Source organism: Aristolochia californica, unplaced genomic scaffold (assembly GCF_029961685.1).
Source record: "Aristolochia californica isolate CCGP_79_NKW_82.1479 unplaced genomic scaffold, dmAriCali1.0.hap1 SCAF_5, whole genome shotgun sequence".
Lineage (NCBI taxonomy): Eukaryota > Viridiplantae > Streptophyta > Magnoliopsida > Piperales > Aristolochiaceae > Aristolochia > Aristolochia californica.
Window position 1 is genome coordinate 10,310,156 of NW_027182214.1, and position 72,089 is coordinate 10,382,244.

Genomic DNA, 72,089 nt, shown 5'->3' on the forward strand with positions numbered 1-72,089 from the left:
GAAAGAGACACCTTGCTCACTGAGGTGCGCACTCATCTCCAGAAGGCCCAGAATACTATGAAGTTTTATTATGACAAGAAGCACTAGGAAGTCTTCTTTTCTCCAGGAGATTATGTATGACTGCGTCTCCAACACTACAGGCAACTGTCACTGACAGCCTCCAAATGCCACAAGCTCTCTCTGAAGTATTATGGTCCCTTTCAGGTAATGAACCGCATTGGTACAGTTGCCTACCGCTTGCAGCTTCCGCCAGAGGCCAGGATTCACAAGGTGTTTCACGTCTCCCAACTGAAGACCTTCCAAGGTGACTCTCCCTTGCTGCACACACCTCTACCCCCACTACATGAGGGATGTGTCCTTTCTACTCCAGCACAGGTGTTACAAGCTCGCCGCATTCAGGGTGATTGGGAGATCCTAGTGCAATGGGCTAATATTGATCCCAGTGACACAACATGGGAGCCATTACCTGCGTTCCGAACCCTCTACCCCTACTTCAAGCTTGAGGACAAGCTCTTTCTCCAGGAGGGGTGATGTTATGGACTCCATAGCATCACGAGTTATCCATAGGCATAGAAAATAAATTATGTCAATTTACTTTTAATGTAATTCCATTTGGTTTGGTTTGGTTTAGATGTAATATGGCATGAACAAATTGACCCATGGGTTTTATTTGTATTTCCGTCCTCAACCCTATTTATGGGGACGTCAAGATGAAGGAAAGCAAGTATTGAGAAATTAGAATTAAACAGGTCAGATTGTCCCTCAGAGGTCTAAGTCGGATTCTCCCTCTGAGGCCTAGGTCGAGCTTCCTTCAAAGCTCAATCATTCCATTCCTATTTCCATCATTCCACGTTCAAGAAACAAGAAATCTCTTCCAACGTCAAGATTCAATATGGAGGGAAGAGAGGAAAGAAGGGTGACTCGATCCATGGCACGGGAAGAACCTAACATTCAACCCCTTCCAAAACTTAGACTGGACTCGCCTGAGTCATGCCAGCGAGCTAACCAGCAACCCGAGGATCTTGGTTTTGTTCCGACTGAGCCAACGCGGACCGAGTCAACCTAGTCTGGGTCAACTCAGTGAGTCAACTCAGACATGGCCCACTTATTTTTTTCCTCGGTATATGTGTCCAAGTTTATATATATTTTGGTGCGACTCAGTATTTTTTTATGGCTAGATTATTATTTTGAAGAATCAACAGGTTATTCCTTGGTCAGCTTATTATTTGGTACAAAAATTTGGGTTAGATTATTTCATGGGGCAATTTTAAGAGGATTATTTTGGTTCGTGTTATATGGGCCCAAGCCCATTTAAGCTGCTACTATGGTGTCTCTTTGGATGCGACATTACTATTGAAGAAGAGGTGGCCTCAGTATCTTTCCTCATACCATAATTTATTTGACTCTAAAAAATATTGCGGTTGGGGCACCATGAGAGTCGATGCCCGGATTGGGACACCATCATTTATTTTAACTCTCAAAAATATTGCGGTCGGGATACATGAGAGTCGGTGCCCGAATTGGGACACCATGATGGATGAGGTTATTACAACATATCACAACATATCATTTTACTTCCCCCCCCCCCCCTCGCCCTCCCCTATTAATGTCATTTATTACTCCTACCATTTGAGAGACATTGTCCAGTGGAGGGACATGGTGATGGAGGAGTTTTTTTTTTACCCTTCGGAACTACATATAGACCCACTACCTACATTAATAGGAGTAACACTACCTACAGAAGATAGGAGTGTGCCGAATATCCAACATGAATTATTTGCCTGGATTATGGAGCAATGTCATACAACTTAACATGATGCTACTCTCACTTATCTTATGCCAGTTGGGCCTCATGAACGAGAGCACCAGCATGAGGGGGAGTGTTGGAAGATATGGAGAATTGCCATTTTATACAAAAAATTTTATACATAATTTGCAACAAGCTGGGAGTTTATGATGTTCTCTCACCCCCAAATTGAGGGGGAGTGTTGGAAGATAGGGCCCAAGCCCACAAACCAAGGAAGGCCCACATATCCAGGTGTGTTGGAAGATGGGCTCAAGCCCATAAGACCAAGGAAGACCCACACATCCAAGAGATGTGGAAGATGAGCTCAAGGTCCATAAATCAAGGAGAAGGCCCACAAACCATACAATGATGGCAAGATGGTGAATTAAGGCCATCTTATAGAGATGACATTGATGTAAGTAGGTTAAAGTTACAGGATTAAAACCCTAAACCCTAAACCCTAAGTTCAGGGGTATTATTGTAATATAGTAATTTCATTAATATATAAATAGAGCTTCAAGGGAAGGGTTAGGACATCAAGTCCATAATTTTTTTCTCCATGAGCTAAATCCATGGAGTCTTGAAAATCAACAGTTGGTCAGGTGACTAAGGAGGTCTTTTGTTATAAGAAACCGGCGAACCGATGTGGACCAGCTCATGTAATTTGATACCACTCGCAAGGGTATAGTCAGACTTCTGAGTATATCATTTTTGTTACTCATGTTGTCTTCAATCATAATAGGCAATTTAAAACAAAATCCAATTAATAAAAAAAAATCTAGTGTTCTTTAACTAACTCAATTAATGGAGAGATTTAGCATTGATGCTAAATGATCATTATTCTGGTTTTTTTTCTGAATAACCACTCATAAGATGACTCAATATCAATCTTCTATATCAAGGGACTCTTGTTCCACACACGCAAAAAAAATCAAGAAGCTCCTCATGAACTAGTCTCAGTAAAAAAAAACATTCTAAACCGACAAAATTGTTTTGATAGCTTCTTCTTAACCGAGAGGCATTCATATCCATAAGATGAAAAAGAAAAGCATTCACATAATAATTTTCAAATCATCATCTAAATTTGCACCAGTGACATGAAATAATAAAAATAATGAAGGAACTTATCTCACACTTTTTTATCTTCCTTCATAAGGAGCCTTCTATGAGTGGTTTTGATCATACCTTTTTAGACCATTCCTTTTTATGTAGGGATCCTAAATTTAATGCTCTGATACAAAATTGAATTAAGGATCCCTTTTCTGAAATCAAGAGCAAGAAGAAAGAGGGAGAACAATGAAAGAGGAGAGAGAGTGCTCTCGGGTAAGGAAGAGAAGAGAGAAAACGGAAAAAGAAAAAAGAGAGGTTAAGCAAGAGAAGTGTTCTTCATGTGAAAGAGAAAAACTTAAACTCCATTTCTTAATTATAATTTGTGTACAACGTCCTCTATTTGTAGTAGAGGATGTGGTAGAGTCCATGTATAATTACACTTCATTCTCCTAATTACATTCAATCTCAAACTCTAATAGATAAGCCTATCATGATATGATAACTGAAAGTAAACTAGAAGTCTAACATAACTCAAATACTAACTCCTTCTTATGAGGACGTGACCTTTAGGATAAGAGGCCAGCTTGTGTGTTATCTTATCAAGAGGATAAATTCAAAATTGTGGCTATCTTGTGGGTGCCACTAGACTTTCTAACCAGCTCGTGACTCTTCTTAGGAGTCCTTGATCTTCCAACCAGCATGTATTAGTCCCACATAATGTTCCATCTTGTGAGATAAGACAGCCAGCTTGTGGTAGTCCTACTTGATCTTAAACTCTTCCAACTTATGCCAGCTCATATGATGACTCATCAAGTGTTATGGACCAAATAGTGAGCTGAGTCAGACTGAGACACCATGGCTGAGTCAGTTAAGCAGTTATTTTTGTTTATTTTCTATTTTATGCTATTTGGGTTTAAATATGCCTCTGGGGCATTTTTGTAATTTTTTCTTAAACTCTTGTTGGTGTGAACTATTTGTATGCATTGTATGGTAATGAATGAAAGAAGTCAAAAGTTAATCTAAAATAGGATTTGAGGTCTCCTCTTTGAGCTCAGGGTCGGCGTTCCCCCGGAACCCTAGGTTGCGATCTCCCTTAGAGCCATAGGTTACGGACTCCCTCAGAGTCGGGTTATCCCTCTCCGTTCTTCTCTATGATTTTCTCCCCTTTCATTCCCTTCTTCTTCGTTATCACCCTCGTCCTCCCCGGTGAATCTTCGTGTTGATATGGGACCATAACATCAAGTCATCCCTCATCCTCATGGTGGGTCCCACCAGCTTGTGGAAGCTTGGTGGAACCTACCTTGTAACATAGATCATAATCAATCTCAAAGGGAGACCTCTTGCACATCAATACCATAGGCTTGGTAATGATGGCGGAAGGCAAGGTTAGCACCTTGTCGAATTGGATTTCTTCTATGTAGACATTGCTCTTACATGTTGCAAGAACTCAAGGTCTGGATCTGACTTTAGACCAATAGAAACAAACTCATTATTATTTTGAAGTGTTGAATTTAGGACCCCATGCTTGAAACCTCAAGCAAGATGAAAAAGGAAGAAGAGAAGGGAGAGAGAGCTCGCGTAGAGAGGAGAGAAGAGAAGAGAGACTTTAGGCTAGAGAGAGATTCTTCTGCGAGCTGAGAAGAGGAAAGCTTAATTGATCCATCAACCAAGACCCAATTTATACTATTTCTATTACATATTTATGGAAACTCCTCAATCAATTAGGATCCCTATTATCCCTTATTACATCAATCTTGATTAACTAAATTACATCAATCATTGGAAGATAAATCAATTACATTAATCAAGGAAGATTGTTAAATCTTCCAACTCATGTCAAGAGGATTCCAGCTCATGTGATGACTCATCATGCCACCTCATGTGGTGATTCATCATGCCAGCTCGTGTGGTCATGGTAGGTTTGGCCCCACCTTTTAAAACTCCCCCTCAAACTGGGGGTGAGAAAACATCGTAAATGCCCAGCTTGCTGCAGATGGTGGACAAGATCTTATGAGTAACTGGTTTGGTGAGAATATTTGTAACTTGCCCTTGTGAGGAGATATGTTTGAGAGATAATATGCCGGCTTGGAATTTCTCTCATATAAAATGGTAGTCTACCTCAATGTGCTTTGTTCTCTCATGGAAGACCGGATTTGAGTTGATATGTATCGCCACCTTTTATCGCAATGTAGATCCATAGGAGCTTCTTTATAGAATCCCAGTTCAATGAGAAGGGATCTGATCAATAGAAGCTCACTAATTGTGTGTGTGTCATGGCCCTATATTTTGCTTTTGCACTGGACCTTGCCACTACATTCTGCTTCTTGCTTCTCCATGTAACTAACTTCCCTCTATCCATTGTACAATATCCCGAAGTAGATTTTTGTCATTTGGGGATCCGGCCCAGTCTACATCTAAGAACCTTTTTATGTTGAAGTGACCATGGTTCTTATAGAGAAGAACTCTTCCTGGAGCTCCTTTCAAATATCGCAATATTCTTTCTAGTGTTTGCCAATGAGTAAATTGTGGTTTGTGCATGTATTGACTCACCACACTTACTGCAAATGATATATTTGGCCTTGTTACACAGAGATAAATGAGTTTCCCCACAAATCTTTGATATTTTTCAATTCACATCTTCTCTAGTGCCTACAGATAATTTTGTATTTGAATCCATAGGAGTTTCTGTTGGCTTACACCCTATCATTCCTATCTCCTTCAGTAGATCAAAGACATATTTCCTTTGAGATAGTATAATCCCATGTTTGGATTGTAGTTCTTCAATACCCAGAAAGTATTTAAGTAGTCCAAGATCTTTTATCTTGAATTCTTCATATATCTTTTCCTTGGTTTCTTGAATGCCCTCGAGATCACTGCCAGTTAAGACAATATCATCAACATATACGGACAAAATCACTTTCCCTTTTGGTGTGCCTTTAAGAAACACGAAGTGATCTACGGAACATCTATGAAATCTGACACGTATCAGTGTTTGGCTAAATTTATCAAACCATGCATGAAGAGACTATTTCCTACCAAAAAGGGATTTTTTCAATCGACATACAGTCTCCCCCTCAACCACAAATCTAGGTGGTTGTTGCATATAAATTTCGTGCTTTATATCCTCATTGAGGAAAGCATTCTTCAGATCAAGCTAATAAAGTGGCCAAGAAAAATTAGCAGCAAGAGATAATAAAATACGGATCAAATTCATTTTGGCCACCGAAGAGAATGTTTCCTCCTAATCGATCCCATAACACTGTGGATAGCCTTTGGCAACAAGGCGGGCCATAAGGCGAGCAACAAACCCATCCGGATTGTGTTTAACTGTATAGCCCTACTTACAGCCGACAAGTTTTTTCCTGATGGAAGAGGAACTAGAGCCCGTGTTTGATTCTCATAAAGTGCCTGCATTTCTTCATCCATTGTCGCCTTCCACCCTGGATGTTTTAGAGCCTCCTGATAGGAATGTGGGACAAAGATAGAGGAGATAGATGCAAGAAATTGATAACATGAAGAGGATAAATGATGGTGAGACACAAAATTGGATATGGGTGAGAAGTAGATGACCTAGTGCAAGTTTTGGGTTCTTTTTTTAAGGCGATGGGTCAAGTATCATATTGCAGTCCAAAAGGAACAGGCGAAGATGGACTTATCTTGATGGGATCCGCAAATACAGCCGGTGTGGTGTCAGCTAGTGCTTCAAGGGGTTGAACAGTTTCTATAGTACGGGCCACAACCGGTTGAGGAGAGGTTGGTACAGAAGAGAGACCTGGAGGGGCATTGTCAAAGTAGTATGAATAGTCTTCAAAAAAAATTATATCCTTGGACACAAGTAACATTTGGAGAGTGGGATTGTAGAAAATATAACCCTTTTGCATGCGAGAGTATCCTAAGAAGATACACTTAATAGATTTTGGATCAAGTTTTCTATGTTGTGGGGAGGTAATATGAACAAAACATATACAACTTAAGACTTTCAAGGGAAGCGAAAAAAAATCACCATGTGGAAACAATAAGGAATATGGGGGTTTATGACCAAGAATGGAAGAGGGTAGCCTATTTATAAGAAAGCATGCAGTAAGGATGACATGCGTCTAATAAAAGTATGATATTTTCATGGTATACAATAAGTTGCGAGCTACCTCAAGAAGGTGATGGTTCTTCCATTCTGCTACATCATTCTATTAGGGGGTGTATGCACAAGATGTTTGATGGATAATACCATTCTCTTGACAAAAATAGTTAAGATCTCTGGAAGCATATTCTTTGGCATTATCAGACCTAAGTACTTTGATTTTCTGACCAAATGGAGTGACAACTATAGCACGAATAAAAATGGATGGTATTTCAGATCGCTCTTTAAAGAAAAATAGCCATGTAGTATGAGTATAAACTTAAACAAAGGTAATAAAGTACTTGACTTAGGAAATGTTTGAGACGCTCAAGGGTCCCCATACATATGTGTGAATCAACAAAAAAGGAGCAACACTTTTAAGTTCTGGACGAGGTGAGTATGTCGTCCTCTGGTGTTTTCTCAGTTGACACACTTCACAATTTAAACTTGGCCTATCCTTAAATGAAGGAAAAAGAAGATGAAGAGATTTTGCGAATGGATGCCCCAACCGATTGTGCCATAGACTTGTCTCAGTGTCCTTGGCTGAGATGACAATTATTTGAGGCACATTCAGAACGTAGAGCTCCCCTTGTTCACGGCCTCCACCAATCACCTGCTTCGTTGTGAGATCCTGAAACACACAGGAAATGGGTGAGAAGGTAATTGAGCAATTGAGATTTTGTGTTAGCTGACTAACAGATAAAAATTCAAGGGAAAGGTAGGAACAAAAAGAATATCTGTGAGTGGAAGTGATGGTGTAATAGAGGTGGATCACTTCCTGATAACTTTAGTTTAAAAGCCGTCAGCGATGATAACAAATTTATTTGAGAGACAAGGAGAAACTGAGTGGAGTATATTTTTTTTACTTGTAAGATGCTCGGAGGCCCCTGAGTCAATTATCCAGGATGAAGAGGAGGAAATGGCCGAGAGAAAACCTATAGTGGTGGTGGCAGAAGTAATTGAGGAGGAACTCGGAGGAGAGACCGTCAGTGTTTTCATTTTCTGGAATAAGTCATACTCATCATTAGTAAGGGTTTTCTTTTCTATTGGTGAGGTAGACCAGTCCTCCATTGTACCACTTATTGAAGCTTGATTAGTTTTAACCCATTCTAGCATGCCATGGATTTTCCAACACTAATCAATAGTGTGGCCATATTTCCCTCAACCCTGCCTTCTATTATGAAGAAATCATTCCTTCCACTTCTTCCTCGTCCTCCTCTATAATTTCTTCCACTACCTCGATCGCGGTCAGTTGATGTTTCCCTCTGCCCAGAGTACATAGCGGATGACACTTTAGTAGGAGAAGGGGAAAAAGAGTCTGGAATGTGGAGTAATGTGGCACATACATCATCAAAGGTGGGAATAGCAGAGGCGCTGAGGAGTTGACTTTTAGCAGCCTCGAGATATGGCTTAATATTTGCTAGGAAAATGGCAGTGGCTAAGGTTTCCTTCTGCTTGTCTTGGATAGAGACATTAGTGGAGGTAGGCTGAGCTAACTTCCATTCTTGAAGAAAGCCTCTAAAATGATCCAAATATTCATGGATATTTTCTCCTTGTTTAGTGTTGAACATTTTTTGGAGAATATCATATGGCTTGTGTAAGTTATCGGAGCTAGAGTACAACTTAGCACATGTCTCCCAAATCTGATTGGCGGTGTTGAGATGAACAACATTGTTCGAAACAAGTTCTTCCATGCTGTTGATGACCAACTAATTACCAAAGTGTCATTTTTTAACTACTTAGCATAAGCAACATCTTCTTCATCAATGGGTGGCCCAATTTTGGTGAGGTGATCAAGTAGGTCCCTTGTTATAAGGAACCGTCGAACCGATGTAGTGCTCAAGAAATTTGATATCCCTCGCTAGGGTATGGTAGTAATCTTGAGAATATCATTCTAGCTACCCATGTATTCTTCAGCCATAAGAGGCAATTCAAGGGTAATAATGTACTCAAATTTGAAGTAGCCTAAGTAAGTGGCAGGAGGAGAACACGAGCTTATCAAGCCTTTAGGCAAAGAAGAAACCTTCTTAGGCTAGTAAACTTGCTGGCCAAAAATTTTTATAATCAATTCTTTAGTCTTCCTCATAGAGAATAGCAAAAATCAATCAATAAGCTTGAGATCAAGTAAGGCGAGGTGGCTATTTTGAATTAGTTCTTTCCAAGATCATTCCAAAAATATATTTGACTCCAGCTTCGTATAAACCTGTCTAGATTTAGTTCCTCATGAATTAGGCAAGATATGATTGATTGAAAATCAAACAAATCAGGAAGATATTAATTGAATGTGATATCTCAAAAAACAACAATATTTCTTCAAATAGATTGGCGCCTATTAGATTTTCCAAAGGACCACTTCTGTTGAATTTAGGACCCCATGAATAATACCTCACGCAAGGAGAGAAAGAAAGAAAAAATGAAAAAGAGAAGGGATCTCAGGTAGAGAGAGTAGAAAAGGAGAATAAAAGAGAGTAGAGAGAGCACTTCACACAAGAGAGAAGAAAAAAAATAAACTTGCTTGATGAATTCCGAGTTACAATCACCTCTATTTATAGTTGAGGAGGTGATAGAGTCCATGTACAAGTAATTTTAGGACTCCTAATTACATTCCAACTAGAACTCTCCAAGATAAGTCTATCATGATAAGATTACATTATCTATTTAAGAGACTACTTTAACTCCACTTATAACTCTTCTTTAATCACGTGAAATGTTGAATTTATGCAAAAGAGAAATACTTCATTGACATCATTAACTTAATATAGTCAGAGTACATGAACCACTTTTTATAATAGAGGAAGGTAGTGGACGTCAAACCTACTTTGAGAGCAAGGGAATGAGAAAAAAGGAAGTCTTGAATTAAGTTAAATAGGGTTTGGAGTTCTCCTTGACGAGCTCTAGGGTTTGGAGGTCTCCTTGATGAGCTCTAGGTCCAGGTTTCCTCTTGAATCTGAATTTCCTTCTTCCCTATTTTGATTTTTGTTTATATTGATCCATACCGAAGAGGAGATGGGAATTGTTGTCCCTTTTCCGAGTTCAATCAGGGGCTCTAGAGTTCCCCCCATTCACAGCAGTTAGAGAGGGCTTCTCCCTCTCTTTTCGAGCCTAAATAGAGGCTTCTCCATCACCACACCACGAGCAGCCATACATCAGAGTTTTTTTCAGCATCAAAACCAGTAAGAAGCCAGGTTAGGAACCCCTAACCTCAGGTCCAAGGACTGTCCAAGTTAGGGGCTTGCAACCTTAACACGAGCAGCAGCAAAGAAGGGTCTAAGCCCTCTTTTCCATGACCAAGAAGGGGACTCCTTCCCCTCCTATCCGAGTAGCAGTAGCAAGGGCCCTCTGCCCTTACCGAGCAGTAGCCTAGCCCTACAAAGGAGGTTGCTTTCCTCCTACTCGAGACCAAACCAAGAAAGGAGCCTCTGTATTTGCCCTTACCTAGAGCAGCTGCTCTATTACCATGATGTATTCACAAATCCCACACCAAGTTACTCGATCTATGACTAGGGACCATAACAATGGGTCCCACATTGTAACACTCCTCCTCAAGTTGGGGGTGATAAAACATCGTAGATACCCAGCTTGTTGAAAATGTTGGAGAAAATGTTTTGAGTAACTGCTTTGGTAAGAATGTCTGCAACTTGGTTCTGTGAAGATACCTGCTGGAGAGATAAGATACCGGCAGTAAATTTTTCTCATATGAAGTGGAAATCTATTTCTATATGCTTTGTTCTCTCATGGAAGACTGGATTTGAAGTGATGCGAATTTCAACTTGATTATCACAATATAGATTCATAGGAGCTTCTTTGTAAAAACCCAGTTCAGTTAGGATAGATCTGATCCATAGGAGTTCACTAACTGTGTGTGCCATGGCTCTTTACTCTGCTTCTGCACTAGACCTTACAACTATATTTTGTTTCTTGCTCCTCCATGTAACCAAGTTTTCTCCAACCATCATACAATATCTCAAAGTAGATTTTCTGTCAACTGGGGATCTGGTCCAGTCTGCATATGAGAATCCTTCGATGTTGAAGTGTCCATGATTTTTATAGAGGAGCCCTCTTCCTAGTGCTCCTTTTATATATTGTAATATTCGTTCTAGTGCTTGCCAATATCTGAGTTGTGGTTTGTGCATATATTGACTTACCACACTTACTGCATATGAAATATTTGGCCTCGTTATGCAGGGATAAAAAAGTCTTCCCACCAATCTTTGATATTTTCCAACATCTACTTCTTCTCCAATACCTATACATAATTTAGTATTTGAGTCCATTGGAGTTTCTGCTGGTCTACATCCCAGCATGTCAGTCTCCTCCAGTAGGTCAAGGACATACTTCCTTCGAAATAATATAATTCCATGTCTGGATTGTAGTACTTCAATACCAAAAAATATTTCAGCAGTGCAAGATCCTTTGTCTTGAAATCAGTACATATCATTTCTTTTGTCTTTTGGATGCCCTCGGGATCACTTCCAGTTATAATAATATCATCAACATATACGGCTATAATTACCTTGCCCTTAGGTGTGTCTTTAAGAAAGATAGAGTGATCTCTAGAGCATCTATGAAATCTAACCCATATGAGTGCTTAGCTAAAAATTTTAAACCATGCACGAGGTGACTGTTTGAGACCATAAATAGATTTTTGTAGTTGACATATGTACTCCCCATCAGCCACATACCCAGGTGGTTGCTGCATATAAATGTCCTCCTTTAAATCCCCATTCAGAAAACATTGTTTACATCAAGTTGATAGACCTCTCAGGAAGAGTTAGCTGCCAAAGATAATAAAAAACGTATCGAATTTAATTTAGCCAATGGAGAGAAGGTTTCTTCATAATCAATGTCATAACATTGTGTATAGCTTTTAGCAACAAAGCGAGCTTTAAACCAAGCCACGGATCCATCTGGATTGTGTCTCACCATAAATACCCATTTGCAACCGATGGGTTTCTTATCTGAAGGAATGGGGACTAGAGCCCATGTATAATTTTCATAAAGAGCATGCATTTCATCATCCATAGCCACCTTCCACCCTGGATGTTTGAGAGCCTCCTGATAGGACTGTGGTACATGTACGGAGGAAATAGCCGATAGAAATTGACAACAAATAGGGGATAGACGATGATGAGACACAAAGTTTGTTATGGGATGAGAAGCAGAAGGCATGGTGCATGATTTGGGCTCTTTCCTAACAGCAATAGGATGAGTATCATATTATGGGCCAAAAATAATTAGAGAAGATGGACTTACCTCAGTAGGATTCGACAACTCAGCAGGTGTGGTGTCAACTAGTGTTTCTGGGGGTTGAGTAGTTTTTGCAGCACGGGGCACAACCGGTCGAGGAGAACCTCGTACGAAAGATAAACTTGGAGGAGCATTATCAGAATAATATGGAGAGACTTCAAAAAAAAATGTGACAACCCGAGACACAAGTAAACGCTGAAGAGAGGGATTATAGCAAACATAACCCTTTTGTGTGCGAGAGTATCCTAAGAAGATACACTTCACAGATTTGGGATCAAGTTTACTGTGTTTTGGGGAGGAAATATAGACAAAACATTGACAGCCAAAGACTCTCAAAGACAGTGAAAAAGGATCATCATCAGGTAATAATAGAGAGTAGGGAGATTTTGTACTAAGAACGGAAGAGGGTAACCGGTTTATAAGAAAACATGTGGTAAGAACTGCATGCAGCCAATAAAAATATGAACTTTCATGGCATATAGTAAACTATGAAGTACCTCAAGAATATGACGGTTCTTTCATTCGGCTACATCATTTTGTTGAGGGGTGTAGGCACATAATATCTTATGAATAATGCCATTTTCTTAACAAATTGAATCAAGATCATTGGATGTGTATTCTTTGGCATTATTCGACAGAAGGACTTTAATTTTTTGCCCAAAGTGAGTGAGTACCATTGCATGAAAATATTTAAATATCAATGGTATTTCAGAATGATCTTTAAACAAAAATAACCAAGTGGTACGAGTGAAGTCATCAATGAATGTAATAAAATATTTCACGTGAGAAATGTTGGAGACACTCAAGGGTCCCCATACATCAGTATGAATTAACGAAAAAGGATAGACACTTTTAATTTCTAGACAAGGTGAGTATGTACATCTCTAATGTTTACTCATTTGACATGCTTCACAATGAAGGTCCAACCGCGCTTTAAGAAAAAATGATGAAGAGATTGGGTGGATGGATGTCCTAACCGGTTGTGCCATAACCTGGTTTCAATGTCACAGGTGGATACAATATTTATTTGTGGGACATCCAGCTAGTAGAGCCCCCCTTGTTCACGGACTCCACCAATCACCTGCTTCGTTGTAAGATCTTGAAACACACATGAAGGGGGTGAAAAAGTGATAGATGATAGATGTCATATTCTGACATGAGAACTAGGTTAATTATAATAGAATAACCTTTATAATTGTGTTATAGGTGGTTACTTATCGGTTTTCAAATGAAATGAGCATTTATTGAATTTGGCATTAATCACTGTCGATATTGCATATTTCTCTCTCCTGAATTATATTTCATTATTTTTTAGTCTTATTTCTTCCTGAAATGCTTTTTATAGATTCAATTATGGAATTTCAGGAGAATTTGGGTGGAGAAGAAGATATTTACCAAAATGCCCTTAGTGAAATGGAGGTAATTTCTAGGGCAAATTGTTTTAAAATAAGAAAAATCATATTTAAAGGAGGGAAGCGTCGAACGAAGGGAGGAGGCAGCGTGAAGAGAAGGAAAAATGGAGACCAAAAACAGAGGGTTTTTTGACCGGAAACAAGGGAGGACCCGAGAGGAATTCCCCACCGTCGTTCGCCGGGCCAATACCCTCCGCCGCGCCACCGTCGTCCACCGCCGTCCACTGCTGTCCAGCAACCGAGAACAAACCCGAGGAGAGCTCGAGAGAGTCTCCGTCGAGGTGAGTTCGACAGTCGTCGCTCGCCAGGCCGAGAAGTGATCCGAGAGGGCTTCTCCAGTGCCAACTCCGCTTTCCGACCATCCTCCAGCGTCGTTTACATATTCCGACCAGTCCCGGAGCCATTCCGACTCCAACCGAGACTCGAGAGAGCCGGTTAGAGAACGTCAGCTCTGTTTCGCTCTTCACCAGACGTTACCTCCGTCCGTCGGCTTCTAACCGTCGTCGCCGGCGCCATCTCTACCTCCGGCCACTCACTATTGCTACCCGACGCCACCAATTTCCGGAAATTGCAGCACCCGTGAGAACGAGTTGTTGCCCGAGCGAGAGGAGGAAGAAGGGGAGTAATTCGTCATTATTGAATTTAATTTTTCATATAGTTTGAACTTAGGTTTTGAATGTTAATTGAATCTGATTTGATAATTAAGGTTTATTTAAGATTTGTTTTCTTGATATTTGATTAAATTAGCTAATTAGGGTAAGATTATAATTGAGGTTGGATTTTGGTATTTTAATCCGATTTCTGTCTTTAACTCTAGGCGCCCGAGAGGGGCTAGACGCAAGGATTGAGAATCCGGATTCGTGGTTACATGGCGCTCGAGAGAGACACGAATCACGGTAAAATCTAAAGTTGATAATTTTAGCATCATCAAAATAGGAAATTGATTCTCTGCATTCTATTGTAATCCGATCTTTGTCATTAACTCTAGGCGTCCGAGAGGGGCTAGACGCAAGGATTGAGAATCCGGATTCATGGTTATGTGGCGCTCGAGAGAGGCACGAATCACGATAAAATCCAGAGTTGACGTTTCCTGTTGTGCAAGTAGTTAATTAAATTATTGCTTGACAATTTAGGAAGTAGTTAATTAAATTATTGCTTGATAATTGAGGATATAATTAGTGTTTAGTTTAGATTAATTCATCATATTTGATTAGGCTAGTTGACTGAAGAATACACAAAATTCAATCCTCCCTGTGGATATGACCCTCGCTTACTGCTAGATTACATGAACGATTTGTACGCTTGCGAGGTATTAAAGCCGATGTAACTAAAATTCTACATCAAGTTTTTGGTGCCGTTGCCGGGGAGGCACGTATTAAACGTATTTCTTTTTTCTCCATAGTCTTAGGTTAGATTTATTTATTTTTTTATTTTTATTTTTATTTTATTTTTTTTAATAATTTCAGTTTGGTATTTTTTTATTTTTTTTGGAATTATTTTTATTTCTTCTAGTTAGTTCATATTTTTAGTAGCGAGTTTGTTAGCTTAATTTGATAGTTCATTTTGTTTCTTTTTGTGTTTTTATGCACGGGCGCCGCTCCCTAGGTGGACCATTAGCTCCCTTTGTTGAAGAGGTAGAACATATTTGTAGGAAAACACCCGAAGTCAAGTTAGGAGCTACCATGGTCAATCAGGGCGAACCATTACAGTTACCTGCAGTAGGTGACCGTAGAGCCCTGAGGGATTATTCTATCCCATCCCACTTCACATCACCTTCTTGCATTATATTGCCACCCACTACTGCCGCCAATTATGAGTTGAAACCGGGTGTGATCCAACTCCACCCTACATTCTATGGGTTGGAGAAGGAGGACCCATATTACCACATCAAGGAATTCTTAGATATTTGTGCAACTTTTAAATTCCAGAATTTCTCAAATAACTCTATCCAGTTAAGACTTTTTCCATTTTCACTTAAGGATAAGGCCAAGTCTTGGCTTAATTCCTTAAGAGGTGGGCAACATTACTTCATGGGACACATTAGTCACGAAATTTTTGTCCAAGTACTTTCCCATTCAGAGAACTACAGCCCTCAGGAGAGAAATCTTCAACTTTATGCAGCAGGAGGGTGAACACTTTTATGAGGCTTGGGAGAAATGGAAGGATTTGATCCGTAGGTGTCCGCATCATGGGTTTGAGAAATGGCATTTAGTGTAATACTTTTATCAAGGTCTTACACCTCAGGTTAGATCCATGGTAGATGCAACGAGTGGTGGGAGTTTGATGGGTAAGAGTGCTAGTGAGGCGTGGGACTTCTTTGAAACGTTGAGTGATCAATCTCAGCAATGGGGTTCATCATTTAATGTTGATAGGAGATCCCACAAATCCAAAAGAGGGGGTCTTTACGAGGTTAGTGAAACACCCATGCTCATGGCCAAGATTGAAGGGTTGACTAGAAAAATTGATGCCCTTATGGTGTCCAAGAGTTCACCTTCTCCTAACCCATCTACTGTATGTGCCATATGTTCTGGTTCATCTCATCCCACACAAATGTGTCCATCTAGTTCATCCTACCCAGAGCTCAGTGAGGACTTGAATGCAGTCCAGAATTTTCATAGACCGAACCGGAACAATCCTTTTTCAGAAACATATAATCCGGGTTGGGCTAGGCACCCAAATTTCTCATGGTCTAAGGGCCCACAGGTTGGGGGTCCTCCAGGGTTTACTCAACCCCAAGCTCCGCGCCCACACTTCACTCAACAACCATTGATTCCACAAAAACCTTCACTTGAGGATACACTTCAATTATTCATGCAGAATACACAGTCCTCCATTGCTAAACTTGAAATGCAAGTGTGTCAGTTGGCCAGCCACATAAGTGAACAAGCACAAAATAGACTCCCGAGTCAAACCATTCCTAACCCCAAAAGCACACATGAGAGTGAGTTGAGTTCCAAACCCCACCATGAGCAAGCCAAAGCCATAACCACCCTTAGGAGTGGTCGTGAGTTGAACAATGGGGTAGGGACCACTAAGTCTAAGGAGTCAAATGATGACAATGGGGACACATCATTGAGTGAAGAACCTCCAAGTTCTCCACCAACAGCCAAGCAGATCCCTACCCAAGTCCCATTAGCTCCTTATCCGTAGAGGTTATCGGGCCCACGTAAGAAAGGAGATAGCATGCATGAAATGTTGGAACTGTTTAGTAAGGTTCACATTAACATTCCACTTCTTGATGCTATTAGGCAAGTGCCTGCCTATGCACGATTTTTGAAAGACCTTTGTACACAGAAGAGAAAACAACATGTTAACAAAAAGGTCTTTCTTACTGAGAATGTAAGCTCAATTCTGAAGCATAACACTCCTCCTAAAGTTAAAGATCCTGGATGTCCCACAATTTCATGTGTCATTGGTGAACATACCATCCAGAGAGCTCTTCTTGACTTAGGGGCAAGTGTGAATTTGCTTCCTTTCTTTGTGTACCAGCAATTAGGTTTGGGGGAATTGAAGCCTACTCCCATCACACTTCAACTAGCTGACCGTTCTGTCAAGATACCACGAGGAATAGTTGAAGATGTTTTGATAAAAGTGGACAAATTTCTGTTCCCGGTTGACTTCATTGTTCTTGATACAGAACCAGTAGTCGATGTGACCAACCAAATTTCTGTCATCCTAGGACATCCCTTCTTAGCCACATCTAATGCTATCATTCATTGTAAAAGTGGTGAGTTGGAGTTGTCTTTTGGAAATTTTAAGATCTCATTGAATGTATTTAATGCCGGGCACCACCCACTTGAGTCTGATGATCTGAGTCCTGCATTTAATATAGAAACTGTTATGCTTGATAACGAATCCACTCTTGAATCTTTTGAGTCTTGCATAACATCTTTAGACATGGACTATTTTGATGAGGAAACATATTTTCGAGAGGTTAATTCTTTACTCAATTCTGTACCTCTGTTGGAGGAAGCTTATGAGGTTATCACAACTGAACATCCACAGGATCTTCCTTTTGACTTGGACAAACCTCTTGAAACTTCCAAGCTAGACCTTAAGCCACTTCCTCCCACATTGAAGTATGCGTTCTTGGGACCCATGAACTCATTACCAGTCATTATTTCCTCTTATTTGAGTACTGAGCAGGAGGAACAATTGACTGAAGTTTTACAAGCACACAAAGAGGCATTGGGGTGGACTCTTGATGCCTTAAAAGGGATTAGCCCCTCCGTATGCATGCATCGTATTCATTTGGAGGAGGGGACTAAAGCCTCACGTGAGATGCAACGTAGGTTAAATCCCCATATGCTGGAGGTTGTGAGAGAAGAAGTCATCAGGTTGCTTGTGACAGGAATCATTTACCCTATTTCCGATAGCACCTGGGTGAGTCCAATTCAAGTTGTCCCTAAGAAAGGGGGGATAACGATAATGAAAAATGAGAGTGGTGAATTGATTCCCACAAGAACTACCACCAAGTGGCGTGTCTGCATTGACTATAGAAAATTTAATTCCGCCACTAGGAAGGATCACTTCCCACTACCTTTCATTGATCAGGTACTAGAACGATTGGCCGGCCACAATTTTTATTGCTTCTTAGATGGATACTCCGGCTACAATCAAATTCCCATTGCTCCAGAAGACCAGGAAAAGACCACATTCACGTGTCCATTTGGCACCTATGCTTACAGACGCATGCCTTTTGGTTTATGCAATGCGCTAGCCACTTTCCAACGGTGCATGATGAGTATCTTTTCTGACATGATTGGTGAATTTTTAGAGGTCTTTATGGATGACTTTTCTGTGTTTGGCTCTAGTTTTGATACATGTCTGCACAATCTTTCACTCGTATTGTCCCGTTGCATTAAGTCCAATTTAGTCTTGAATTGGGACAAATGCCACTTCATGGTGAAAGAAGAAATTGTTTTAGGACATGTAGTGTCTGAGCGGGGTGTAGAAGTGGACAAAGCCAAGGTTGACCTAATTGCCAATCTGCCACCACCTACTTCTGTGAAGGGAGTGCGTTCTTTCCTTGGCCATGCTGGGTTCTATAGGCGTTTCATTAAAGACTTTAGCAAAATTTCTCGTCCTTTGACGAATTTACTTGCTCAAGATGTTGCTTTCGCCTTTGATGATGCCTGTATTCATGCTTTTGAAACACTGAAGAAATGTTTGTCCACTGCACCCATTGTCCAACCCCCTATTTTGTCTTTGCCTTTTGAGTTGACGTGTGATGCCTCTGACTATGCATTGGGGGCTGTTTTGGGGCAAAAGACGGATAAAATGCCCTGTGTCATTCAATATGCTAGCCGAATTCTTCATGATGCTCAATTGAATTACACTACCACTGAGAAGGAGTTGCTAGCTGTTGTGTTTGTCTTGAACAAATTCAGATCATATTTGTTAGGGTCAAAGGTTATAGTGTTCACTGATCATTCTGCTTTGAAGTACTTATTATCCATCAAGGACACTAAACCTTGCTTGATTAGATGGATCTTGCAATTGCAAGAATTTGACCTTGAGATTCGAGATATGAAGGGTTGTGAGAATGTTGTTGCTGATCATCTATCTAGGATCTGTGTAGTACCTCAGGAAGGATTCCTTCCTTTAAATGATTCCTTCCCTGATGAACAACTTCTCCAAGTATCCCAGTTGCCTTGGTTTGCTGACATAGTCAACTATCTTGTAACTCATAAGATTCCTGATTATTGGAGTAAACAAGATAGGTTGAAATTCTTTTCCCAAGTCAAACATTTTTTTTGGGATGACCCTTATTTGTTCAAGGTGTGTTCTGACCAAGTCATTAGGCGTCGTGTACATGAGCAAGACTTTGCCAACATTCTTGAATTTTGTCATTCCCACGCATGTGGTGGACATTTTGGTGCTAGAAAGACAGCAGCTAAAGTCTTGCAATGTGGTTTCTATTGGCCTTCATTATTTAGAGATGCCCATGAGTTTTTTCAGGTGTGTGATAAATGCCAACGAACTGATTGTTTGTCTAGGAAGAACATGATGCCTCTTAACCCCATTCTTATTGTTGAATTGTTTGATGTGTGGGGTATTGACTTCATGGGTCCTTTTCCTGTCTCGTTCGGCTATCAATACATCCTTGTTGCTGTTGAATATGTCTCTAAATGGATTGAAGCTATATCATGTAAGACAAACGATCACAAAGTGGTGGTAAAGTTTTTAAAAGAAAATATCTTTAATCGATTTGGTACCCCGAGAGCGATCATCAGTGATGGGGGATCTCATTTTTGTAACAGAGCATTTGAGACCTTATTGAAGAAATATTCCATCACTCATCGGGTGTCCACTCCATACCACCCGCAAACTTGTGGTCAAGTGGAAATCTCTAATAGGGAGATCAAACGGATTTTGGAGAAGTCAGTTCGCTTTGATAGGAAAGATTGGTCCACTCGATTGGACGATGCTTTATGGGCCTATCAAACCGCTTATAAGACTCCTATTGGGGTGTCTCCATTTCGCCTAGTGTTTGGCAAAGCATGTCATCTACCTGTTGAGCTTGAACATAGAACTTATTGGGCCATTAAGGCTTTAAATTTTGATTTAACTCAAGCGGGTGAGGAGAGAAAGTTGCAATTGAATGAGTTGGAGGAGATATGTCATGATGCTTATGAGAATGCCAAACTGTATAAGGAGCGAACAAAGCTTTTACATGATAAATCTATTTTTCGCAAGTCTTTTACTATAGGGCAGAATGTTTTACTTTATAACTCACGATTGCATTTGTTTCCAGGGAAGCTAAGATCCAGGTGGTCCGGTCCATTTGAAGTTACACAGGTGTTTCCTCATGGGGCTATTGAGATCTGCAATCACGGAGATGGGTCGAGCTTCAAAGTTAACGGTCAGAGGCTCAAACCGTATCTTGAGAATATCCCCACACCGGAGGAAGTGATGGTGATTTTCTTGGAGGAACCTGTCATTTCATCTTGAATGCGTCAGAGTCTTGCTTACGACTATAAACTTAGCACATTGTGGGCAATCCCCACGTTTCTATCCCTTTGTACATTACAGTTTTATTTTTTTTTTTTTTTTTTTGTTTATTCATACTCTCTTGCCGGCTGAGAGCATAAATGGTTCCGGTAGTCGATGACCAGACTTTTGGTCCCTAGTTTGAGAGGTCTGTACTCAAACAACCATTCTAGGTTTGACCAGTTCGATCTTGAAGTATTGAATGAAAACCTTATGGTGAGTAACTTAAGGACTTGTGTTCAGCGCGTGATTCATGCTGCCTTCAGTGGCCAGTCACACGGAGATTTCTTCAAAGTGTGATGTGGGATAGCGGTTTCATCTACGGATGATTACCTACGGGTACAGCTGATACGAGTAAACCTTCTTCGAGGGAGACTATGTATCATTCCTGGGGGTCTTTATTTTATTTTTTTTGTAGTCGTTATAGTATTTTAACTTTTCCCCATTGAGGACATTGTCAGGTTTAGGTTTGGGGGGGGGGGGGGGGGGGGGGGGGGGGGGGTGGGGGGACGACTCTTTTATGTCTTAGCAATAATTTTTGTTCGATTTTTGTTTGTGGTTTTCAAATTACTCCTCTTAGTATGTGGTTAACATTAGTAGAGTTAAAATAAGTTGCTCAAATGTTTTTCAAAAATTTTCGTAAATTTGTGTAGAATATGCCTATTAGAAATCTGATATCATTTGTTGTGATTCATGAGAATTCAGTGGGATAACTTACTATTGCATTAGACTTGGAACTTAGTTGCAAAAGAGAACATGTAAATCAAGTGTTGATCTATGTTAGTCTGAATAGTCTTGTATGCCTGTTTGAACTCAATCTTTTTTTATACCTCAGTGAAATTCCTTGTTGTAATGTATGAATGCAAATGGAAATGCTCTTGCTTGCAAAAGACAGATAACTTCAGAAACAGCCTGGGTAAACCCAGGGACATGCACCGGAACAGTTGGTTGCTTAAAAATAAGTGCATGTGCAGTGAAGACGAATACAAAATGGTGGTAATACCAAAAGTATTCAGTGAAACAAAAAAAATTACGCTGGTAATAGCAAAAGTGCGCTGGTAATAGCTTAAAATGGTTTTAAATCTGGAAGCAATGAGTTTCCTTAACTTTGATGATGAATTGTAATTTGAAAGAAGTTGCAAGTCAAGACTGAAATTGGTATATTTCTTCTGTGAGATTGTTAGACAACAGGCTTACTCTACTATTTTCTCTTAATTGTGATGTGACCAGGATTTTATTGTTATTTGCTGCCTCTTTGTTCTGTTCAAGTAATAGCTTATAGGTCACATTGGTTCAAGTGGAGTAACAATGAGTGTATTTGGATTGATAATAGGCTATATTTTACACAGGTTTTCAAATTTCGTAAGATCTCATATGATTTTCAGATATTTTATGATACTAAGTGTTAGTCATATGCTAATGAGGAGTAAATGTTCTTTAGTTTTTCTTTTTATATTATTGATTTAGATGAATTTTGTGGGTAAATTCCATGCAAACCCTCACGAGACATAACTCGTCCACTACTGCAGAGTAGGGGTTTAACGGCTTGTTGCATGCGCTAAATGCAATCGTGCTCCCTACGAAAGTGGCATTTTGTTTTCCTAGGCTTAATTTTGGTTCGATTGTTGTTTTGCTAGGGACTAGCAAAGATTTAGGTTTGGGGGTGTGATAGATGCCATATTCTGACATGAGAACTAGGTTAATTATAATAGAATAACCTTTATAATTGTGTTATAGGTGGTTACTTATCGGTTTTCAAATGAAATGAGCATTTATTGAATTTGGCATTAATCACTGTCGATATTGCATATTTCTCTCTCCTGAATTATATTTCATTATTTTTTAGTCTTATTTCTTCCTGAATTACTTTTTATAGATTCAATTATGGAATTTCAGGAGAATTTGGGTGGAGAAGAAGATATTTACCAAAATGCCCTTAGTGAAATGGAGGTAATTTCTAGGGCAAATTGTTTTAAAATAAGAAAAATCATATTTAAAGGAGGGAAGCGTCGAACGAAGGGAGGAGGCAGCGTGAAGAGAAGGAAAAACGGAGACCAAAAACAGAGGTTTTTTGACCGGAAACAGGGGAGGACTCGAGAGGAGTTCCCCACCGTCGTTCGCCGAGCCAGTACCCTTCGCCGAGCCACCGTCGTCCACCGCCGTCCACTGCCGTCCAGCAACCGAGAACAAACCCGAGGAGAGCTCGAGAGAGTCTCCGTCGAGGTGAGTTCGATAGTCGTTGCTCGCCAGGTCGAGAAGTGATCTGAGAAGGCTTCTCCGGTGCCAACTCCGCTTTCCGACCATCCTCCGGCGTCATTTACATATTCCGACCAGTCCCGGAGCCATTCCGACTCCAACCGAGACTCAAGAGAGCCGGTTAGAGAACGTCAGTTCTGTTTCGCTCTTCGCCAGACGTTACCTCCCTCCGTCGGCTTCTAACCGTCGTCGCCGGCGCCGTCTCTACCTCCGGCCACTCACTATTGCTACCCAACGCCACCAATTTCCGGAAATTGCAGCACCCGTGAGAACGAGTTGCTGCCCGAGCGAGAGGAGGAAGAAGGGGAGTAATTCATCATTATTGAATTTAATTTTTCATATAGTTTGAACTTAGGTTTTGAATGTTAATTGAATCTGATTTGATAATTAAGGTTTATTTAAGTTTTGTTTTCTTGATATTTGATTAAATTAGCTAATTAGGGTAAGATTATAATTGAGGTTGGATTTTGGTATTTTAATCTGATTTCTGTCTTTAACTCTAGGTGCCCGAGAGGGGCTAGACGCAAGGATTGAGAATCCGGATTCGTGGTTACGTGGCGCTCGAGAGAGGCACGAATCACGGTAAAATTCAAAGTTGATAATTTTAGCATCATCACAATAGGAAATTGATTCTCTGCATTTTATTGTAATCCGATCTTTGTCATTAACTCTAGGCGCCCGAGAGGGGCTAGACGCAAGGATTGAGAATCCGGATTCGTGGTTACGTGGCGCTCGAGAGAGGCATGAATCACGGTAAAATCCAGAGTTGACGTTTCCTGTTATGCAAGTAGTTAATTAAATTATTGCTTGACAATTTAGGAAGTAGTTAATTAAATTATTGCTTGATAATTTAGGATATAATTAGTGTTTAGTTTAGATTAATTCATCATATTTGATTAGGCTAGTTGACTGAAGAATACACAAAATTCAATCCTCCCTGTGGATATGACCCTCGCTTACTACTAGATTACATGAACGATTCGTACGCTTGCGAAGTATTAAAGCCGATGTAACTAAAATTCTACATCAATAGAGCAATTAAAATATTTGGTGAGTTGACTAACCGATAAAAGATTCAAAGGGAAAGTAGGAACGAAAAGGATATCAATGAGCGAAAGTGATGGTGTAACAGAAGTGGATCCTTTTCCTTGAACTATTTGTTTGTGAACCATCAACAATGGTAACAAATTTATGTGAAAGACGTGGAGAAACTGAGTATAGAAGATGTTTGTTACCTGTAAGATGCTTGGAGGCTCCTGAGTCAATTATCCAGGATGAAGAGGAGGCAGAAAATATACCTAAAGCGGTGGTGGTAGCGGTTGGTGAAGAAGTACTTGGGGAGGACCCCATCATAATCTTTATTTTTTGGAATAGTTCATAGTCTTCATCAATAAAAGTATGCTTTGGAGTTATTGTGGTAGACTTCTCTACCTTTGTATCACTCACTAAGGCTTGGTTAGCCTTATTCTCATTAGTTTTATAACATCTTTCGCGAGAGTGGCCCAATCTGTCACATATAAAGCATTCTTTCAGGTGAAAGCATGTGTCTCTAGTGTGGCCATATCCCTTACAATGGGTGCATTCTTTCCCATATCTTCGGTCAAAACTAGTCCTTCCTCCTCTTCCTCTTCCTCCTCTATAGAATCTACCTAGGCCTCGGCCTTGGTCAGATGGTGTTCCCCTATGTCTAGAGTACATAGCAGATGGTATTTCATTAGTAGAGGGAGAAGCATCTGGAGTACAAAGAAGTGTAGCACATACATCATCAAAAGTGGGAACCGCCGAAGAGCTAAGAAGGTGAGTCTTAGCAACTTCAAGATGCGGTTTAATGCTAGCAAGGCATATGACAGTTATCAAGGCCTCTTTCTATTTATCTTGAATAGAGATATCTATAGAGGTTGTCTGGGAAAGTTTCCATTCTTGAAGAAAGCCTCGAAAGCGAGCCAAATATTCATGTATATTGTCTCCTTGTTTGGTGGTAAGCATCCATTGTAAAATATCATATGGCCTTTGTAAATTGTCGGAGCTTGAATACAACTTGGCGCATGTTTCCCAAATTTGTTTAGCCATCTCTAAATAAATGACATTATTGGAGACATGTTTTTCCATACTATTGATAAGCCAACTAATAACCAATGTATCCTCTTTTAACCATTTGGTATAGAATATATCATCTTCATCAATATGTGGTTTACTGTTGGTGAGATGACCAACTAGGTCCTTTGTGATAAGAAACTGACGAACCTATGTGGACCAATTCATAAAATTTGATACCCCCGTAAGTGTACAATGGTGATTCTGAGTATGTCACTCTTGTGATTCATATTATCTTCAGCCATAGTAGGCAAATCAAGTAATCAAAATATGACCAAGTGGAAAGCTTTAACCAACTCGATTAATGGAGATGCTTAGCATAAAAGCTGAGTAATTAATTTTAATGGATAATGAATCATAAAGGCTCAACATCATCCTTCTTTATCCAAGAATATTGTTCCCATAGATTTATAAATAAAAAAATTCAATATGCACTGGTCTCGGTCAAAGTATTGTGCAAACCGACAAAAACTGCCTTGATAATCTCTTCTAATCAAAGATAATCCAAGATGCATATATTCTCATAATTTCATAAGATGGAAACATGCATAAGGACATCTCTAAACCATCTCTTAATACCAAAAACCAGTAGCATAAAATTAATAATATCATAAATAAATACTTATCTCTTGAGCTTCAATTGCTTCATAAGGAGCCTTCTATGAGTAGTTTTTAATCATATCTTCATAGAGCATAATGGGGATCCTAAATTGGTAGCTCTGATACCATGTTGAATTTAGGACCCCATGAATAATACCTCGAACAAGATGAGAGAGAAAGAAAAAAAGGAAAAAGAGAAGGGCTCTCGGGTAGAGAGAGAAGAGAAGGAGAATAAAAGAGAGTAGAGAGAGAACACTTCACACGAGAGAGAAGAAAAAAAATAAGAAACTTGTTTGATGATTTCCGAGTTACAATCACCTTTATTTATAGTTGAGGAGGTGATAGAGTCCATGTACAAGTAATTTTAGAACTCCTAATTACATTCCGACTAGAACTCTCCAAGATAAGCCTATCATGATAAGATTACATTATCTATTTAAGAGACTACTTTAACTCAAATTCTAACTCTTCTTGAATCATGTGAAACAAGATAGAAACCACCTCATGATCTTATCTTTGTGGGTCCCACATGATCTTCCAACTCGTGTTGATAGAGATACCAGCTCGTGGTATCTTTGTGGGTTCCACTTGATCTTCAAATCTTCTATTTAATTCCAGCACACGTTCCTTATCTCTTAGTTAGAGCCACTTTGTATGAGGACTCTTGTTGACACCTCTCGAGCTCATTGTGGGTCCCACCAGCTTGTGAAGCCATGGTGGGTCCCACATTGTAACAACGTCCTTAATTATTTTGTGTTTGCTTCCTTTTATGTAAAACACAATATTCTATTCTTGATTTTTCAAGAACTATCAGCCAACTCGTGGCTCTCAAAAAATTACAAAATCGAGTAGAGCTCTTCAAACAACTCGATTAATGGAGAAGCTTAGCAAAGAAGCTAAGTAATTGGATTTCTGAAATCCAATGGATAAAAAATCACTCATAATAGGCTCAAGAACATTTTTATTCATCAGAAAAATTTTTGTCCCACTAAATTATAACTTTTTATGCAAAAAATCTCAACAAAAATCGATTTTCAGCCAAGAACTAGCAAACGGACAAAACTGCCTTGGTAAACTTCTTCTAATCCGAGATGCATAAATCTCAATAATTTCATAAGATGAAGACAACAGTAAAATCATCTCTAAACCATCTTCTAAAGTTAAAAAAACCAAGAGTATGAAGTCATAATAACAAGAATGAAAAACTTATCTCACATACTTCAATCTTGCTTCACAAAGAGCCTTCTATGAGTAACTTTGATTATAACTTCTTAGAGCATTCTTTTGACTTGGAGATCCTAAATTTGATGCTCTAATACCATGTTGAATTCAGGAGCCAATACTTGAAACCTCGAGCAAGATGAGAGAGGGAGAAGAGAAAAAGAGCAAAGAGAGAGAGAGAGAGAGAGAGAGATAGAGAGAGCTCGACTAGAGAGGAGAGAAGAGAAAAGAGAGAAAATAGACTTTAGGTTAGAGATTCTTCCACAAGTTGAGAAGAGGAGAGTTTGATTGAATCCTTAAACCAATTCCCCTATTTATACTATTTCAATTACATATTTAGGAAAACTCCTCAATCAATTAAGATCCCTAATATTCCTAATTACATGAATCATGATTAACTAAATTACATCAAGCAAGGGAAGATAAATCAATTACATTAATCAAGGAAGATTGCCAAATGTTCCAACTCATGTGATGAGGATTCCAGCTCATGTGATGACTCATCATGCCACCTAATGTGGTGGCTCATCATGATAGCTTGTGTCGTCATGGTGGGTTTGGTCTCACTTTGTAACTTGAAGTAACTTCAAACCCTTATGGGGATCTCGGCGACTGATATCTACCTTCTCATTGACCAATGCCCACATTCTCTCAGCTTTATTTGCATCTCTTCAAAAGCAATCGAGCAGACCTGCAAGTGAGGTTGCAATGGCCATTGCAGTTGCACTCTGCTTGTCATGACCTAGGCACTCGAAGGTGACATGACCACTGAGGGATCCAATCTCATCCCACACCTCAACATCTTCGGTTACATTAATTCCAACATTTTGAAGAATTGTCGTCAACTTCAAGTGGTTTTCGACTAGGTCGGCAGTAATACCTCTACCATGTCATGGGGTACCGGGCGTGCTCTTCAACTCTTAGTCTCTAGCAACTCTAGAGCTCTCACATTACCATATTACTAAGTGAAAAAATAGCAAATTGGTTTTTTTAAGAAGAAATTGTCCCCTGAAAAAAAGAGGAGGCCAGAGGAATGGGTCTTAAACTAGGTTCAATTTTGGATCAAAGCCAAACTTTAATAGTTCATATCAATTATAGAACTAAATCGACCATGATCGTTATGTAAGTTCATTCTCAATAAAGTTTTTTTTGGTTTTGAGTGGAGATCAAACGAGGTAGCTTGACTCGGAGTCTCCTCCCTTGTGTTGGATTGCTAATCATCATCAGTTGTGTATCCTCTACATCATTAACTCCAAAATATTTTGTTCACCCCCCTAAAAACAACCTCTCTTGAGGTCATACTATGTCAAAACTAGTTTTGTTAAGTTATTTTTACAGTTCTACCGTTACAATCTCCCCTATTTTTGTCCAAAAAAAGAAGAAGAAAAATGTCACATTCTAGATTCGGTTGGAAGTATGATTGTTGCATAATAGTCTCCTTCTAGTTTAGTTGTTTTCCTCTAGTATTTTTTAATTTTAAATTTATTTTCATCACTTCAAAGCAATGCCTAAACCCACTACCTGAAAAGCATAGGAGTGTGCTCAATATCCAATGTAAGTCAAGTCTTTCTAGTCTTTACCCTAAATTTTTTTTTTTGTGCCTTAAAATTTGGCTTTTTTGCCTTTGATATTAAGTGGAGTGTGTTTTAGACTATGACCATTTTGAGTGGTGTAGCTTTGTCATATTGCTAGGAGTAATTTTCTTTTCTCATATTGTATTTTGTCTAATTTGGGTCTCTATGTTCTTTTTATCCATATCTTGAGGGAGAGAAGTAGAAGAAGAAGTACAAAAAAGAAGTATTTTATTCCATATTTTTTGGTAACTTTTATGCGAGTAAAATATTTAAGAAAAGGGGAGAAGATAAGACGAAGAATTGGCACCTATGAATTTTGTTTAGCAAATGAAGATTGAAAATTAAGATTGAAGACAAATAATCTTTTCATTGAGCTAAAATCATAAACTCTTGTTTGAGGCGGAGTGTTGAAGAACATATATGAAAGAGTCTTATATGACTCTCACAACAAGAAGTATCATGAAGTCAAAATTAATATTGTGGAGTCTAAGAAGAGTCTCATGAGAAAGGAATCTCATAGAAGAGACTCAGTAAATGTATTTTTAATTATATTAGTTTTCTATTCATGTTCAGTTGTTTAATTGTTCTAGGACTTATCTAGTGTTTGATTTTGGGTGTAACTGGGATTTGGGTAGTTTAATTGTAATTTGATTATACTTGTTTTTTCTTTGTTGGAAGATTGGCCCCAAGCCCACATGACCAAGGAAGGCCCACATATCCAAGTGTGTTAGAAGATGGACCCAAGCCCATAAGACCAAGGAAGACCCATGCATCCAAGAGATATAGAAGACGTGCTCAAGGCCCACAGATCAAGGAGAAGGCCCATAGGCCCACATACAATGATGGCAGGATGGTAAATAAAGAGTCATCTCATAGAGATGACATTGAAGTAATTAATTTAAAGTTTCAGGATTAAAACCTTAAACCCTAAGTTCAGGGGTATTATTGTAATTCAGTAGTTTTATTAATTTATAAATAGAGCTTCAGAGGGAGGGTTAGGACATCAAGTCTGTAACCTCTTCTTCCTCTGGTTTTCTCCCAATGGGGTCTCTCTCCCTTTTTCTCCATGAGCTAAATTCACGGAGTCCTGAAAATCAACATGGTATCAGAGCTTTGATTTTCTGGATTTCGACTATGGTTTTTTAAGTTTCATTCTACTCCGTTGGTTTAGAAAATATTTTTTTCTCTCTTTTATTTCTTTTGTCTCGTGCCTTGCTTTTTTTTTTGCATTCGTGTTTTGATTAAACCGTATCATTCACCATCTTGTTCTCTCTGGCATCTACCTTAAAATTCAGTTTTTAGAGTTCATCTCTATTGCTGGTTTGTGCTATGTCATGAGCAATAGTAGCGTTACTCTTCTTGCCAAAGAAGATGACCTTGCTATCCGGCTGTCTCTATTTGTTATCTTTCTCAGCGTTGCAAACACATGCTTGGGATGCATCTAACCCATTGAATCGCTCTTATGAATATTGTAAGAATTCTCTACCCATCAACGAAAGAGTGAGTACCTCGTATCTGGGCTTACAGTAGATGACAAAATCTCCCACATCGTAGCTAAATTCTCCGTAGAGACCTTGGCGCCAAAGGACTTGGTGAATTTCTCCGTTTATTTTTGGAAGGTCCCGATTGCTGTCAAGCCAAAGCTCATTATATGCTATTGTCTGAAGTCTTTGGTGCTCTATTGTCCCGCTGCCATTGTCGGAGAAGACAACTGGGCCTTGCATACCGAGCTGGGCGGAATTATCTCTTCGCCATCTTGTTGTTGTTTCTAGAAGACAACTCAGTTCTCCATAGTGCTCAGAAATCACTAGCACCATTGATTTTTTATTTCTGGATGAAGGTTGTTTGTGGCGAGTCCATTACAACTTCAACGTCAGGGAAGAAGACGTTTTGCTGCCACTGCTCCTGCTGTCGGAAAGTTTTCTTCTCCTACTAGCTATCTTCAGAAAGATCTTTTAGAAACTACTCTCTACTGTTGTTGCCGATTAATCTACTGGATTGATTGTTATTCGAAAAGCATCCCTCTAGTTTTTGGTTGTTCGGTCGGGGAAGAAGGCACTGTTGCCAAATTACATTGAGCGCCAATTCAGCACCTGTCGAGATGTGGACGGGTCAAGTTCCCAAGTCAGCCCAGCAAATTGGGCTGCCCTTCTTGCTACTATTGAACTGCACTAGCCAGACCGAGTCAACCCAAACCAACTCGATCCGGGTCAACTCGGGTCCAGGTCAATCTAACTCGGGCCACTTATTTTTTGTCTCGGTATACGTATCTGGACGAAAGCTTATACATATTTTTGTAGTGACTAGAATATATTGGTCTACTATTTGACTCGGCGCAACTCGATAAATTTTTTTCTATGGCTGGATTATTATTGTGAAGAATTAACAGATTATTCCTTGGTCAACATATTATTTGGTACAAATATTTGCATTGGATTATTTCATGGGTCATGTTACAAGGATTATTTTGGTTCATATTATATGGGCCCAAACCCAATTCAGCTGCTACTATTGTGTCTCTTTTGAGGAGACATTATTATTGAAGAAGAGGTGACCTCATACCATTATTTATTTGTCCCCGTAAAAAATATCAAAAATATTTACGGTTGGGATTCCATGATGGAGGAACTTAATACCCTGTCAAAAATATCAAATATGTCAATGGTTGGGATTCCATTACAGAGGAACTTAATACCCCGTGAAAAATATCAAAAAAATTTGCGGTTGGGATTCCATGATGGAGGAACTTATTATTATATTTATGTTACTCCCCCCCCTATTGATGTCATATATTACTCTACTAATTGAGAGTCGTTGTCCTATGGAGGGACACGATGGTGGAGGTGGACACTTCAGAGCAATGCCGATAGACACACTATCTACAGAAGACAGAGTGTGCCCTACAGCCAGTATGAGTTAAGACTGTAGTATGGAGCAATGTTTTAGTGGGTGGGAGTGATTTACTCTCACTGATATTATGCCAGTTGGGCCTTATGAACGAGAGCACTAGCGTGAGGGGGACTGTTGAAATATGAAGGCATATTGGAAGATGTGCCATTTTATACAAAAAATATTTTATACATCATTTGCAGCAAGTTGGGAGTTCATGCTGTTCTCTCACCCCCAGCTTGAGGGGGAGTGTTGGAAGATAGGACCCAAACCCACATGACCAAGGAAGGCCCACATATCCAAGTGTGTTAGAAGATGGGCCCAAACTCATTAGACCAAGGAAGACCCATGCATCCAAGAGATATAGAAGACAATCTCAAGGCCCACAGATCAAGGAGAAGGCCCATAGGCCCACATACAGTGATGGTAGGATGGTAAATAAAGAGTCATCTTATAGAGATGGCATTGATGTAGTTAAGTTAAAATTCTAGGGTTAAAACCCTAAACCCTAAGTTCAGGGGTATTATTGTAATACAATAGTTTCATTAATATATAAATAAAGTTTTCTCCCAATGGGTCTCTCTCCCTTTTTCTCCATGAACTAAATTCGTGAGTCCTGAAAATCAACACTCTTATAAATAAAGGCTCACTGTACTAAGTTATAATCAAGTTAACAAATAATCTTTTTTTTTTAGAAATTCAACAGGTAGTTTAATTTGATTATGAATCTATGTATTTCTTCTATTATAAACAAAGGTCCACTATACTCGAATCACACATGCTAATTAATTATATCTCTTTTCTAAAAATTCAGCAAAAACAATTATGAGAAATACTTAAAATTCTCTTTGGAGTTGTTAATCACATAGATAGGTCGCTCACAAATTTTGGGTACTTATCATGTTCAAGTAGAAAAGCCTTGGACCTCTTTCTATAACTCTTTGGTATCATATTATTCGAATGCATGGGGGGTTATTCCAACAATCTTTTTTAATCAACCTTTTCCTCTTCTTTAGCTTTCAAGCATATTGAATTGGTCATTTAAACCCTTGTGTACAGATCTTCACAATGACTATCCTTTTTCTTGTTCTTTTGAATGATCTCTGTTTGGTTGAACTATCTCCTTGTAAGGGTCGTATCTTCTTCTTTTCTCTTTTAGCCTCTTTTGGGTTAGTCTTTCAAATGTGTGGGCAAACAAGTCTTGACCAAGAGTTTTAGTCTCCTAGTTGGTCAAACAATCGACTTCACATTGTTTGGATAGATGAACTTGCTTGCTCTGTTGAGCATCCTTCTGTCCATTCAAACACTCGCTTGGACAACTACTTGAGAGTTCTCTCTCTCTTGTCTAATCGAATAAGTGTTTATAGGTTATTTGGACAATGTTCTTTCTAGCTTTGCCTTGCTTGTTGTGCTAAGCATCCTTCTAGCTATTCGAATGTTGGCTTGGACAATTGCTTCCTGAGACTTTTCTCTTTCTTGTCTGGAATTGGTAGGTCATTTTGATAATATTTTTTTTGGCTTGAACTACTTATACCATTTTGCAGTGGATCGTTCAAATGCTTCTTGGTTTGTCAAAAAGTTGTGTTACCAAAACACATTTTTTGGGATTTTGTGCTATCAAAACTTATTTAATACATATCATTAATTGATTAAGTATTTGTTAGAATCAAAATTACCTCAATAGGGATCTTAAGATCAAAATTATAAAGCCCATTGTGGATGAATGTGGTTACATGGTTTGCTGTGTGCTATTACTTATAAGAATTTGTAAAGAATTGACAAGTGCATGGCGACCCCACAAATGTTGGATTAGTTCAGTGTCATATTTTACTCTTAACTCTTCTAGTTGTTTAGGAAGATAATGAATAGAAATTGATGCTTCCCAAGTGACCTATTCAGGGGGGGTTAGTCAACAAATTGGAAATTTGATCTTCATCTTCATCTCATGCATCCATATGATCTTCATCTTCGAAATGGGTGTTAGTTTAGACAAGTTCATGTCCACTGAAAAGCAATTTTCTGTGTTAGTGCCCCCAAATGAGGAAAACACAAAAAATAAGAGAATTAGTAATTTGTAAACAAGAAAACGAATATAATACATTTAAGTTATTAATTTATTGATAATATATGGTGTTCTTTAACATAAAAAAATCATGATTAAACAGGAAAAATCTATCAAATACTAACTGTAACACACTATATATTTTTACATATTATTAATTAAAAATATTTTTCCATTAAATATAAAACCATTGATTTTATTAATTATAAAAATGAGTTAATTAAACCAAGTGCTTGAATTAACAATAGTTTAATTACCACTATTAAATCACTAATACAATAGAGTAAATGGGGAAACTGAAATCGAAATCGAATTCGAATGGGGAAATTGAAATTGAAATTGAAATTGAAATCGAAATCGAAATTGAAATGGGGAAATCGAAGTCGAAATCGAAATGGGGAAATCAAAGAAAATGGGGAAATAAAAAAAATTTAAATCAAAATGGGGAAATCAAACGAAATTGAAAGGTATTTTGGGGGAAAGAAGAATAGTGAGAGAGAGAAGGGAGTGGGAGGTTGAAAGGGAGAAGAGAGGGAGAAGAGAGAGAAGAGAGAGAAGAAAGGGAAGTCGAGAGGGATAAGAGAGGGAGAGAAACGAGAGAGAAAAACGGAGAGCGAGTCCGAGAGAAGAGAGGGAGGCATGAAGACGAGAGAGGGGGTGCGAGTCCGAGAGAAGACCGAGAGACGGAGGCCGGAGACGAGAGGGAGCAGAGACAGAGGCCGGAGAGGAGAGTTCGAGAGAAGAGAGGGAGCAGAGACGTTGGGGGCGCAGGGAGACGAGAGAAGGGGTGCGGGAGAGAGGGAAGAAAAAAGGAAAATGAGGACGCGCGAGAGATGGGGGTGCGAGGAGAGAGGGAAAAAAAAAATGTCGCTGGTTCGAACCCCCACGCGTCCTTCATCTGGAAAAATGGCAAAAAGGGTCAAAAACCACTTGAATTTTTTATAACGTGAAGATGATGTCCCGCTTCATTCCCAACATCCAGATGAAATGTCATCTGCGCTCCACTAACGATGTAAACTGATGAACGGCTTAATGCGGCTGATCTTCATCTCAGACTTCAAGTTGACTAAACCCCCCTCACTATATGCCCAAATGAAGTAGAAATTGAAATTCCTTAATTGTCCTTTTTATGGGGAGATAGAAAAAATTATCACTATGTGCTGCTCTATCAACTCAGGACAAACATTTTGAAACTCATTATATAGTTGGTTGACAAAAAAGGTTCGAGGAAAAAATTAAAAAACACAGTCTCATCAACGGTGAGGATCGTCCCTAAACATCCATTTGCTAAAGGACCACAAATCAGCTGGCCCGCGAGTCACTGTGTTATGTGGATCTCTTTTCTTTCCTCTCCCTTTTGAAATTCAAAAGAGCTCCGGAAGTTTCTTCCGCCTCTTCTGCATCAAAGGTTCATTCATAACCATCATAGAAGCAGCAGATACAAGAAGATGAAAATCAAGAGTTCATCATTTTAAAACCCATAGTTTAAAGAAGGCACATCGCTCTTCAAGACCTTCTCAATTCACAGTCTTAGATTCAAAAATGGCCTCTATCTCTTTCCAAATCGCTGATGAAGACCTCGATGACGCGGAGCTTTGGGCCGTCATTGATTCTGCAGCAGCTTCACATTCCTCTTCGAAGTCACGAAAAATTCTAGCTTTCAAACACAATAATGTCCAAACTTCTGTCCCTCCCTGCAATTTCTCTCCTGAGCCGGTCAAACTCGCTGGAAACCCTCGAAACCGACGCTCGTTTGATGAAGAATCGAGGGCTTCGTCGGATGGAGAGGTCTTACAGGAGCCGTGGATGCATCAACGTCCTCAAAAGATTGGGAGATTTTCTGATGATGAGAATCGAATTGTAGTCATTCAGCGCACTCCTATGACTCCACCTTCTTCTTATGCTTCTCCAGATTGTGGCAATGTTTCTGTTCGAGAGGTTAGGCCTCCAGTAGATAGCGCGAGCATGCCGGTGCATTGCTTGTCGGGGAGGTTTCCAACGGTTTCTTTGTTCAAACAGTACCAGAATGCAGCCATGTCGGTGAGTCTTCTTCACTTTTTTGCTTAGCGTTGTTACGTTGTTATACCATCACAAGAATCCACTTGTTACTAAATGTTTCCTTCGTTTGTAAGCTTGAAGTTTTCATGTACTTGTGTTTTCTTTTACTTTTTGACATCTTGTTGGTTGCCGGAGTTTATCATTCTTTCCTTGTATGATTTTTGAATAAGGTGCGTCGTCGGCTTTGATCTTATTGGGGAGATTTATGCCTTGCAATGAAGAAAAAGGGAGTCTCTGTGTTATGTCCTATAAAATCATGCTCTTCGTACATTTCTGCGATGCAAAAAGTGGGGGCTTAGTTTGTGTTATTTTGTCAATTCTCAGTCCAAATGAACATTTTTGGTTCTTTGTTTGTTGAACTAAAGTAGTTAGAAAGATTTCTGTACAAGCCTTTCACGCCTTAAAAAGAATCCAATGACATTCTACTTAACTTCATAGTTTTTATAATATATAGTGTATGTGTCACATATTTCTAATTTGTAAACCCACTTCAATTGATTTTGCTTCTTTCAACAGATTCTAGAGAAAGGTGACTACACCATGATTTCTGGATGTCCTTTTATTAAGAAGTCAGGTAGTTTTCTTAACTAGCTGTGTTTCTACTCTTCATGATAAACAAGAGCTTTGCTGGAAAGACTATCTTTTTCTACTTTCTTTAGGATGGAGGAAAATATCTTGCTTCTTCAACCTCTCATATGAAATCAAGGACAAGTCCATAGATTTTGATGATAGTCGGAATGTTCAACGAGCTGAATTTGTTGTTCGAGCATATATGCAGTAAGTGAATCTTTTGTAGTGATTGAAGTAATAAAAACTTAGAAGGCTAATTTTTTTCATGTTTTTTTCTCTCCCTGTATAGAGGTGGTAGGTTCTCAGATGGATGGGGCTCATGTGAACGTCGGGAAAAGAAATTTTTGAAGCCAAACCATGACATTCCAAGTACAGCTGAAACCAGAGCCAAAAATAAAGCCTGCCAAGTACGATTTCTGTTTAAACTAAAGCTGTCCTTATTTCATACTACTTTTGTTAACTTTTCATAGGAATATCTTTTCTTAGCATTGCCATTAAGGCTCTAGTAAAGGCAAAGGAACACTTGAGGACCACATATAGTGCAAAACTTTGATCGCATGTTTTTCTGTGTAAGGGCTTCCTAAAGTAACGATGGTTTATCAAATTCTTTCTTTAGGCTTCTATCGTGTCTCCTTTGGGTTTGACAATGAGTCTCTTTAATAGAATCTCTTGTTGGAATAAGCTGTTACACTTCAACATTTGTACTATGACCATCTTGTGAAGTTGGGTCCAAGGCCCGTCCCAAAATGACTAGCCAACTTAGGAAACCTCTTTCCCAACTAATAAACTCAAGATCTTTGTACTCAATCATCCATGTGAGACTATTGCTTAACACTCCCCCTCACGTGTAGGCCTTCTTTTGTGGCTCTACAAGTGGATAATTTAGGTATAGACCCTTTTTTGTGGCTCTACAAGTGGATAGTTTAGGTGTAGGCCCACATATGAGTACCTGCTCTGATACCATATCAAGTTGGGTCCAAGGCCCATCGTAAAATGACTAGCCAACTTAGGAAACCTTTTTCCCAACTAATAAACTCAAGATCTTTGTACTCATTAATCCATGTGAGACTATTCCTTAATAAATCTAATGTGGGATCCTTCAATTGTAGTTTCATGGTGTCTAGTGCACTTACTAGTTTGTACCTTCTGCAATGACAAAACTTTGGTGTCTATTTGAGATGGCTTTTGTCAGCCTAGTTCCTCTTAACACTGAGGATGCCATTGAACTTTGTGTGTACAACTACATAGTTAAAATCACAATAACCAATAAGAGTTTTTCTTTTGAAATAGTCCTCTTAGGAGAATTGACTGAAGTCAAAAACTTGTTGGTCCTCAGAAAAAAAAAAAAAAATCATTCCTGTATGACAGCTCATTGCTTGGAGACGCACAAACTAAAGAAAATGAATTGTGATCCCATGATTTTATAGTGGTTAGTATCTTTCTTCTTGGCAACAATGAACTATCTTCCTTCAAATCATAGTGAGAGTTTTTGGCCTATCTTCAGTTTATTCGGGATATTTTTCTTGCTTCTGTGTTAGCAACAAGGTTGAGCTCAAGTTTGAAGGCACCTTTGATAATTCTCTGCCTCATCCAGTGTGTTGGGAATTGAAACAACAATTTGGGTTGTGAAGGGGATGGATATTAGTTCTGTTAGAATGTGGCTTTAATTCTAAAATTAGAGTTCTTGTTTTATTAGATTTTAGAGTTAGTGTCTTAGACTAATACTTTACAAACTCCGACTCAAAGTAGGAGTATGGGTTTATATGAGCACATAACATGAGAGTAAGTTGTACTATATAACTCAGTCATTCTTTCGTGTGTATTCTTTCCTTCTTCTTGCTTGAACCTTGTAAAATTTGTGTCATTTTGTGGTTTTAGTTTTCTAATTTCTAATAATTGGTATGAAAGCTTGAAAGCTAAACTCGACGAGGTTTTAATGTATCTGGTTTCGAACTTGGCCTGATTTTGTCCTCATGTACTAAGTTGCCTCACTAGATCGACTCACTAAACTCGCAAGGTTTTCATCTTTTCTTTTCCTGCAGCCTCTTGCTTTTCTTTCAAATTTATTGCATGTATTTGGTCCATCACCATCCCGTACTGTTGTAACCAACACCACTGTTGTAACCAACACCACTGTTGTAACCAACACCACTGTTGGATTTAGGATCCCTTTTCCATAATTCCGAGCAAGAGAAAGAAGAAAGAAAAAGAAGAAAAGGGAAGAAGAGCTCTCGAGTAGAGAGAAGAAAAAATAAAATAGCAAAGAGAGGTTGCGCCAAGCAAAGAGAGAGAGAGAGAGAGAGAGTAACTCGAGATTGAGATGTGTAACTTCATTAATTCTGAATTACAAAACCTCTATTTATAGTAGAGGAGGAGGTAGAGTCCTTAGACAATTAGTTTTTCAATCCTAATTACATTCCAACTCTAACGCTCTAAGATAAGTCTATTCAAACCAATCCACTAGAAGCCTAATATGAGTTGAACTAGGACTCTTGCTTCATTCACGTGAATATAAGGGAGAAGGCCAGCTCATAGCCTTATCCTTGTGGGTCCCTCATGATCTTCTAGCTCATCTTAATAAGATTGACAGCTCGTGAGATATTTGTGGGTCCCACTTGATCTTCAAGTCTTCTAACTCAATTCAGCTTGTGCTTCTTAATTTTTTGACTCGTGCTTGCGTAGGTGAGGACTCTTCTTGGTGTCCCACGTCCTCATGGTGGCTCCTACTAGCTCGAGCACCATAGTGGGTCCCACATTGTAACACTTCCCCTCAAGCTGGGGGTGAGAAGACATCATAAATGCCTAGCTTGCGGCATATGATAGACATAATCTTGTGAGTGACCGGCTTGGCGAGAATGTCTGCAACTTGATTTTGTGATGATATGTGCTTCAGAGATAAGTAACCAGCTTGGAACTTTTCTTGTATAAAATGGCAATCCACTTCAATATACTTTGTTCTCTCATGGAAGACTTGATTCGATGTAATGTGTATTGTTGCTTGATTGTCACAGTATAGATCTATTGGAGCTTCTTTGTAGAATTCCAATTCAGTGAGAAGAGATCTTATCCATATGAGTTCACTAACAGTGTGTGCCATGACTCTGTATTTTGCTTTTGCACTCGACCGTGCTACTACATTTTGCTTTTTGCTTTTCCATGTAACCAAATTCTCTCCAACCATCGTACAAAATCCCGAAGTAGATTTTCCGTCATCTGGGGATCCAGCCCAGTTTGCATTTGAGAATCCTTCGATGTTGAAGTGACCATGGTTTTTATAGAGAAGCCCCCTTCTAGGAACTCCTTTTAGATATCGTAGTATTCTTTCAAGTGCTTGCCAATGACTAAGTTGTGGCTTGTGCATGTATTGACTTACCACATTTACTGCGTATGAAATGTCCGGCCTTGTTACACACAGGTAATGAGTCGTCCCACTAGTCTTTGATATTTCCCAATATCTACATCTTCTCCAATACCTCCACATAATTTTGTATTTGCATCCATAGGAGTGTCTACTGGTTTGCATCCCATCATTCCTGTTTCTTCTAGTAGATCAAGGGCATACTTCCTTTGGGATAGCACAATCCCATGTCTGGATTGTAATACTTCAATACCCAAAAAATATTTGAGTAATCCAAGATCCTTCCTTTGTTTTCTGAATGCCCTCGGAATCGCTCCCAGTTAAAATAATATCATCAACATATACAGCCAGAATCACCTTACCTCTCGGTGTATTTTCAATAAATATTGAGTGATCTGCAAAGCATTTGTGAAAACTGGCCCGTATGATGGCTTGACTAAATTTCTCAAACCATGCCCGAGGGGACTGCTTTAGACCATATAGAGATATTTTAAGGTGGCATACGGACTCCCCCTCAACCACATACCTAGGTGGTTGGTACATGTAAATTTCTTCATTAATATCTCCATTAAGAAATGCTTTCACATCCAGTTGATATATCAGTCATGATGAATTGGCTGCCAGAGATAAAAATATACGTACCGAGTTCATTTTTGCCACTGGAGAGAAAGTTTATTCATAATCAATTCCATAGCACTGAGTATAACCTTTAGCAACCAGTCGAGCCTTCAGTCGTGCAATTGACCTATCCGGATTATGTTTGATAGTATAAACCCACTTGCAACCAACGGGTTTTTTACCTGTGGGCAGAGGAACTAGTGACCATGTATGATTGTCATTAAGTGCCTTCATTTCTTCATCCATTGCTGCCTTCCACCCTGTATGTTGTTGAGCCTCCTGATATGACTATGGAACAGATATGGAGGAAATAGAAGAACGAAACTGGCAACATCAAGGTGAGAGGCGATGATGAGATACAAAATTGGAAATAGGATGAGAAGTAGAAGGTTTAGTGCATAATTGAGGTTCTTTCTGTATAGCAATAGGTCGAGTATCATATTGAGGACCAAAAATAACTGGAGATGAAGGACTTACCTCTGGTGGATCTGTTAACTCGACAGGTATGGTGTCAACCACTTGCTCTGGGGGTTGAATAATCTCTGTATCATGTGGCACACCCGATTGAGGGGAACTTGGTACTGAAGACATATGAGGAGGAGCGCTATCGGAATAAAATGAGGAGTCTTCAAAAAATGTTACATCCCTGGACACAGATAAACGTTGAAGAGTAAGACTATAACAAACAAACCCTTTTGTGTGCGAGAGTATCCCAAAAAGATACACCTGATAGATTTAGGATCAAGTTTGTTGTGTCTAGGTAATGAATTATGAACAAAACATTGACATCTAAAGACTTTTAACGGTAATGAAAATGGATCCTCATTCGGTAATAATCTAGAATAAGGAGATTTATTACCAAGAACAGTAGATGGTAGACGATTTATAAGAAAGCAGGCCGTAAGGTCGGCATGAGGCCAATAAAAGTATGGAACTTTCATGGCATTTAATAAACCTCGAGCTACCTCAAGAATATGACGATATTTCCGTTCGGCTACACCGTTTTGTTGAGGAGTGTAGGCGTAAGACGTTTGATGGATAATGCCATTTTCTTGACAAAAAGAGTCAAAGTTTTTGGAAATATATTCTTTGGCATTATCAGACCGAATAATTTTTATTTTCTGACCAAATTGTGTGAGTACTATAGCATGGAATGACTTAAAAATGAATGGTATCTCAGAACGCTCCTTAAAAATAAACAACCAAGTTGTGCGAGTGAAATCATCAATAAATGTAACAAAATATATTGCTTGAGAAATATGAGAGACACTCAAGGGCCCCCAAACATCAGAATGAATTAACGAAAATGGAGTGACAACTTTGACTTTTGGACGAGGAGAGTATGTACTCCTTTGATGTTTACTCAATTGACAAACTTCACAATTAGATTTTGACCTTACTTTAAGAGATGGCAACATAAAATGAAGAGACTGTGCAGAAGGATGTCTCAACTGATTGTGCCATAACCGAGTCTCATTTTCAGTAGTAGAAACCATATTGATCTTTGGCACGTCCAAATAATAAAGCTCCCCTTGTTCATGGCCTCCACCAATCACCTGTTTCATTACAAGATCCTAAAAGACACATGAAGTGGGTGAGAAGGTAACCGAGCAATTTAGATATTTAGTCAGTTGACTAATAAATAATAGATTCAAAGGAAAAGTAGGAAAAAAAAGAATATTAGTGAGCGGAAGTGATGGGGTGACAAAAGTGGAACCTTTCCCTTGGACTTTGGTTTGAGAACCGTCAACGATGGTAACAAACTTGTGTGAAAGACTCGGAGATAGAGAATGTAATAAATTTTGGTTACCTGTAAGATGCTCGGAGGTTCCTGAATCAATTATCCAGGATGAAGATGAGACAGATAGCATACCTGAAGCGGTAGTGGCAGCAGTAGTTGCGGAGGAACTAGGAGAAGAACCTAGCATTGTCTTCATTTTCTGAAATAGTTCATACTCTTCATCAGTAATATTTTTCTGTGCTGCTGATTTTGTGGGATGTTCTTCTTTTGTATCACTCATAAAGGCTTGATTAGCCCTTATTGATTCTGGCTGTTCATTGACTTCATCACATATTTCTTTATAATGGCCGTATTTTCCACAATAAGTGCATGCCCTATACGGCATTGATCTATAGTGTGGCCAAAAAATTTACAATGAGTACATTTGATATCTTCTTTCCCATCTGTGCGGCCACCACCAGTCCTTCTACCTCTTCCTTTGCCCCCTCTATAACCTCTACCTCGGCCTTGGTCAGATGATGATCCTCTATGATTGGAATACATAGAGGATGATACATTAGTAGTGGAGGAAGAAGTGTTTGGAATACGAAGTAGTGTTGCGCACACATCATCAAATTTTGGGACAGCAGAAGCACTCAAAAGTTGACCCTTGGCAATCTCAAGATGAGGTTTAACATTTGCAAGACAAATAACAGTAATTAAGGCTTCCTTCTGTTTGTCTTGGATAGAAATATTAGTGGTTGAAGGCTGAGCTAACTTCCACTCTTGAAGAAAGCCTCTAAAGCGGGCCAAGTACTCATGAATATTTCCTCCTTGTTTAGTATTCAACATTCTTTGGAGAATATCATAGGGTCTATGTAGTGTATTCGGACATGAGTACAATTTAGCACATGTCTCCCAAATTTGTTTAGTAGTGTCAAGATGAATAACAATATTGGAAACATGTTCTTCCATGCTATTTATTAGCCAACTAATTACCAAAGTATCATTTTTCAGCCATTTCATATAAAAAATATCATCTTCATCAATAGGTGGTCCTTGGGCGGTGAGGTGACCAAGTAGGTCTTTTATTATAAGGAACCTCCGAACCCATGTCGGCCAACTCATAAAATTTGATACCCCACGTAAGGGTATGGTGGTGATTCTCAGTATATCACCTTTGATATTCATATTTTCGTCAGCCATGATAGGCCACCTTTCTTCAAAAAAAATTCTAATAATAACACCAAGTATTATGTCTTCAATCAACTCGATGTATAAGAAAGTTTAGCATTAATGCTAAATTATTATTCTGATTTTTTCCTCTAATACCACTCATAAGAGACTCAATAACAATCTTCTATACCAGGGGACTCTTATCCCACGAAAAAAAATTCCAATAATCTGATCATAGACTGGTCTCGGTAAACAGAATTTCCAAACCGACAAAACTGTTTTGATAGCTCATTCTAGATAGAGAGGCATGTATATCCATAGTATAATAAGATGAAAACATTCACATATTCATTCTTGAATCATCTTCTAAATTCGGAAACCAGTAATATGAAAATAAAATAATTTTGAACACTTATCTCTTTGCTTGTGTTCTTCCTTCATAAAAGAGCCTTATTTGAGTGGTGTTGATCATCACTTCTCTAGAACATTTCTTTGACAAGGGATCCTAAATATAATGCTCTGATACCATGTTGGATTTAGGATAACTTTTCCATAATTCTGAGCAAGAGAAAGAAGAAAGAAAAAGAAGAAAAGGGAAGAAGAGCTCTCGGGTAGAGAGAAGAAAAAATAAAATAGCAAAGAGAGGTTGCGCCAAGCAAAGGGAGAAAGAGAGAGAGAGAGAGAGTAACTCGAGATTGAGATGTGTAACTTCATTAATTCTGAATTACAACACCTCTATTTATAGTAGAGAAGGAGGTAGAGTCCTTATACAATTAGCCTTTCAATCCTAATTACATTCCAACTCTCTAAGATAAGTTTATTCAAACCAATCTATTAGAAGCCTAATATGAGTTGAACTAGGACTCTTGCTTCATTCACATGAATATAAGGGAGAAGGCCAACTTGTAGCCTTATCCTTGTGGGTCCCTCATGATCTTCTAGCTCATCTTGATAAGGTTGACAGCTCGTGAGATATTTGTGGGTCCCACTTGATCTTCAAATCTTCTAACTCAATTCAGCTTGTGCTTCTTAATTCCTTGACTCGTGCTTGCTTAGGTGAGGACTCTTCTTGGTGTCCCACGTCCTCATGGTGGGTCCCACATTGTAACAACCACATACACCAATCTTGGTCATTGCAGCTTTGAGTTGTTGCCATAGGTTATCCTCACTTCAACAAACTTCAGAACCTTCAGTTCTTTGATTCATGTTATAATCAAGGTTGGTTAATGTCACAAATCCATTAGTATTTTGATTCATCAGTTTGATAAAGTTTGAGTGTTTGAGGATCTCAGAAAAAATGAGTGACAAGAGACGAGAGAGAGTGAGAGGTGACTGTTGTCCCTGATCAAAATCACCTTCCAATCGTGGCTACTGTTGTAGACACCTCCCCGACGCTCTTGGGGACGAAGCTCGATGACCCTTTCGGACACTTGTTCTTGGCGAGCACCAGATGGCACTGTCGAAGACGATTGACGGCCAGCTTGAGCTTCGATCTCACCTCACCGCGGCAATGCAAATGATGCATTGAGGACTTCTGGACCTGGCCTTCCGCAAGATGCTTTGAGGAACAAAGAAGATGCGACTGGACCACCGTTCGTCGATGAGGCACTTGACACCAGAACCCTCGCGACGCCCCCCATTGCTCCCTTCAGATTCACTTTTAGCCCTTCTACTCTATCGATTGCTCGAGCAGCCCTCTGTGATACCCCTTGTGTTCGGATGATTGTGAAGACTAGACACCACCATGCCTTCCTCACCATTCCAATGACAACTTGTGCCTCTTTCATCGCCCAATTTACGAATGTCACCGAAGTCGATCTCAACTCCCCTTTGAGATCCAAAGAACTATGCACCGGACCTTGGCGTTTCAGTTTTCTCACCGTTTGTTGGAGAAATGTTGTCGAATGCTGCATTATTCAGTACCATGACCGAATCACCATGACTCACATCTCCATTCTTGAGGCAACAAATACCTCTTTCGGCTGGAACCAATTCATCCAATGCCTCCGACATTTCCTCTCATCTCTGTCACCAGTTAATCCTCTGCCACCCGCGACTATCTACCCCTGGCTTCTTCCCAACCCGACGACACTGGAACCCATTCCCGCCGCCCCCCACTTCATCCTGCTTCATGTCACAACCCCACCACCCTATTCACCCTTGCAAGACCTGAACTACCAACCTCAGTTGGCCTCTGCCCGGGATCACCCAACCATTTCGATCCCACCACATTTGCCTCGCTCTACCCTTGATTGAATGGAATGCGTGGCTTTGGTTGTTTCGGATGTCACACCTACTGACGGCCTGATTGGTTCTTTTGGCAATTGCAACTTGATTACAGACCACAATCCTCTTACCTCCATCTTGGTGAGTGGCTTGTCCCTTTCCGTTTGCTTGGAGATTGATGAATGGCTGTTTGGCTTCCCATCTCTTCACCGGCTCTGCTTTGGCTAATGGATTCATATTGCTGGCCTTTCGCTAGAATTGTGGGACCAGAGTGTTTTCAATCTCATCGCCAATTACTAGAACACCCTCATACGACTTGACGAATTTACTGCCGGCAACTCGACCGGGCCCGAATATTCGTCAATCCCAACAATATTAATTTTGGAAAATCCTTCATTCGAATCAACACTAACCAATATTTCTTCTGGCTCCACATCTCATTCGGCAATCTCATCGGCGATAATGTTACTCCCATTGACAATAGCAACAACAACGACACTCAACACAGGTTCACCTATTGTCACAACTCGGCCAACTCCCCCTGATCTCAGTCTTTGGGAGAGGAGTTCGTTTTCTTGCGGGCAATGGAACCTCCCTATTCTGGTCTGAATAGTAGTGTGGCCGTGAGCAGTTTTATGCAACCTATCCAGCTCTCAGTGTGCTGTGCTCTCGACCACTTGCTACTATTGCTGATTTTTGGATCCCACCCGAGGGAATTTTCGTTTCTGCAGAGGACTAAATGATGCTGGGACAATCTTAATGCCCTCCCTCCATGCGGATCTCCAACAAGTTCAAATCAGACCACATCTCAAGGACAAGGCCATATGGCACCCTGAAGAAAATGGTGCATTCTCTATCTCATCAGCTTACATGGTCATCAAAGGATGCTCCTCATCCCTGCTCTCTGATCTCGCCTTGCTCTGGAAACTAGCAGCTCCTTTCAAGGTCCGCTTCTTCCTCTGGTGCATGGCACAAGACAAAATCCTTACTGCAGCGAACCTCCTCAAATGCGGCCACTGCCCAGTCTGCAATGCTGCCGAGGAAACCACCTGTCATCTCCTCATACACTGCAGCTTTTCTTGGTCAGTGTGGACAAGTGTCATTCAATGTATCGGGCTTCAGTTTTCTTTGCCCTGCACCCTCCTCAGTGCCTGCAACTCCATCTTGCATGCTCCCTTACCCGACATTCGTAGAATCATTCTCTCCTCCTATGCCTGCCACATTCCGTGGACCCTTTGGAAGGAACGAAATAATGAACGCTTCAATCTAAAATCCAGCAGCATTGATATGATCTCTAGCAGCGTCATGAGCCTTGTTGCTTCCTGGCTGTCCACCAGAAAAGAATTTGCCACCATCGGCTCCCCCTCAGCATAAATCGGAGGGAAATGGCCAGCCTCCACCTCAGCAAGCGCCACCCTCATACTGACAATGGATGGAGTCCTCATGGCTGCCCGGGAGTTGTTGGTTATGGTGGGGCTTTCCAGAATGCTGACAGCCACATCCTCATCACTTATTCTGGTCTGTTGGGGATTGCTGATTCCACGGAAACCTAGCTCTTTGCCTTCAAGGCCTCATCATCTTCAAGAACCATCTCTCTGGCCCCCTCATTATTGAAGGCGATTCTCGAGTCATCATCTCTTGGTGTTCCTCCACCTCCTCCCCTCTTTGGAGGCATTGGAATGTAATCAACAAGATTTTTAATATTTTACCTCTTTTGGAGTGTTTTTGGAACCATGTTCCGAGATCAGCCAATTCGTTGGCTGACTCACTTGCTAAAGATGGACCCTCCCTCCAATCTCTCGTTGTTAAAGGAGTTCTCCTCAGCTAGGTTTGTATTGTTCTCTTCTCTTTGAATAAAATTTGCATTTCACTAAAAAAAAAAAACCAAAAATATTTTGGCTAGTTATACTCAAGGATCATACCTCTAGATATATCAATTAGTGGGCCTAGGGGCTGAAAATGTATGAGTGATTCTTTGTTTGTCATAAAACTCCTCAAAGAGCTTTCTCTCAAACTCACCTCCATAGTCACTCCTAATTTTGGTGATGCAACAACTCTGTTTTTTTTGTATCTTGGAACTTAATCTAGAAAAAGCTTGAAATGCATCATCCTAGTTAGATAGAAACATCACCCAAGTGAATCTAAAATGGTCATCAACCACAACTAAGGTGAATTTGTTTCCATCTAAGCTAGTTATCCTACATGGACCTACAAGATCTAAGTGAAGCAATTCCAAAGGTTTGGTCGTTGAAACCACATTTTTGGGTTTGAAACATTCCTTTCTTTGTTTCCCAAGTTGGCAATTGGGGCAAACTTTATTCTTTGTATAGTTTGTTGAAGAATCAGAATGGAAGAGTCTTACATGACTCTCATAGTATGAAGTTCCATAGAGCTAGATTCATATGACAAAGTCTTACAAGAGTCTCATGGAAAGAAATCTCATAGAAGAGTTTCAATTTAAAGGCATTTTAGTTATGTTAAACTTCTATTTATGTTCAGTTCAATTATTTTAGGTCTTGTCTTTAAGTGTTTGACTTTGGGTGTATCTGAGACGTGGGTAGTTTAATTGTAATTTGATTCTACTTATTTCCTCTATTATAAATAGAGGTTCATTGTACTCAGTTATGATCAAGTCAATGAATTATTTATTTTTCTCAAAAATTCAATTTAGTACTAGGGTAGGTTTTGTAAATTAACATCACTTCAATTGATAGAGATGATGTGTTTCTCTTTCCCAATTAGGTTTTAGTTTAGTTTATCCTTTTTCGTGGTTCATTGTTACTTGTTTACTTACCCAGTTACATAGCTTTTAATTTCCCAGAAATTCAAAAATAGTGTTCATATTGTTTTAGAATTCCACAGTGCTCTTCTATTACGTTGTACATCCTCCTTCTTCCTGTTTCTCTACCTTGTTTAGTCCTAACGTCCACAACTTATTTCTTCTCCCGGATGATTATAAAAAAATATTTGGTATGCATTAGAAATTTAAAGGCTTAAAGCTCTCCTTCTCTTGCTATGGGTCTGCGTCCCAAATCTTGCACTCACTCAACACGATTTTGCTCTGCCAAGCATCTCTTTTCTCCCCCTTCTTCCAAGTGGAGATTGCTCGTGCTTCTACCACAAGTTTCGGGCTAAGTTCTTGAGATTCAATCTGGATTTCTGTCACCTGTAACTGGTTTGAATATCCAATCTCAATTTGGACACCAACTTTGGAGCTTCTCTGAAAGCTTTGTTTTGTAGCCCCAGAAGGCATTATATATAATTTAGCTTTCTTCTAAAAGCCTAAAATATCCACCTGCATCGTCTCTCTGCCATGCTAACTTGTAGCGGAGAGAGCAGCAGAATACAGGAATTGATGTAAGTAGTTCAGAAACGATTCAACTTGCAACTTGGATCACAGACATATTCAGAACTCAATTCCATTGTTCGACACATTACAACTTCGTAGAATAAGAGGAGACCTGTAGAGTCCTAATCCCGCTGTATATTGTCGTAAGAGAAGCTGATATAGTTGTATAACATTTCTTCTTCGTTGTCTTGGCTGGTTACGGTGATTGTCTTGGTAATAAGGATGGGTCTGGCGGGTCTTGTCAGAGCCTTGGAAGTCCCTTCTTCTCTCAGAAGCATTACCTCAACCTCAGACATGATTTCGAACAGACGGATGGACGAAGTTTAGACAACCAGACGTTTCTCATGGCAGTCTGGGAGTTCTTGGTATTTGCAGCGTGCATGGAAGCACCTATCATGAAGGGCACCATCTTCGCTGCCAGAAATCTATCATGAAGAGCCAGTGCAATGCTCTTCTCGTTGTAAGCTTTATCTTCTTTTGGCTTCTCTTTGCTGTTACCAATCTTGGTGTCCTGCACATTGGTGAGGAATCCTGTATTGATGCTTGATGGGCCGAACCAGTAACAGGTTGATTACCCAAGCTTCAAGCTCGTGATCGTTGGTGACGAAGGAACCACCAGTCTCCAATGTTACTGCCGTTCTTATGGTTCTGAGTTGCTGCACATGATCACGGAACCATAAGCTTGCAATGTTGCTCGCTGCTATCATCAGAAAAGTCCTCATAATGTTTGCCTCTCACTAAACCAGCTGAAACAGAGGTGGAGGAACTTTGAGGGCAGATATTGACGGAGATGGCCAGATCAACTATGAAGAGTTTGTCAAAGTGATGATGGCCTAGTGATGAGGCCCACTTCTCCTTTCAAGTTATTTCAAGGTGTCAGTTTGAAAGCATGAGATGGCTACAAGTAATAAGGGTTCCAGCAGCACGTATCAAGCTTTTTTATTTTTTTCATTGAAGCTTATGGTTCTGTCACTTGAAGCTTTTGCCACCTCCTAGTCTACTCCGTTTAGTGCTGTCAAGCCATCTACATTATCAATTATCAATTATCATTTGCAGAAATGTGTGCCGTTGCTGCTGCAAGCTGTTGCACTCTTGATGAATCTGATGAACTCCGAGACCCTCTCCTGCTCCGTCTCCTTGACGTCCTTGGAGATCTTTGCATTTGCCAGCGGCAGAAACATCAAAGAAAGAAGAATAAGAAAAGAGGAGGAGAAGCAGTTGCTGTTTGCAAGGTCTCTCTCATCTTGGCCTGGTCCTTTAGAGCTCACCAGTTATCCAGACAAGCACGATGAACATACTTAGGTTCCTTCTCTGTGTCGAGACAGACTCTGCATTTTTCACCTGGTAAGCAGCTGCTGTTTGAATTATCAACAGCGGCACATAGTGTTTGAATTCTCAATGGCGAAGAGTAGGTGTTGCTTCAATGAGTGTTATGTGCCCTGAGCTTGTGATGAAGTTGATCATGCTTGTTATTTTGGCTGGAGTTTTGGGTATCTACGGTTTGATCATTGCGGTCTTAATACGGTTTAGTGCAGCTTGTGTTTGGTGAATGTTCAGAGTTTTTGGGCACGGAAAAATTTGAGTGCTGGATGGAGGCTTGCCTCAGTGGCATGCTTCAGAATTTGATGATTGAATCTGGTGGCTCTGGCATGTATGGCCTTGGTATTGGTCCCATCTCTGAAATATTATGTTAATAAAATTATTTTTTTGGTTTGATGAGAGATCATATGAGAAGATTGGCTCGGGGTCTCTTCTTTAGTATTGGTTTGCTTATTTGCGTGGGTTGCATATCTTCTGCACCATCATCTCCAAAAAATTTTGGTCACTCCCCTAGAGATGCGCTTGAGGTCATACTTGGTCTAACTGGTTTGTTAAGTTATTTTAGTTCTATTGTTATAGTCTCCTAATTATTGTGGTGGCTATTTTCTCTTCCTTTCATCCCCCCATACCCTTTTTACGAGGTTACTTTTTTCTACCATCTTTTTTTGACTCTCAATTACCCTTTTAGGTCAACCTCTTGGTGTGTTGCTTTGGTTGGCTTTTTTTTGTTATATGAGTGTTTTTAAACTTGTTGAGACTTTTTTATTGGTACCTGTAAGTGGGTTTTTATTGTCATCCTTTGAGTAACAAGCACTGGTCCTTTTAGTGATTATTATCAATATTTTGTCTAAATCCTTTGATGTTAGTTTTGACTCCTTTTTTTATCACCCATATTTTTTTTAGAGAGTCTGTGTCCAATTGAGTATTTATCCTTGGGAAAATAATTATTATTTTTTTTGTTTCAAGTTGGGATCACTGCCATTACTTTGCAACTTGAGGGGGAGTGTTGAAGAACAAGTGTGAAAGAGTCTTACATGACTCTCACAGTAAGAAGTCTTGCATAGCTAGATTCATATGATAGAGTCTTACAAGAGTCTCATAGAAGGAAGTCTCAATTTAAAGTTGTTTCAGTTATGTTAGTCTCCTATTTATGTTTAGTTGTTCAATTGTTCTAAGACTTATCTTTCAGTGGTTGACTTTGTGTGTAATTAGGATATGGGTGATTTAGTTGTAATCTGATTTCTATTTGTTTCCTCTATTATAAACAGAGGCTCATTGTATTCAATTATAATCGAACGAATAATTTCTTCTCAGAAACTTAATAGTTCAAGCTAGTTAGACCTCTAACTAACTCTTTTCTAACCAATTTCCCCATGAAATCCATGCTAACATGTGCTAAAACTCTTGTGCCTCAACCATCCATCACATATCTGAAGAGGGGTTTAAGGAATTGAAATCAGCTACATTAACATCTCTACCCTCAAGAGTAATCTTATCACTTTCAATGTGTCTAACCAAATATTTATCTTTTTCAAACACAACACGATTTCCTTTATCACAAAATTAACTCAGACTAAATAAATTATGTCCAAGCTCTTCTAAAAAATACACATCACAAATTGGGGATGAAGCGTTACCTATTATGCTGATCCCCATAATTCTACTGGTGTTGTTGCCTCTGAAATGGATACGACCTACATCTTTGTGCTCAAACACTTTAAAAGCACCTTAGTTGCCAATCATGTGCCTTGAACACTAACTATCGATAATCCAATCCGTTCTAGATGTCTTGGCATAGAGGCACAATACCCTCACAAAATCAAGTGTTTTCCTTAAACACCAAACTTTCTTGGGTCTCAGAGAAGCTACATTGGGTCAAGCTTTTTAAGGTTCCCTTGGGTTTCCAAACTTGACACACTTAAGGGAGCTAGAGTACTTAGACCTACAACCATATGCATAATGACCCATTTGACTACAACAACGACAGATCATGTTGGGAACCATATTATGTCTACGTCTCACATTTTTCTTTCTATTGCTTCCTCCCTTGTTCTATCTTCTCACTGTATTTGATTTATGAGTGAAAATCCTTAGAATAGCTTGAGTTAATCAGAGATTTTCCTCTCAATAATCCATTTCTCATCATTTAAGCTCTTTATTGCTTCCTTAAGCTCAACCTTCTCCAACCTTGCATGCTAAATTCTTTTCTAGCTCAAAAAATTTCATTTGGTGATTTTTTTGACTTTCAACCGAATCATTCAAAAAAATAGTTAATTCATTGAATTTGGAAAGACTTACCTCTTCCTCTTCATTAATTGCCATGTAGCATATGTTTGCCTCCTCTTCATTAAGTTAAACATTGTTGGACTGGCAACTATGTTGTTTGTTTGCCATTAAAATTGAGTGTGGAATTTCATACTATAAAGCATGATCGATCAACCATTGTCGATTGATTGATCATCCAGAACATGGCCATATCATGCTATAACGCATAATCGATCATCCCATTTGGATTGATCGATCAATATTATCCAGGTAAATAAATTTTACATGGAATGATCAATCATCTCACATGATTGATCAAACAAACATGTTGAATTTGTGGAAAAGAGAAAAACTTCACTAACTTTATATAAATTTTAGTACAATGAGCCTGTATTTGTAATAGAGGTAACAAGTGGAAACCAATTACAATTAAACTACCCTTGTCCTAATTATACCCAAAGTTAAATGCTAAAAGATGTCCTAAATTAATTGATCAACTGAAAATAAATAGAAGACTAACATAACTAAAACAACTTTAACTAAGACTCTTTTGTGAGAGCTCCTGTGAGACTCTTGTAAGACTCCACCATAATAATTCTGACTCTGTTACATTTCTTGCTGTGAGAGTCATGTAAGACTCTTTCATACCTACTCGTCAACACTTCCCCTCAAGTTGTTTATAACTTCAGCTTGCAAGGTAAAAATTCTTGGTCTTCAGTCCTTTTTTTTGTTGAAAACATTATTCATAGATGCAAAATTCTTCATCTTTTGTTTTCTCCTTTTCTTGAATATGTTGGTCACATAAAAAGTACCATAACATGTGAAATAAAATACCTTTTGTTTGTATTTCTTCTTCTTCTTCTCCACCTCAAGCTGGGGATAAAAAGGACATAGAAACCCAGCTTGGACAAAACACAATATGGGAGAAGAAAATCACTCCTAGCCATACGATGAAGCTCCATACACCACTCAAAACGGTCATAGTTTGAAATACATTCCATTCAATTTAAAGGCGGTGAAATGACCCAACTTTAGGGCATAACAAAGAGACTACTCACTTTTTAAGGGTAGTTTATACACATCACTTCTTGGGTGCAGAATTCTTAAATTGGGTCCAAGACCTATCCCAAAATAACTAGCCACCTTAGGAAATTCTTTTCCAACTAATAAATTCAAGATCTTTGATCTCACTAATCCATGTGGGACTATTCCTTAACACTCCCCCTCACGTGTAGGAATGTGGATAATTTGGGTGGAGGCCCACAGACGAGTACTTGATTTGATACTATGCGAAGTTGGGTCCAAGGCCTATCCCAAAATGACTAGCCACGTTAGGAAACCTTTTTTTCCAACTAATAAACTCAAGATCTTTGATCTCACTAATCCATGTGAGATTATTCCTTAACAAGAATAAAAGACTTGATTTAAGTTGGATGTTGAGTACACTCCCATACTTTTTAGCTAATGGGTTTAGGTATTGCTTTGAAGTGATAAAAAACACAATATAATAAATTGAAAAAATACTACGGGAAAACAATTTTAACCGGAAGGAGGCGACTATGCAACACTCATACTTCCAAATGAATCTAGAAAGTGACCTTTAAAAAATAAATAACTAGGGGAGACTATAGTGGTAGAAATGAAATAATTTAACAAATTTGACCAAGTATGACTTTTGTGGGACGTCCACAATTTTTCTAGGATGACTATGCAGAAGATACACAACCAAGTAATAAAAATGCAAAACTTGAAAACAACATGGAAGCAGGATGTTGCATACCTTGAATGATCACATCATGGAGTTATTAAGTCTGACCAAAACTCTTTGATTGGAAGAGAAATTTGGCTAAAAAATTAGGATTCTAGGAGAAAAGGAAACTCAATTCATGTCAATGCATGAAGAGATAATAGAAGAGAAAATAAGAAATGGAGAGATTTTCTCCCAAAATATAGCTCAAAATCACAAACTGTTTGTTGCGCAAGAAACTAGGCTCAAGTAACTTTAAATTGATACCTAATTTGACATAAAAGCTTTGTTCTTGAAACTTTTATAACTTCTTGATTCGCTTCATTCTGTAGCTAGACCCTTGCGAACTCCAATGCGAATATCGCCTTACATATAGACTAGATTGACATGAAACTTGCTCCTTTTGAAACTAGACTTCGATACCTTTTATTCAAGTATAATTTTTCTTCATAAAATATACTTCTTTTGAGAGAAAAAATCTGATAGATTCCAGACTCTATAATATGGTTGAACTGAGTACTTTTTCTTCTTTGGCCCGCATGACCATTGACTTTTCTAATATTGTTATCTTCCTCTAGAAAACTCAGATTGAGAATTGGTTTGATAGGTAAGAAAATAAACTTGCATATATTTCTTTTGACATATAATTCACCATATAAAGTCTTGTTCTTGATGACATAAAATGCCTCGAAAGTTAAAACTTTCTATTGCTACTCGAACCTCTCTTGTAGTCTGACCTTTGCTGCTTCAAATATCAATTTTTTCTTTGCCGAAAACTCTAATTGCCAAAATTCGTTTTGCATTGGAAAGTAGACTCAAAGATCTTTCCGTCAATATATAATTTGTAGTATGAAAAGTTCAGTATGGAGGGGCGAACACTAAGGAAACAATGGATATTGGGATAGGAAAGAAGAACCATAGTAGAATACGAACCTAAACTACTAAAGATGATAAACCAGAAAAGTATTACATTATCTCTGTGGGTTGACCGAGTCAACTTTCACAGAACCTGCTCTGATACCATGTTGAATTTCTGGAAAAGAGAAATACTTTACTGACTTGTTATAATTTGAGTATAATGAACCTCAATTTATAATAGAAGAAACATGTAGAATCCGATTATAATTAAACTATCCTTGTCCCAATTACACCTAAAGTTAAACACTAAAAGATAAATTCTAGAACAATTGAACAACTGAATATAAATAGAAGACTAACATAACTAAAACACCTTTAACTAAGACTCTTCTGTGAGCTCTTCCTATGAGACTCCTGTAAGACTCTACAATAATAATTCTGGCTTTGTACATTTCTTGCTGTGAGAGTCTTGTAAGACTTTTTCATACCTACTCTTCAATAGAAAATGTCTTAAGAAAAACTGATGGTTATAGCACATTCAATTGAAGAGTTCTTGCGCATCTATGCAGAGGAATCCTAGGTATAGTGCATGAAGTGCATGTTGTGGCAAGGGAACTTACCAATTGGGTGGGGGAGAATGTCATGTACTCTCTTCACCATGGCTTGGACAACTAGATGATCATTAGATGGAGCATTCATGTGCATTCTAACGGTTTTGTAATGTCTCACGTTTGTATTTTTACCATTTTCTAATTTTGGAGTCATATGTGGGTGTGAGTTCACTTGTCACACCATTGGAGAGGGGCTAGCCCATGCCTTTCGCTGGTAGGGACTGCATTTTATCTGGTCAATGGAGGCTTTGGAGCAGTTGAGACAGACAAGGGGACAAGCCCCCCTGAACAAAAAAATTCACAAGTATAAGATAAGATGCCAATTCTACATTCTCATGCTATAGTAAATCTGTGTTGTGTTGCTGGTAGTACTGATCCGGAAAGTGCTATTCCATAGAATAAACTTTATTGTTTCTACTCGAACTGTAAAATCCCTTGCTTTCAGGTCAATTTACTTTTTGCTGCATTTCATGATCCTATACCACCTGAAACATTCCTTTGATAGTAGATGTATATATCTACTGTTAGATATAATTGAACTGCCTTCTATAATCTGATTTGACTATTAGTTTTGAGTACATTGCCTTTGCCATTACAGATGATTACTAGTTCTCCCTTGTCCTGCAGGACCTGCTTGGGATTGGACAATATCAGCCTGGATCCAACAAAAACACGTAGACAGATACAAAATGTACTGTACTTGTAACATTAAAAGCTAATTTCTCTTCCATAAATCTGAAGCATTCGATGAATGGTGGAAATAAGAGTGAAAGAAAAGCAACCAGAATTCATTACTCAACATTTTTTCTTCATGGATTCCGGAAGGGAAAATTCAGTGTTTGGAGTGAGCTTGGCGCAGAGCTCGACAGAAGGAACATCCACTCGAAGATCCCATGTCGTTGATGATGGTAGACACTAGAGCATATGCTTCTTTTCCCCTTTATTGGATTCCTCTTCTTCTCGTCATGATTGACCATGAAACATGGCTGAAGGGGCCACATGCAGCTCGCCTTTCCAGTACGAATGGCTCTGTTGAACCTGCATTTTTCAGGAGGTGACAAAAATTCGAACTGCTTTTGGGATGCAATGGTGCCCTACTAATCCCCAGATACATATGGAACCTCCACTAGTCCATGACTTACGGTAATGATAAATAGCACTCATTTTATATTTGAATCAGAAAGAGGTCTCCACGGGCTCACACAGGAAAATTGCCATAAACACACGAGTATCTGAACCTCCATTAGTCCCGGGGGAGAATGTTGATTAGAAGTGGCATCAAATTGAGCCAAGTTCGAGCCTATGCAGATTTGAAATTGGTTTGACCTTAAGACTTTATATTTGAGTTTGAGCTTGAGTTTAACATCAAGCCTTAAATTGAAATCGAGTTCGAGATTGAAAATCTAAATGAGTTTAAGTACGAGCTCGAGTTGTGGTTGAGCTTAACATACATCTAAAATTATAAAAATAACAATATTAAAAAAAAAATAAAGAGAATTTGGTGATGAACTTACCATTGAATTGCTTTCTATTGTAAAAGAGTCTAAGACTTTGTAATAGAGTATACTAATATATAATAGTCAATTTAATAAACTTAATAAAAAGAGTAATTTTTTTTATTAATAGTGTTTATTTTAGTGGTGAGCAATAACATCGGATGCTATTGGGATAAAGGTTAAACGATTGATTTTCTTTGAGGTTTTAGGTAAATAAGAGCAATCATCACCTCTTAAAGAGGAAATTGACAAGTGTAATTAGGGTAAAAGGTATTTTTGTAAGAAAATATATGTTAAAGAGTCGGTTCACCGGCCAGTAGGAGTTTGAAAAATCTTGAACTAAATTTGTCATACTTGTTCAAATAAAAAGTAAATTGAGCTAAACTTTTTTTCAACCGGAGCTTGACCGGCTTGTGAATTGATTAGGCTCAGTGCCAACCACAATCCTGATGATCCCAAATAGAGTATGCAAGCACCTTCGTGCCAGGAGGAATAATTTTTACTTTTTAGCACTTGCTCACCCTGAAGTGTCGATCAGACAAAAACGGTCCGAGGTGAACATTTCTTCACTGTTGTGGGACCATTTCAACGGCTCTATAGATGGTGGCCAGTACCTGCACTATCAGGCTTTTACTTTACACCTGAAAGTTCAGTTTCTTTGCTAGGATCGAGTACAAGGCCGCTTGATTTGTCCCTCATCGGAGGACCCAGAACAGGTTCATGAAGCGTGAGCGCTGGCTGAGCTCTTCCTTCCTCTCACAGTACCCAACTTCACCTTATTTTAGAGAAAGATGATCACAGTTCCTAATCATGACCAGACTGAACCAGGTGGGTAAGGAAATGGGCGGTCTCGATGTGGCGCAGAGGGGAAGAAAGCATTCAAAGGTTTCTTTTTAAGGTTTTCGAGGTTTCACCACGTATTTAGTCATTTTCAAGATAACCGACGACAGATGCCCGGTTTCTTTCACAAATTCTTTTCCTTGGGCTTTAAATTTTCCGTTTACTTTTATTTCCCATCAGATATTATAAATTGAAGCGCATCACCTGCCCTGTCGACAGATGTTTTTGTTCTTTTTCCCGCTCCTTCTCATTGTTAGGGTGTCTTTTCTCGGCTACCAACTTCAAACAAAAATGTACCCGTTTGGCCGCTCCTGCTCCACAATGATCCTCTTCCATCTGTTAACTGTTTCTCTACAGCTCTGATGTAACGACTTTTTCTTTCTGGTTACAGCAAGCAGTACTCGCATACCTTAGAAATGGCTCAACGGGTATTTGCTTCCTCTTCCATCTGTTGATGTTTCTGGGTTATTTGGTCTTTGTGCTTTTGAACTTTATTCTTCCTAATTTGGTTTTCCGCGGAGATGACAGGAAGATGGATGGCCCCTGGGTTTGCAACCCCTGAATGTGAGAGTTGGCTTGGTCAGAAATCCTGATTTTTCAGGTTCGATCTCCTTCAGCACCTTGCTCACCGGTTCTCCCACTTCTTCCACTGATTCCTCATCGGATTTGGACACAGAGGTAGAGTAACCATGTTTTGAATTTAGAGAATCAAGACGTATTCCATTTACTTCGTGTTTATCTCCGAAAGGGTATACTAGAATTTGATCTTTGTAGATGGCGTTATAAGAAAATGCTTTGATCATAACAGATTCGTTCTCTGACAAATTCTTGTAATACCAAACGGATACCCAAATTACTGTTTGGTCTTTACTTTTCAAAATCAGTAATGATAACCACGACAGCATCTGACTCTCCTGCGTCAAGTTTTCACTTTTTTGATTTTTCTGTTTTCTCCTTGGTCGGCAACTGTAGTTTTTTCCTATTTTCTTGTATTTACAATCAATACCGTAACAACTTTATACGTCGCATTGAGTGTTTACTTGACGTTCTGTTCCTTTAATCTTCCACTGAGAAACCTTTAATCCATCGATCAATCGACATCTCATGCTTCTGAAGTTGTCTCTAACTTTTTCTCTCTCTAAACTCCTGACATCCTCAAAACCCCTTTTGTCTTTGATGTTTTGGCCATCTGGGCGACAAGAAATGTTTCTTTCAATCTAATGGTGGATTGATGATCAATTGCAGTCTACGGGGTCCTTCTTCCGTGACAAAAGCATCACACTAGGTAACCTCATTGGAGTTGACAGCATTCTAGACCTCTCTGGAAGGAGGTCGGGTAGGGTGAGAAGACCCGAAGCAGTGGAAGGCAAAAGGAGCTACAAATCCAAGGCATGGTTCTCTATCTGCACCAAAGCATGTCTGAATGCCGATAGCCCCAGAAATGCCCCATCTCTTGGCCATTTTCTGGAGGTGGAAAGAAGAGCCGCCAATGGGTTTAGGAGAAACAGCAACTCTATGAGTGACGAACTTGATGAACTCTCAGGTCTCGAACCGATAGCTGAATCAAATTCACTCTTCGTGAATGGTGAGATTGCCCCTCCTCAGGTTGTCCCTGACGGGTCAGTGGCTTCTTCCCTCGGGTCAGTCATCCAAAGGAGAAGCAGCAGAGAATTCAACGGAAGCCATGGTCATAGTACTCCAATTCTGCTTTCGTGTATCTGTGCACTATCTGCAACCTAAAGGATCATGCCTCCTCATACTTCTGCTAAATTCATGTACTGAGTAACTGAATAAAAGATGCTGCTATTTGGTGTTGTGTTTCGTTGAATCTGACCTTTCAACCAGTAAAGTAGCTTGATCATTTAAATATCGGAGGCAACCATACCAAGAAGTTCTCTTTTGGGAGCGAGAGTGATGCTTCTGATTTCTGCATTTTAATTTGTTTAGTTGTTCAAGGTATGGTAAATTAAAATACTGGTACCCTCTTCTCTGTTCCTAATGCCAAAAGATTCTTGGTTTGTCCTCTCTCTTTGTATGTAGCTTCTCATCTTGGGTTGAACTTTGCACCTTCCAATTAATTAGTAAAACCCAGTTGCCTTTCTGAAGAATTGACAGGTTTTTTGTGATTCATTAATGGCTTCACGAGCAATAGTTTTAACTGATTAAATCTGATTATACTCTAAAGATGCAAAGCCTCCTCTTCCGGGTGTCCTTAGAAGATAGGGCAAATGAGAAACGAGGTGGTAAAGGGAATGCAGTCAGCTCCACAGATGTTCATGAACAGCGACACTTGAAGTAGAGCTGTAAATCTGGATTTTATCATTCGATTTGAATCCTGATCTTTTGGATCCAATTCGGATTATCGGGATCTGAAATAAAAGGTTTTGGGTTCGGAATTGGAATAAAAAGATTGGGATTAGATAAGTATCCGTATCTGGAACTGAAATGAGGAAACCCATTTTTCCTCTCATTTCATTTCTTTTCCCTCTTCTACTCTAGTTTCTCCGACATGAACATAAAGATAAAGATAATAATAAAGATAAACATAGAGATAAAGATAACTAGTACTTGAATTAGAGACAAACTCAAATTGTAGAGTTGTAATTGTCTCTATTATAACTCTAAAAATAGTGAACGCCTGATTAACAATGAATATGACAATATTACTTTTCATTCCTATATTCTACATGGTATCAGAGCTTCAGATCGATTAATCAGAACTAGTCTGCCGTCGTTGAAAATCCTTATCGGAAGTAGCCCATTGTCCCTGCTCGTACCCGGTACTCTTCTCTTCCTTCTCCGTACAATCTTGCCCGACATATTTTTAAAAAAAATAAAAAAAATCTTTGGTCCGCTCTCGTTGCCCGACGTTGCACACCTACATTGTGCTATCTTGTCGGAGATATTCTAAAAAAGAATAAAATCCAAGGCGACCTCCCTCCTCTGTTTTTGAACTTCCCCTTGCCGTCTGCACTACCGTTGCCTCTTCCATCAAATCTGAACCCGTGCCCCAACTCTGCAGAACCCTAGGCTGACTCTTTGCTCGTCACCTGCATGCTCGTTGTCACTTGTCATTCCTCCCGTCGTTGGAATAGCCACCTTCACTGCCTACGTCTCCAGAACCCTTCTTCCTTTCTTGTTCCCGTCGCCATCATCACAATCGAATCTCCCACAAAAAAAAAAACTCATCTCTCCCGACGTTGTAGTCAAAATCACTCTCCTGACGTCCTCGTCACCCTGCTACCGCCTGTTGCCACTGCCGTTCGCTCTTCCGGAAACCACCCTCACTAGCGCTGCAGCACATAACCCCCTTGCGCTTCCTTCAGTTTCCTCTCGTCGTGGTTCAGTCTCGTAGGTGCCATTACCGCCGTTCCGTCTCATCGGCACCATCACTGTCGTTGCTCTCCTCATTGTCACCATTGTTCTCCTCGTCGCACCACAATGCCGACCCCCTAGCCGGCTAGTGCCGCCCACACATGGCGTCTCGGTGTTATGGTCCCTAGTCATGGATCAAGTAAGTTGGCGTGGGATTTGTGAATCCAACACTGTAATAGAGCAGCTGGTCTCGGTAAGGAAGGAAGAAAAACCTTTCTTTGTGCTGATCACGGATAGGAGGAAAGAAGACTCCTTTATGAGTCTATGCTGCTGTTTTAGGGTAAGGGCAGAGAGCCCTTACTACTGCTGCTCGGACAGGAGGGGAAAGATTCCCAATTTGCTCACGAAAAAGAGGGTTTGGAACCCTCTTGGCTGTTGTTCGTGTTAGGGCTGAAAAGCCTCTAACTTTTATAACTTTTGGCTCAAGGATTAGGGGGTTCCTGACCTTCTTCTTGTTGGTCTTGATGCTACCAGGAAGTAGAAATGGTGCTGCTTGTGATAAGAGGGTTGAGAACCCCTCAACCCTCGCTCGGAAAGGAGGGTAGAGTCCTTCTCTTGTTGCTGATGATGGAAAGGAGGCTGAAGCCTCTATTTGAACTCGGAAAAGGGGCAACAACTCCCCTCTCTTCTTCAGTATGGATCAATGGAAAACAACAATCAAACTATGAGAGAAAGATATTTAGATTCAAGAGGGAACCTGAACCTAGAGCTCATCAAGGAGACCTCCAACCCTAGAGCTCGTCAAGGAGAACTCCAAACCCTATTTAACCTCATTCAAGACTTGCCTTTTTTCTCATTATCTTGCCCTCTAAGTAGGCTTGACACCTCCCCAAGTTTTAGGGTTAAAAATTATAATTCTACCCCTATGGCAATTTAACTTCAATAATGCATAAAAAACGAATTTAAAACAATATGGAAAGAAAGTTATTAACTCTATAACTCAGTGTGCCTATGTTGTATGACTCGGTTAGCTATTGAGTCCTCAACATCTGCCTCCCTTTGGAGAAAGAGCTTGTCCTCAAGCTCGTAAGCTGGGTAGACCTATTTGAAGGTGTCCAACCGATCCCATGTTGTTGCATCAGGTTCTGTAAGTGTCCATTGGATTAGAATCTCCCACTGGTCATTGACCAAACGGGCGTGTAACACCGCGACTGGTGTAAGAATGACGTGTCCGTTGTCCCCTGGAGGAAGGAATGGAGTGGATGTGGGCGGTAAACCCGTATATGGCTTCAGGAGGGATACATGAAAACATCATGCAGCTTGGCCATGGCTGGAAGTTGTAGTTGATAGGTCACCAGTCCCATGCGTTGAATAATGGAGAAAGGCCCAAAGTACTTGGGTGAGAGCTTATGGCGTGGTGGACCAACAATGGACTGCTGGCGGTACGGTTGTAGGCGTAACCAAACATAGTCCTCCACCTCATATGAGACGTCTCGGTGTCCCTTGTCGTAGACATCTTTCATGCGCAATTGAGGTCGTCGTAGGCATTCTGCAATATTCTGTAATACTTGGTCACGATCCATGAGTGCCTAATCAATGGCGTCCACGTGGGTGGACCCTGGAGTATAAGATAGTAGCCGAGGAGGATCCCTGCCATAAAGAACCCTGAAAGGAGTGGATTGCAAGGCGGAGTGGAGTGAAGTATTGTAACAGTATTCAACCCACGGTAGCCATTCAACCCAATGTTTTGGACGATCTCCCACAAGGCACCTTAGATACATTTCAAATGGTGTGGTTAACCACCTTGGTTTGGCCATCTGTCTGGGGATGATATGAGGAGGAAAATTTCAACTTCATGCCGCTCAGATGAAAAAGTTTTCACCAGAAAGTGCTGGTAAATACCGTGTCTCGAACACTGACAATAGATTCTGGAATGCCATGTAAGCGGACAATATGGTCAAGGAAGGTCTGTGCCACTCGTGATGCTATATATGGATGAGCCATAGGAATAAAATGTGCATACTTGGAGTACCAATCGACCACCACAAATAATACTGACTTCCCGGCTGACTGTGGAAGATCCTCAACAAAGTCCATCGAAATATCTGCCCAAACTTGTGTAGGGAGGGTGGGAGGTTGTAGAAGACCTACTGGACTTATGTGGTCGGTTTTGTTGCGTTGACATACTTGACATGCTGAGACATATATGGAGGCCTTTATGGCTTGCCAATAAAAATCTGCTCAAATGCGCTGCAAAGTTTTCTGTATACCTAATGTGTGCTGTCATGGTAGCCAAAGAGGATGACTGGGATCAACTCAGAAGTGTGGGGAAGATAAATCTGCTATTTGTAGCAAATAAGTGAATCTTGGATGGACCAATTAGAATCCATTGTCCCCTCAGTAATTTTTTTGTGTAGCTCCTATAGGACAGGAATAGTGGCATGGGCTTCTTTCACCAAGTCTAGGATGAGGAAACGAGGCCAACTGATTGCACATATGAGCTGTTGGTGTTCAAAACATCATGACAAGGCATCTGCTGCCTTGTTTAATCTCCCCAAACAGTACTCAACTGAAAAATAAAATCCCATCAACTTACTGAGCTAGTGCTACTGTGGCAAAGTCATGAGGCGCTGTTCAAGTAAAGAATTTAAGGTTATAATGATCAGTACAGATGAGAAATGCACGGCCCCATAAGTAAGGACGTCAGAGTTGGACCGCCTAGGCCAACCCAATTAATTCTCGTTCATAAGCTGCCAATTTGTGATGACGAGCTACCAACTGCCTGCTGAAATATGCAATGGGGCGTGACTGCTGCTGTAAGACGACCCCCACCGGACGCGTCGCACTCAACCACAAATAAGTCCTCAAAATTGGGAATTTTTAAGACATGGGTGGAGGCGAGAGCTCTTTTGAGTGCCTCAAAGGACTGTATGACCTCCCGATTCCAATTAAAGGAATTCTTCTTAAGGAGACTGGTCAATGGTGCTGCCAAGGGACCGTAATTCTGAATGAATTTGCGGTAGTATCCGGCTAGGCCCAAAAATCCTCTCAAAGCTAAGCAAGACTGAGGCTGTGGCCAATCATGAATTACCTGAATCTTCTCGGGATCAATAGGCGATATGTGAAGTCACAAAAGAGCATTTGGATTTCTTCAAATAGAGCTTATGGGCTCATAACAATTCAAAAACAATCCGTAAATGCACTTCCTTGAATTTGCTGTATATGAGTATATCATAAAAAAAACCAAGTTCGAATTTTCGAAGATAGTTGCTAAATACCTCATTCATCAGTGATTGAAAAGTGGATGGTGCATTTGATAATCCGAATGACATGACCACAAATTCAAAATGGCCGTGATGTGTGCGGAAGGTTGTCTTCTCGATGTCGGAGGAGTGCATAGGAAGCTGATGATACCCATAACGTAAATCCAGTTTAGTGAAGACCCATGACCCATGTAATTCATCCAGGAGCTCCTCCCCTACCGGAATATTAAACTTATCCTTCACGATCATTGCATTTAATTCCCTATAATCAATAAAAAAATATCCATGTGCCATCATGTTTCTTCACGAGCAAGACGGGTGAAGAGAAAGGTGATCAGCTGCAGCGAATAAGGGCCTGTTGTAACATAGCTTGGCACTGTCACTTGATTTCATCATTTTGTAGGTGGGGATACCGGTATGGTCGAATGACCACCACATCAGAACCTGGTTTTAAACAGATCCTATGGTCACAGTGTCTCAAGGGAGGCAATCCAGAAGGCTCATGGAAGAGGCCGAAGAACTCATCAAGAAGATTTTCAATAGTGCTGTTCGGTTGGTCCTGTGTGTGTATGGTATGAAGGTGGTGGGGTCTGTTCACTTGATTGCCCTATAATAGCACTTGGCGACCGCTCAACACAAAGCTCATAGTTAAAGCAGAGAAGTCCCACAGTATTTGTCCCAATGTTTGTAACCATTTGATGCCTAACACTATATGAAATCCTGCCAAAGGTATGACAAAAAATTCTGAAGTAAATAAAGTAGTACCAATAGAAAATTTTACCACTTTGCCATTCCCGTATCTAGGGACTTTCTCCCCATTGGCCACTGAAACCGTGGCTGTTGGGTGGGGAAGGATCTGTAGCTAAAGATGGTGAGCAGCTGTCAAGCTAAGAAAATTGTGTGTACTTCCCGAATTCAGTAGTCCCACAAGTTCCTGGTCGAGGACTCAAGCTCTGAGTTGCATAGTTTTGGCAGATTTCTGCGAGTAATGGCATGCAAAGAGATTGCTGGAGGTTCTTCCTCAATGTGATCATCACTATATTCTGTATCCTCTATTTCATCCACTTCGAGCCAGAACAACTTTTTACATTGGTGACTTGCCTTGTACGGTTCATCACAATTGTAACATAGATTCTTTGACCTCCGTTCCGCCATCTTGGAACTTGTTAATTTTTTTATATACTGAGGTGGGGGATTACTAGAGCGCGAGTCGGCTGCCAGAGTAGTGACCGGATTGTTTCTGGGAGGTGGTAATGCTGGATGTGGTACCTAAGGAGAAGTATTTCATCGCCCTTTCCAAACTAACCTACGATGCTGCAGTCGTTGCCGTTGTTCCATTGCTCGAGCTAAATTCATTTCCCAAACCAAATATGAAGGTGAATGAAGTTCCACCTCTAACCTCAGAGATTTATTGAGGTATGCTGTAAATAAGTGGACCTACTGGTCGACTTGTACCAACCGGCCAGTACAAGCCAATTTTTCTTGGAACTGTTTTTGATACAGTTCAACAGACCCGATTTGTCTCAACAGAACCAAATCTCCCAAGGGGTTGTTGTGGACGGGAGGGCCAAATCGAATTGTGCATAATTCTTTAAATTCATCCCAATCCCACACTAATATTTCTAGTTCCACCTGGTGAAACCATAGTTGTGCCTCGTCTAACATGTGAAAGGCAACAAGTATGCAACCAAATTAAGTTGTCGACTGACCTAGTAAAGGTAGGAAAATTTAATTTTGTGTACCTGGGTATTGTACCTCTACTCTGTGGTGCCTGGACAGCAGTGCGCCCAACCAACTACTCCTCGCTTCGGGTGTATGAATGATTCTCCCCCCTCGTGTCTGTAATAGAGTGTTTCTCTGCCATGAGATCAGACATCATGCTAGTCAGTCGATGGAGTTGCAAGCTCATACCAGGAATTTTTTCCAGACTTTCTTGTGCTTCAGCCTGTTCGTCTTGCACATTTTTTATCATACTTCGAAGCTCTTCGTCGTTGGATGTATCCCCCATGTTACCCTACCTTGATACCAAGTTTTTATGGTCCCTAGTCATGGATCAAGTAACTCGGCGAGGGATTTGTGAATCCAACACTGTAATAGAGCAGCTGGTCTCGGTAAGGAAGGAGAAAAAACTTTTCTTTGTGCTAATCTCGGATAGGAGGAAAGCAAACTCCTTTCTGAGTCTATGCTGCTATTTTAGGGTAAGGGCAAAGAGCCCTTACTACTGCTACTCGGACAGGAGGGGAAAGACTCCCCTTTTGCTCACGGAAAAGAGGGTTTGGAACCCTCTTGGCTGCTGCTCGTGTTAGGGCTGAAAAGCCTCTAACTTGTACAACTTTTGGCTCAAGGATTGCCTGGATTGTATTATCCTCAGGCTGAAGAGTGTCTATTTGAAGTAGAACGAAGGCAATAGTTGTTATGGACTCCATAGCATCACGAGTTATCCATAGGCATAGGAATTAAATTATGTCAATTTAATTTTCATGTAATTTCAATTCGGTTTGGTTTAATTTGGGTTGGTTCAGTGTAATGTGGCGTGAACCACTTGACCTAATGGGTCATCTTTGTATTTTTGTCCTCAACCCTATTTAGGGGGACGTGAAGGAAAAGAGAGGCAAGTATTGAGAAAATTATATTTTACAGGTCTGATTCTCCCTCAGAGGTCAAGGTCGGATTCTCCCTTTGAGGTCCAAGGTTGAGCTTCCTCCAAAGCTCCTTCATTCTAAATTGAGTTCCACCATTACTCGTTCAAGAAACAAAGGTCCTCTTCCAACGTCAAGATCATCCATGGAGGGAAGAGAGGAAAGAAGGGTGACTCGATCCATGGCAAGGGAAGAACCTAACAATAGTGTGGTACAATTATCTATGGAAAAGATATAATGATCGCACCTACAAATTAAGAGGCAAGAACAAAAAAATTAAACAAAAGCTAAACCTCTTAGCTTTATAAAAATTATCTATAGAGAAAGACTATTAGATCGCTTAACTCTGGTACGAATAATAAGAGATTGAATTCTACAAACCAGAGATAATCTCAGACCAGCTAAAGAAACCACAATAGCTTATATCGAGTATCGAACTGAATGGGTGAGAATACACATTAGAGCATATGCACTACTATGCATGATTCGAAGACTTCAAAGAAAGCTTAACAAATTAGCTCTATGAATGAGTTTTTCTATTTAATCGATATGGAAACTCCATTACCTTTAGGCCTTCCTGACATTACCGGATGGCTTAAAAATCTAGTGTACATAGCACCTTGCATCGCACCTAGGAAAAAATATTTAGAAACTTCAGCCTTTAGGATCGCTTCAAAAACATCATCCTCTACAAATGATGAGGTTTACACATAATATAATACTTTCGGCCGCCAACTGATTTATTATGTTCAAGAAGAAAAACCTTCTTCTAGTAAACAAAAAGAGCAACAAGACAATGAACCAGAGGCATGGGACTCTGACGAAGTTGCAATAGAAACTACCAAGACAACAGACTAGTCTGCTAAAGACAAAAAGATAGATGATCTTGGTAAAAAATTTAGAATGCTTCGAGGTAGTCACCAACATGAAGTAGAAACTTCAAGGGTACGAGATACCCACATGGAAGATAGCTTCCGAGACAACTTTCGAGACTGCACAACGGATAACTCTCAAGAAAGAGAAAGTTTCTCCCACTCCAAAGTTTCTTTGGGAGGACAACGGTATTCAACAAAAGCACAAATGTTGATCCATCACATGCTACCAAGGGACACCAATCCATAGATAGCATAAACCCTTTGCGATTTTACCTCAACTTGGATTGCCCCAAGGATGGAGAAAAAGTCCTTAAAGCATGGGAAAGAAGCATGAGAAATGATGTAAATATTCATGAATCTTGGGATAAAGATTTTGCATTTAATTTCTTTATCCATGTTTTATAGGGTAATGTAGCTCATTGGTGGGACAACCTTCTCGAAGACCAAAAAAGAGCTACTTCAACATCTATAGCCTCTATACTAAAAGGATTAGTGGCTAAGTTATCAAAAGAATTTCTAGGAATACATCCAACACTAGAAGCTCACAATGAGAGTACTAAACAAAGAAAACGTTTAGAAACTCTTCAAAAATTAAACAAGTTAAAAATATGTAACTTTTGTTTTTATGAGAAGTACTATTGCGAATTTGCAAGTTACTTTTATAAACTAAAAAAAGATGATCAGAAACCTTATTTGTCCATCTTTTATTCAAAATTGCCAGAACCTTTTGCAACTGTAGCTAAAATAGACTACATTATAAAATACTAGCAAAATAACCCAGAGTATGGTACTTTAACCATGGATAATTTCCTAAATTTTGATACACTAGGAAGAAGACACAGGTTTGTTCAAGACAAGTTGGCAAATCTTTGTGAAACCCAAAGACTACAAAAAAGAAAAGTAGTAAGGCATATAAACAAACATTATGTTGTTCCAACTAGAACAAAAATGTAGGGGCTTATGGTTGTAAAACTGTTATGGACTCCATAGCATCCAGAGTAATCCGTAGATGCAGAATTTAGTTTATGCAATTCTAGTTTATGTTATTAGGAGAGTTTTATTGCAATTTCCTTTAAACTTGTGCCCTTTGGTTTGGGCCTTTGCTTGTATGTGTTCCCTAATCCTTTTATAGGGAGGATGGGTTGAGTAATGAATTAAGCATTAACCAAAACCTAGTTTAAATGAGATCGGATTCTCTCTCTGACAAGGTCCAAGGTTGAGCCTCATTCGAAGGCTCGTTCTATCCAGCAATTGGATGTTCAATCTGGAAGCCAGAGGTGATCGTGTTATGGTCTCGGATCTGACACAAAGATTCATTGTTACGATTCCAGTTCGGCTATGGGGAATTTTAGAAAGACATGGTGGAATTGTAGGGAGACATGGAGAGGAAGTTGAAAATCAAGCCAAAGGGAAGCTTGAAAACCTAGAGCTCATTGAGGAGAACTCTAAGCTTGTTTACCCTAAAATTAACCTAAAATCAATGCTTGTCATTCTCATTTCTCCTACACCTTAAATAGGGTTTACCCTGTCAGGGTTTAATATAAAATATTACAAAAATACCCTTGTAAATAAAATATTTCAAAAATACCCCTATAAATAAAATATTCCAAAAATACCCCTGTGGCCTAAACTGAAATAAAATAAAGTAAATTAAAAAAATAAGATAAAATAATAACGTTATTGTGTTCATAACATACCTGCCCCCCCCCCCCCCCCTTGGAAGAACGAGCTTGTCCTCAAGTTCGAAAGTGGGTCTGTATGCCGACGTCTCCATCTGTTCCCAAGTGGCATCCGCGATAACTATGTCCGCCCTCTAGACACCCAAAACTGGAGCATTCCCTCTTGGAATTTTTTTTTTCAACTATAGGAAAGCGTGTCGAATGTCGCTACATCTCACCCAACAACAACGCTGCCCTCCTGCAGTCCTAGACTGGAGCCCCTCACGGCGGCCCCCCTATTGGCAAAGTTGTACTGCCTACCCATTGCCAACATGGTAGCAAAAACAACATGACCAGCCCCATGCGAATGAGTAGACTCAGCAGCACGAACCCCCTCCAGTTGCTGCACCAGGAAACACTTTGAGGCCTGAAACCATCATGATTGTCACCCCTTGGGCCTAGCCTCTTTCACTGTTAAATTGTAGTGATTTATATCTGAACCGTTGTGTTCCAAGGCCTGAGAGAAACCACCATCACAGCTGAAGTCCATGTAAGCAAGCCCCTTAGAAGCACTAGTATCCATGAAAGCTTTTGTTTCTCCTCCACGCTCACAAAAGAGAGGTGTGCGACTAGAGTGTAAAATTTTTTAGCCCTTCCCACATGAGCTTTTCCATCCATGCTTCAGTTCCCTTAGTTGCACATATGACATCAACCTGCCCATTGTATATAGTCACATTTATGCCTTTTGATAAGAGCGCATCAACCTCTTTAATTCTTGGTTTCATGCAATCATTTTCTAAGCCAGTGAAAACAAGATCCGCTTGCCCTCCCCATCTGACATCCTTTGGGATAATCTCTAACTTCTCCCTAATTACGCCATTCATGATACTGCCCAGGTCACCAGCTGAGGAAACCTTTGAACTCAGATACCTTGAGTACGTTCTCATTACAACTAAATTTGACACCTCCATGGCAGTGGAAGAAAGCGGGGCACGTTCTGAATCCAACAAAAAATTATAAAAATCCACAAAATTACTACCGCCCATAATCACATCCTCGAGGTCACTCCATGTACCTGTTGCCTCTCCATATACTGGCAATTTTTGAGTTGTGGCCTAATCTTCAAAGCAAAACTGTTTGATTTTTCAAGTCCAATGCTATCGAGTTGGGATACATCTCTGAGGAGAGGACCCCAAGAGAACAGAAAATTCGCTGATGAAATCCAACTATCTCCCAGTGCAACCCCTCCAAGTTTCAACTTCAAGTTGCCGTCCTCAACAGCTTTCAGAACCGATAAACTAGTTGTCACAACATATTTCGCATGAACTTTCCTAGTGCTATAGCCACATATGTCAGGTCCAAACATAATGATGTATGGAGTCTCTCCACCAAAGTGCTTTTGATCCACATCACTGCTTAGCAACTTCATGTACCCACCACCACAATCAAGCTTCTGCTCATGCTTAACAGAAAATTGAAAGACCAAGGTCTTGTCTTTGTTAGAGAACTCAAGAAATTGTGAAGAGAAAGCAAAAAATCTGTAGTCTGGAGAAGTTTGAATGCCTTTATCATTGGGAACACCACTTCAGTATCCAGAAGTGTGCACCCAATCACCTGCCATGCTTTCATCATTTTTCCAATCAGATTTCACCCAGCAGATTTGTTGAGCCTGCTCTCCGACTATTAGTTCCATTGATCAGAGGTAGTGATCAAATCTGTTTGGTTCCAGAAACCAGCCGAGATGAAAATCTCTTGCGCTTAGAGCTGCTGCCATATTTTCAATTCTCTCACTAGAAGGTTCATACCACAAGAAATCTAACACGATTACAATCCTGATTGGAATAGCAGCAGACCCAGCAGTAGTTTCAGCACTAATAGCAGAACCATACAGCACGAATGCATCCTTAACATTAGATACAGGTTCCCTTCTCTCCAACAAAACATTTTTCCCAGAGTTGAGAACCATCTCTAGGAGGCTATCAGCAACAACAAATTTGACTGGTTCACTATGAAATTCTGGAATAGGCTTTGATGTTCGAAATTGCTCAAGTTTACCTTCCCTGTATACTTTCAACCCAGAAGCAATGTGGTCAGGCTCCAACTTGGCTTTGAGGAATATCTGGCCCTTTTCTTGTTGTATGATAATGAGAGGCACCTGGTCCTCTCAGCATCAAAATTTATGAACAACATAGACTTTGCAAGAGGATTATTGAATAATTTTATGACGAAAGGGTGATTGGTTCGGTCTTTGTTAAACAAAGTCACAATAGGAACAGTAGCTTCCTCAACAAATTTTTCCAAAGCATCTACATGAAAATCCGGATAATCAACAAACATTGCATCAAATGGCTTAAATAGCCTAACAAGAGGCCCTTTTACTGTTGAATCTCCTTGTGGAAGGTGTTTGGCATCCAATGAGCAACGAACCCACACACAGTGACTGTGCTCATCAACAAAAAAACAAAGTCCCCCCAAATTTTTTTTCTGAGACACGTTGAGGTTCACGGCAACAGAAAAATAAAACAGACTCCATTCAATTTTTATTTTCCTTCCCGGAATCCCCCAAAAAAATTTCCCTTTCATTGCAGAGACTTCATCATTCAACTGCACGAATTTGTTCATCTTACCGCAAGATTGAATGCAAAAATGAGGTTGTCGAAACTTACCCCACCCAATTTGGAAATTGGGTTCCCTCTGTTCTGCAGAGACTGACAGAGGGGGTGAGAGGGAGCGTGAGAGTTGGTGGCTGGAAGCCACATCCCACCGGACTAGTTTCTGACGGCGCCGACGGAGCCTCCTTCGTGTCAGGTGGCGAAGGGCAGCCCT

General features: G+C 39.8%; 2 protein-coding genes and 1 non-coding gene across 5 annotated transcripts; 2 read left to right on the plus strand and 1 right to left on the minus strand.

Moving 5' to 3' along the window:
* Nucleotides 1–15,700: 15,700 nt before the first annotated feature.
* On the minus strand, nucleotides 15,701–15,807 carry LOC137966804 (small nucleolar RNA R71). The gene has a single exon (XR_011116294.1). It is a non-coding gene; the product is annotated as a small nucleolar RNA R71 (small nucleolar RNA).
* Nucleotides 15,808–34,718: 18,911 nt separating this feature from the next.
* On the plus strand, nucleotides 34,719–56,517 carry LOC137966446 (uncharacterized). 2 transcript variants are annotated; one of them, XM_068813057.1, is made up of 5 exons: nucleotides 34,719–35,341; nucleotides 35,876–35,933; nucleotides 36,019–36,136; nucleotides 36,219–36,336; nucleotides 55,787–56,517. In XM_068813057.1, exons 1-5 carry the CDS (start codon nucleotides 34,844–34,846, stop codon nucleotides 55,853–55,855), a joined length of 861 nt encoding a protein of 286 aa, XP_068669158.1. In that variant the 5' UTR covers nucleotides 34,719–34,843; the 3' UTR covers nucleotides 55,856–56,517. The 2 variants fall into 2 exon arrangements, with proteins under 2 accessions (XP_068669158.1, XP_068669159.1); XM_068813058.1 differs by having other exon boundaries at nucleotides 55,805–56,517.
* Nucleotides 56,518–57,339: 822 nt separating this feature from the next.
* On the plus strand, nucleotides 57,340–59,512 carry LOC137966165 (uncharacterized protein At3g17950-like). Of its 2 annotated transcripts, XM_068812707.1 has the most exons (4): nucleotides 57,340–57,501; nucleotides 57,905–57,941; nucleotides 58,042–58,191; nucleotides 58,759–59,512. In XM_068812707.1, exons 2-4 carry the CDS (start codon nucleotides 57,930–57,932, stop codon nucleotides 59,251–59,253), a joined length of 657 nt encoding a protein of 218 aa, XP_068668808.1. In that variant the 5' UTR covers nucleotides 57,340–57,501; nucleotides 57,905–57,929; the 3' UTR covers nucleotides 59,254–59,512. The 2 variants fall into 2 exon arrangements, with proteins under 2 accessions (XP_068668808.1, XP_068668807.1); XM_068812706.1 differs by lacking the exon at nucleotides 57,340–57,501 and having other exon boundaries at nucleotides 57,522–57,941.
* The last annotated feature ends 12,577 nt before the right edge of the window (nucleotides 59,513–72,089 follow it).

What these genes read in the sequence shown, in the direction of transcription:
- LOC137966446 (XM_068813057.1), top strand. Translation starts at nt 34,844, where the DNA reads ATGGCCTCTATCTCTTTCCAAATCGCTGATGAAGACCTCGATGACGCG. An exon ending in ACCAGAATGCAGCCATGTCG is followed by an intron (nt 35,342 to 35,875) that starts GTGAGTCTTCTT and finishes TTCTTTCAACAG; the next exon opens with ATTCTAGAGAAAGGTGACTA. An exon ending in TCCTTTTATTAAGAAGTCAG is followed by an intron (nt 35,934 to 36,018) that starts GTAGTTTTCTTA and finishes TACTTTCTTTAG; the next exon opens with GATGGAGGAAAATATCTTGC.
- LOC137966165 (XM_068812707.1), top strand. An exon ending in CATCGGATTTGGACACAGAG is followed by an intron (nt 58,192 to 58,758) that starts GTAGAGTAACCA and finishes GATCAATTGCAG; the next exon opens with TCTACGGGGTCCTTCTTCCG.